The sequence below is a fragment of the Elgaria multicarinata genome, chromosome 14 (assembly GCF_023053635.1).
Source record: "Elgaria multicarinata webbii isolate HBS135686 ecotype San Diego chromosome 14, rElgMul1.1.pri, whole genome shotgun sequence".
Taxonomy (NCBI): domain Eukaryota; kingdom Metazoa; phylum Chordata; class Lepidosauria; order Squamata; family Anguidae; genus Elgaria; species Elgaria multicarinata.
In genome coordinates, this window is record NC_086184.1 from 30,355,370 (window position 1) to 30,427,458 (window position 72,089).

At 44.8% G+C, this 72,089-nt stretch overlaps 1 protein-coding gene across 2 annotated transcripts; it reads left to right on the top strand.

Moving 5' to 3' along the window:
- The first annotated feature begins 27,746 nt into the window (after positions 1 to 27,746).
- FA2H (fatty acid 2-hydroxylase) lies at positions 27,747 to 55,839 on the top strand. 2 transcript variants are annotated; one of them, XM_063140958.1, is made up of 6 exons: positions 27,747 to 27,836; positions 41,747 to 41,889; positions 43,692 to 43,819; positions 49,339 to 49,511; positions 52,994 to 53,246; positions 55,378 to 55,839. In XM_063140958.1, the coding sequence occupies exons 1-6, from the start codon at positions 27,783 to 27,785 to the stop codon at positions 55,455 to 55,457; spliced, it is 831 nt and encodes a 276-aa protein (XP_062997028.1). In that variant the 5' UTR covers positions 27,747 to 27,782; the 3' UTR covers positions 55,458 to 55,839. The 2 variants fall into 2 exon arrangements, with proteins under 2 accessions (XP_062997028.1, XP_062997029.1); XM_063140959.1 differs by having other exon boundaries at positions 43,713 to 43,819.
- Positions 55,840 to 72,089: the final 16,250 nt, after the last annotated feature.

Consider the following 72,089-nt stretch of genomic DNA (forward strand, 5'->3'; position numbering starts at 1 on the left):
TCTCTCTTGTTGCCATCCTCTGAGCTTCCCTTGGAGTTGGCACTTGGGCCGTTGCTAGTCGAGGAGTTAGCACGGTGTGAGGCCCAGTCTCCCTGCTGTGCATCCAGATGACGGACAGGGGATCCCGGGGTCAGGCCAGGCTAAGTCCTCCCTTGACCCGGGATAACCGGATGCGGTTATGGCCCAGCTTTTCTGCGGAAGGTCTAGCAGGGTCCGTGGCTTTTCCCGGCTGCTCGCTTAAGCGAGCAGCCGGGAGAAGCCGTGGGCTGGGCACAGCATTCCATAGGAGCGCTGTGCCCATCGGGCTGGGGAGGGATCACGGGGGGGAGATGGGGGCCGGAGGAAAGAGCGGACCTGGCAGGAGAGATGGGGGGGGGGGGGAAGAAGAATGGGAACAGGCATGGCGGACGGGGGACAGGGCATGGCGAGCGGGGACGGGGGACAGGGCATGGCGAGCGGGGATGGGGGACGGGCATGGCGAGCAGGGACAGGCATGGCAGACAGGGAGGGAAGAAGAAGAACGGGGACGGGGGACAGGCATGGCGGACGGGGGGAAGAAGAAGAACAGGGACGGGGGATAGGCATGGCGGACGGGGGAGAAGAAGAAGAACAGGGATGTGGGACAGGCATGGCGGATGGGGGAGAGAAGAAAAACAGGGACGGGGACAGGCATGGTGGACGGGGGGAAGAATGGGGACGGGCATGGCGAGCGGGGGGGAGGACGAGCGAGTGAGCGGGCAGAGGGGGCATCATACATTGTGTGGGGGGGAAATCAGGGGCAGAGGGAGTGGGGAACCCTTTATTTTTTAAAAAAATCACTTACCTTTTCCGTTGGTGCGCTCCTGCACACATGACCCTTTAAGACTGAACAAACTGGAGCACGCGACGGGGCTTTCCCTTACCCCATCGCATGTTTACGTGTAGCTAGGGGTGACGGCGCGCACTAGCTGCAGCGCGGCCTCGCCCCGACTCCCCACCGGATTATCTGGTAGGTCTAGCAAGGCCCTTGGAGGAGGACCTTAAATGTTGAGCATAGTGTACGGGTAGGTTCATGTCAGGAGAGGTGTTCCGTCAGGTATTGTGATCCCAAGCCATGTAAGACTTTATAGGTTAAAACCAGCACCTTGAATCGGGCTCGGAAATGTATAGACAACCAATGCAAGCAGGCCAGAATTGGTCTTATAGGTTCGAACCTTCTGGTTCCTGATATCAATCTGGCCACTGCAGTTTGCACAAGCTGCAGTTTCCAAACCATCTTCAACAGCATCCCCACGTAGAGTGTATTGCAATATTCTAACTTGGAGGTTACCAGAGCATAGAAAACTGAAGCCAGGTTATCCCTGTCCAGATAGGGGCGTAGCTGGGCCACCAACCAAAGTTGGTAGAAGGCACTCCATGCCACCAAAGCCACATGGGCCTCAAGTGACAGAGAAGGTTCTAGAAGAACCCCCAAGCTATGAACCTGCTACTTCAGGGGGAGTGCAACCCCATCCAGAACAGGTTGAACACCCTCTATCCGATCAGAAGAACCATCTACTAACAGCATCTCAGTCTTGTCTGGATTGAGTTTCAGTTTATTAGCCCTCATCCAGTCCATTGTCGCTGCCAGGCAACATCCACAGCCTCACCTGGTGAAGATGAGAAGGAGAAGCAGAGCTGCATGTCATCAGCATACTGATGACAACTCACTCCAAAACTCTGGATGACCATACCCAATGGTTTCATGTAGATATTGAACAGCATGGGGGACAAGACTGACCCCCTGTGGAACCCCATACTGGAGAATCCACGGGGCCGAGCGATGTTTCCCAAGCACCACCTTCTGGAGCTGACCCGCCAAGTTGGAGCGGAACCACTGCAATGCAGTGCCTCCCATTCCCAACTGAGACAGAAGGATACCATGGTTGATGGTATCGAAAACCACTGAGAGATCAAGGAGAATCAACAGAGTCACACTCCCTCTGTCTTTCTCCTGACATAGGTCATCATACAGGGTGACCAAGGCTGTTTCTGTGCCAAAACCAGGCCCGAAATCCCACTGAAATGGAAGCAGATAATCAGTCTTATTCATGAGTGTCTGGAGCTGGCCCACAATCACTCGCTCAAGGACCTTGCCCAGGAATGGAACATTTGCCACCAGCCTCTAGTTATTAAGGTTTTCCAGATCCAGGGAAGATTTCTTCAGGAGTGTCTCACTTACCTCCTCTTTCAGGCAGTCTGGGACCATCCCTTCTTGCAGAGAGGCATTAATCACTTGCCTGGCCCAGCTGGCTGTTCCATCCCTACTAGCTTTTATTAGCCAAGAGGGGCAAGGATCCAATACAGGGGTGGTTGCATGAACCTGCCCAAGCACCTTGTCAACGTCCTCGAGCTGTACCAACTGAAACTCATCCAAGAAAAAAGGACAAGGCTGTGCTCTGGATACCTTGGTTCCAAGGGCTAGTGCAGCTGGGTCCTTTTGCTGCCATGCCCCCCTTTAACACAACATTTGGTTCCACACCACCCTGGCTTCATAAGTGGACAAATGCATAGTTATGGCCTGCTGCTGTCACGGCTGGTTTGACCCTGAGATAATCTACGTGCACCTCTTGGAAGGGACAGAATAAGGGCAAAAAGATAGAGCAGACCATGCCTGTGGAGAGTTTTGAATCATTTAAGAACAAGGGCTTTAGGCTTGAAACTTAAGAAATGGGAGGGACAGAATAGTGGGGGGGGCTTGCATGGTCCTGGCAGCGATGGAAATGTGTAATTTGGTGCAGAAAAGGGCAACCAAAATGATTGAGGCACAAGAGCAACTCCCGAACAAGGAAAAGTTGCAATACTTGGGAATGTTTAGCCTATAAAAATGTTGAGTAAGCTCAGGACATAATAGAGGTGTGTAAGAGATTAAGGGCCTTGCTAGACCAGGCGTTAGCGCGGGGTGAGGCCCAGTTTCCCTCCTGTGCATCCAGTTGACGCACAGGGGAATCTGGGGTCAGGTCACGCTGAAGCCTGCCTTAAGCCGGCATAAGCGAATTCGCTTATGGCCTGGCTTTTCTGCAGCCCCGGCCTCAGGCCGGGGCTGCGGAACGTCTAGCAGGGTCCGTGGCTTTTTGCGGCTACTCGCTTACTTGCGAGTAGCCGGGAAAAGCCACGGACTGGGCACAGCGCTCATATGAGCGCTGTGCCCATCGGGCCGGGGGGGGATCCCAGGGGGGGAGAGAGGGGCAGGGGGAAGGCCGGACCTGCCAGGAGAGAGGAGGGGGAAAGCCGGGGATCGGGCCTGGCAAGGGGGGAGGGGAAAGCCAGGGATCGGGGATGGCAAGGGGGGGGGGGAGAAGATCAGGGATGGGATTGGGCCTGGCAAGGGGGGGGAGTAGATTGGGGACGGGATCGGAGATGGCAGATGGGGGGAGGACGAGCGAGCAGGCAGGGGGGGAATCAGGGGCAGGGAGAGCAGGGGGGGCCTTTATTTTTGTAAAAAAAAAACTTACCTTCTCTGGCGGCTCCCCAGCGCACATGGTGCCTTTAAAAAAAAAAATGGCACACGCTACGGGGCTTCCTATTGCCCCGTTGTGTCGTGCGTCTAGAAGCCGTCGACGGCGCGCGCTAGCTCTAGCTCGCCGTCGCCCCTCCTCCCTGCTGGCTTATCCGGCAGGTCTAGCAAGGCCCTAAGGGCAAAAGGAAGTAGTTCATGTAGCTTGTAAACTATGGAATTTGCTACTACAAGATGTAGTGACCTGAATGGCTTTAAAGGAGGACAACAGCTATCAGTGGCTATTAGTAGCCATGATGGCTGTAGATCACCCTCAGAGACATGATGCCTCTCAATCCCAGGATGATGCTTATTGCACTCCATTTCGGCTGGGTTTCTCATAGATGGGCCACATCTCCTACTTTAGAGAGGACAGTCCTCTATTTCAAGGTGTCCTTTATTTTGAAGGGAAGTTCACTCTAAGATAAAGAACCAGAAGAAGGGAGACCAGGCACCTTGTAGTTGACTGTGAACAGTTAGCACCTGAACAGCAGGCTGAGCAGGGCACACAGGGCACCTGGTCACAGCCTTCCCCACCACGGTGGCATGTATCGTATCTCTGTTTAAGTTATAGGCATTAATTCAAAAATTCCATCTACATTTAATTTAACATTTACCAGCATTCCCCAACATGGTGCCCCTTCAGATATGTAAAACTGCCAGCTTGTCCCAGCCAGCTGTGTTTTCCTTTGTTCTCTTCTCTGGTGCTTCAATTCCTCTTTTTTGGCAGTGTGTAAGTGGCCACCCTAGTTTCCTATAGGAATCCTGCCGGCCACTGTGGGATTAAAACACTGGTCTAGAAAGGCCTTTAGTTTGATCTAGCATGGCTCTCCTTCAGTTTTTTTCTCTCTTTTTAAATTATTGTTGCAGTTCGTCCCAAAATTGACAAATTCAATTTATTCAATTTCTTCAGTTTTGTAATCATAGTTTAATAAGGGGGGCATAATTTATTTTAAATAGTTTATTAATTTTCCTGGGAATATAAATTCCCAGGTATCTAAAAGAATTGGTGTTCCCAAGGTATGGCTAATAGAGTATAGTGCTGATGGTTTTGTTGTTGTTTATTCGTTCAGTTGCTTCTTCGTGATTTCATGGACCAGCCCACGCCATGCATCCTGATGGTTAGGATGCACATTGTATGACATGATGGTAGAATTATAGAATCATAGAATCATAGAATAGCAGAGTTGGAAGGGGCCTACAAGGCCATCGAGTCCAATCCCCTGCTCAATGCAGGAATCCACCTCACCAGGCAACTGATTCCATTGTCGCACTGCTCTAACAGTCAGGAAGTTTTTCCTGATGTCCAGCTGGAATCTGGCTTCCTTTAACTTGAGTCCATTATTCCGTGTCCTGCACTCTGGGAGGATCGAGAAGAGATCCTGGCCCTCCTCTGTGTGACAACCTTTTAAGTACTTGAAGAGGGCTATCATGTCTCCCCTCCATCTTCTCTTCTCCAGGCTAAACCTGCCCAGTTCTTTCAGTCTCTCTTCATAGGGCTTTGTTTCCAGACCCCTGATCATCCTGGTTGCCCTCCTCTGAACACGCTCCAGCTTGTCTGCCTCCTTCTTGAATTGTGGAGCCCAGAACTGGACACAATACTCTAGATGAGGCCTAACCAGGGCCGAATAGAGAGGAACCAGTACCTCACGTGATTTGGAAGCTATACTTCTATTAATGCAGCCCAAAATAGCATTTGCCTTTCTTGCAGCCATATCGCACTGTTGGCTCATATTCAGCTTGCAATCTACAACAATTCCAAGATCCTTCTCGTTTGTAGTATTGCTGAGCCAAGTATCCCCCATCTTGTAACTGAGCCTTTGGTTTATATTTCCTAAATGTGGAACTTGGCATTTATCCCTATTAAATTTCATCCTGTTGTTTTCAGCCCAGCACTCCAGCCTATCAAGATCACTTTGAAGTTTGTTTCTTTCTTCCAGGGTATTAGCTATCCCACCCAATTTTGTGTCATCTGCAAATTTGATCAGCGTTCCCTGCACCTCCTTGTCCAAATCATTAATAAAAATGTTGAAGAGCACTGGGCCCAGGACTGAGCCCTGCGGTACCCCACTCGTTGCCTCTCCCCAGTTTGAAAAGGTTTGAGAAATATGGTAGTTTGAGAAATATGGTTTGAGAAATATGTTTGAGAAATATGGTAGATATTTCATAATTAACGTTTAATCCTGCCACTCGTCAAAAATTTTCAAGTTCTTCCTTTAGATTGGAAACCAATTGGTATTCATCTCCTAGCATAATTATCATGTAATCCACGTACATATTAATTACATGTTCTCTATATCCGATAATACCTGGGTGTTGACATATTATATTAGCCAATGGTTCCAGGCTGAGGGCGAAAAGGAAACTTGACCAAAGGTAGCCTGGTTTCGTTCCCTGTTCTAAATTAGTAAGTGGAGAGTCTAGATTGTTATTACGTACTATTGCAATACTAACAACATCTAATTTAGAGATTGCAGCCACAAATTTGGTTCCTAGCTGATAATAATTTAAAACTCTTAACAGATACTGCCATTTCAAACAGTCAAAGACCTTGAATATATCAGGTGAAATTAATGACAGTGGGTGACCCATTCTAGTAGCATCATAGATAATATTTAAGACCGATTGTATCAGTTCCGATATATGTTTTTGGAAATAAAACCAGTCCGATCCATATGAATTAGGTCCCCCCCCCCACCATATCCAGTTGTTGAACTAGAATAGATGAAAAGATTTTTTTGATCCTGATTAAATAGTGTAATTGGACGAAAGGCCCGCACCTTTGTATTGTCTTTTCTGGGTTTTGGTATTACTATTATCTTGGACATTTTCCAGGTGTCTGGGGGTTCCTCGCCCTGCCAAATCTTAGAAAAAAGTTGAGCAAAATTAATATATCTTTAATTATTTTTAATAAAAAGAGCTTCTGAATCCATCTGGATCTAGAGCTTTATGGTGTTTCAGGTGTTTAATGGCTTGTTCAACCTCCTCCACCAATATATCGCCATTCAACATTTTTTGTTGGTTTTCATTAGCTGGGGGTAATTCCACTTCTTTTCAAATATTTTTCTATAAAATCTACCCCTGGAGAAGTAGTATGATAAAGTTGCCAGTAAAAGTCTGCAAACAAAGAATTAATTTGTGTTTGATCAGATGTTAGGGTGCCATCATTCCTATTTATTGAATGTATTTTGGATTTCATTTGTTTCTTCTTAAGCACTCTAGCCAACATTTTAGAATGTTTGTTACCAGAAAGATAGTATTTTTGTTTTAAGTATAAGAGGAATTTAGCAATTTCACATCGGTCTATCCAGTTATTTCTGAAGGGAGAAATTCTCTGTTCATTACACAGAGGCTTACTAATTTATTTATCGGATGTTGTATTCTAAGATAATAGAAAAACATAGTCTTCCAAATATAGTATGCTATAGGCAATACCCCAAGTTCCGCCCTTGTATAGCAGGTGGGAGTTCCTGGTGGGAGACCTAGCAGTGTCCTTAAGAAGTTATTTTGGACAACCTCAAGTGGGCGTACATTCGTGCCCCCCCCCCCATATTTCAGCATCGTATGTTATTTGGGGTACCACTTTCTCTATAAATACTCTACTAGCTGGGGCTACCAGCTGACCACCTCTAACCTTAGCAAATCTTAACACACTATGCATTGATTTTTGTGCTTTCAGCTTTGTTGCCGCCAAATGACTGGACCACAAGCCGTTTTGCTTGAAGCAGATACCTAGATAATTAAATTGGATGGTTTGTTCCAGAGGATGACCGTTTAGCATCCATTTATATTTAGGGGGGTGAGCTCCGAATACCATTACTTTAGTTTTTAAATAGTTTATACACAGATGTTCCTTCCTGCAGGCCTCCCCAAAAGCTTTAAGCATTCTTCTCATTCCTATTAAATTTTGTGATAATAACACCATATCATCCGCATACATCAGTATGTTCAGTTTTCTCGAACCAATGGCTACAGGAAAGTTTGAATTACCAGACAGATAACCAATAATATCATTTACGTATATATTAAACAGGATAGGTGCTAATAGGCAACCCTGTCTAACCCCTATAGATGTTTTAACTTCCTTCAACAGTTGTCCTTCCCTTCCAGCTCTAACTTGGATGGTCATATTTGTATTATTATTATTATTATTATTATTATTATTATTATTATTTATATAGCACCATCAATGTACGTGGTGCTGTACAGAGTAAAACAGTAAATAGCAAGACCCTGCCGCATAGGCTTACATTCTAATAATTTTTTTTTTTATCAAAATCAGAAGACACCTATCCATCCCAAGATGCCATAACTTGTACCATAATCTATCCCTATTAATCCTATCAAAAGCTGAGGTTAGGTATACAAATGTGGCATATAGATTTTTTTTGGGTGCCCAGAGTATTTCTCTCTAAGATGGTTTAGAATGAAGCACTGGTCTATTGTCGATTTGCCACGACAAAAGCCGGCTTGTTCATCTCCTATGATGTTATTGCCAAAATACTTTTGTAGGTTTTACTGTACATTGAAGCTTTTGCTATACTCTGTGTGGTACATTCTCCCCTTCCCTCAAATATATTTTCTGACTGTATCCTCACTCGTTGCAAGCTGCTGCTGTTAACGGGGTTTGTTGCATCGTCAGCCATGTAAACAAGACCATGTCAGTAGCAATAGAAAGAAAAGCCAGAATGGATGCCCATTATCACAATGCTAGACAATGATCCTTGCCTCCTTTTATCCAAATATTTCCTTAATTTACACTTCCTCATTGTGCAGAGACCTGAAAAATCAATCAGGGACCCAAAGAAAACTGTTCAAAGATTTCAATAAAGCTTACTCCCAGATAAATGAATACAGGCCTGCATCCTCATTACATCTGTTCACCTTATTCTACTAGCAAGTGCAAGCCCCTTCTGTCAAGGGCAACTACACATTCCCACAGAACCTGGTCTCGTAGATCATGCAACCAGCTCTCCAGAAAGATGCTTTCAGAGCCTAGGAGATCCAGACACACTCAAATAAGTCAAGCCAAGCCGCACTATGCTCTCCTATATTATCTTGCTGGGACAGAACAATTCTGAGACAAGACAATATGTTGCAAATGACCAAACATAACAGTCATAAACAAAAAAGAAAAATACACCTACCTCATTGACATAGCAATATTGTAGAAAAAGAAGAGGAAAAGATAAGAAAATATACACCACCGGTTATCACAAGGCAACCAAAGTCTGTTTAGTATGCACAGAAATGAATTTAAGACCACTGGTCACCTGCCATTAGATTACCAATATTAAAAAATGCCATTAGATTACCAATATAAAAATGTTTACAAGTTCATCTATTATAATACCCATGGAGAGTATAAGAAAACACTGAAGGTAGTGCATTTATTTGTCTTAGGTAAAACTGCAAATTTCCCGTCCAGCTCCATTAATGTCTTTCTGAATGAAGCAGAGCTTGAAAAACGTGCTGAACATTTTCTGTTGCTCTGTAAAATGTCTTTGCTTCAATTTAATTCCATTCAGGGTTATTTACCATAAAACAACTTTCATTTGTCCATAAATCCTTACCTGACACATTCTTTTCCCAAATTGCTTTATTATTGATTAGAATTGGAACAAACTGCACAATCCTTTCCTTAAATCAGCCAACAGCAGAGCTTAATAGAATATAAAGCATGATGTTTGTTAGTTATTATTTTAGTTATTATTTTAACTATGTCATGTAAAGGCATCAGCCAGGAAAAGGAGAAAATATTTACTTAGGCCATAGCTAGACCTAAGGTTTATCCCTGGATCGTCCAGGGGTCAAACCTGTCCATCTAGGTGACACACAGGGGATCCAGTGCTCAGGCAGGGGCGAACCCTGGATGATCCCAGGATACATGTTAGGTCTAGCTGTGGCCTTAGTATAGGGAAAACCCTGTATTTCCCTTGACTGGTGCTTTTCCTCTCTACAGCACAATCTTAGAAACTTACCACCACTGCTGTTAACTGGCTACTCCTTCAGCTTCATGCCACCGCCTGCCTGGCTGGCATTTTTCTTGATTGATGGTGGGAACAGGGGCGCACTGCTGCAGATCCCGGCCCCAGCACCTACTTCTTTGTGCCACCGCTGCTAGCAGGCAGTGCAGACAGGAAGGTGGGCATGCTGTAGGCCCCAGCCCCAGCTCCTTTTTCATGCCGCTGCCAGCCTGACAGGTGCGGAAACACGCCATCCAAGCCCCCTCCCCAAGCGGTGATCCGGGCCTTTTCTTGGCTGGCGGCCAAAAGAAGGCCCAGATGGGCAATGGGATGGGAGAGGCTGGAGTGTGTGTTCCCAGAAGTCCAAGAATGTGTCCTCTAGCACACACACACACACGGCTGATCTAGGCCTTCTCCTGGGCCGGTGTGATTGCACCAGCCCAGGAGAAGGCGAGATTGGCGCTGGGGAGGGGAGGACGTGTTCCCGGAAGTCTGGGAACTCATCCTCCAGGCCTTTCCCCCGGTAAATTGGGGGCCAGCCCTGGTTGCCCTGGAGATCCCCGCTTTTCCAGAGGTCTCTGGGGTTTTCCGTGTCATCTGGTCACCCTACGCACCTGTGGCTGGGGATATTGCTTATTGCAGCTTATTGCTTGGTCATGTCTGGTGACTCTTACTTTAAAAACCTGTACCACCACCCACCTCCACCTCCTCTCTTCCTGCACAACTGCTCAACTCTGATGCACTCATAAAACACTCTTGGTGGCAAGCTTTTGTCATGATTTCTCCAGCTCCCTTGATTCCATTGCAAAGAATGTGTGCAGTGTTCCCCCCCCTTTGCAAGATCCTTGCTGTTCAACATGCCTTCTGGGCTCAGCGAACATCCAATCAGCTGTGAGGGGTGTGTGCATGGGTACCAGCATGGGTATCACCACCGAGGTGGTTTTTTTTTACACAAACATAGAATCATAGAGTAGTAGAGTTAGAAGAGGCCTATAAGGCCATCGAGTCCAACTCCCTGCTCATATCTCTGTGCAGGAGCACATATTCTTCAGAGTTCTTATCCCCCCATGTGCTGCTATGTGTCTGCGCTGGTGCGCATCCCTCAGGAGTAATTTAAAAAAAATCTTGTGCCCCGTACCCATCTGCCTAATACGAAGTATACCCAGGACCCGGTCACACAGTTATTTGGCTGCCATATTTTCCCAATCTGGCTTCTTAGCTTCCAGTTTCATTCTCAAGGTCTGAGCCAGTCCATGCCAGGAGCAGAATTTGACATTTGTCATCTTTCCAACTGGCTGCCAAGTGGAATCAAAATGTGCACAATTTGGCTTGACTCATGGTAGCACAGACTAATAAAAGATGGAAGGCAGATCAGGAGAGCCTTGATGAATCGGAACAAAAGCTTATCTAGATCCTGCCCATTCCCAGCTTCCCCTAGCTAGCATGGGGCATTGTAGTCCAAGTCATCTGAATAGCATCAGGTTGGAAAGGCTTCAGTAGTTGAAACTGCTTCTCCGAGACATGATATTCTCAGCCATGTCAGGAGTTAGCACTGGCCTTGCGAAAGGCTTGCTTAATTTTCCTTTTGAAGTCTTGGGCCGCTGGGAGGAAAGTGGTTCTTGTGGCAATCCCGAATGCAAGCCCTCGCGCTGCATGTGCAAGTATTAGGCCCAAGTTTGCCCTTGGGGAACGCTCCCTCCTTCCATTGCAAAAGTGCAATTCCTAAGGCAAGAAAGGAAATGGCTAGTCAGCCACTTCATCTGCATCAACGCAGCTGAGCTCCCTGCATTTGGGCAGAGATGGTGCTTCTCTCACTCCTGCTTTGACTACCCAGAGGGATTTGGAAGCCAACTCCATTTTATCCCTGTAGTCCTCATGATTTAAATGAGTTTAAAATGAAAAACGCCACATGTGCAGACCGTTGCAGGTTGTTTTTGGGTGGCCTGGGGGTGGGGGAGGGGCATTGTTCTAATATATCAGGAAAGTAGAAAGAATTTTAAAACTCGGAATGACAGTGGGAGGGTGCTGGAAGAGAAATGTTAAATGCGTGCTTCACCCCCACACCTCACCCCTGCCCTGACCCACAAGCCCATTCAGTCCAGGGTTGAAAAATACCCAGCTGCACCTCTGCTCAGAAGCCTGAAAATAGCTGCTGAACAATTACACGGATGTGTTTGTCATAATGGAAGCTGGTGTTTTATACCGAAACATTTCACATTTTAAAATGTGTTTATGTATGTATATGTTCAAAGAATTAAAGCTATAAAACTTTACATTTTTAGAATTTTAAAAAAATCTATATAAAAATGTATGAACGGCCGTGTTAGTCTGTAGCATGAAAACTAAAAGAGTCTGGGGGCACCTTAAAGACTAACAGTGTTTATTATTAAGGTGTGAGTTTTTGTAGGCTAAACTCACTTCGTCAGATGCAGGAATGGATAGAAACCAAAACCGGGGAATTGTAAACAGCAAGTTGAGAGGGAAATAAAAAACAAAAAATATAGTGCGTGCCTAACTATGCCTACGCTTTTATTTATTTAGCACTTTATCCCTCCCTTTAGGCAAAAAGGCTCTCAAGGCGGCTTACAAAAATATTTCTTTGTCCCTGGCCACAGGCTTACAATCTAAAAACCATGGCACAAAAGGAAAGGGGATTGGGAGGGAGGAGGAAACAAAGAAGAAGCAAATTCAGGCACTAGATTCTTAGTTGCGAAGTTCAGCAGCTGCTGCTTCTCCCTCTGCCTCTAACAGCCTCATACAGATCAAGGCACGATGGAGGGATGCCTGGCCTAGTTGTGTTTTTTAGAGCTCCATCACACCAGCGATTTATCGCACTCTCGCCAAGCCTGGTATGTGTTTTGCAGGGCGGTACTCAGATGACGCCATCCCTGTCCTGCGCTTATCTTGCCTCTTCCCCTCCCATTTCCATCTTATTTTGGAGCAGGGAAAGTCCAGGTTTTTCCCCTCTCTGCGCAATAAAGCCGCTCCGCTCTCCTGTGTATTGCTGTCCTTGCGTTATATTGGGCCATCCCATTTTTTGTTGGGGGCTTGTGTGTCGAAAGGCGGTCTCGATGACAAAAGAGGTGAGTGGGGCGGTTCTCCGCTCAACTGCTCAATCGTGAAGGGGGAGGGAGAGAGGGCGCCTGAACACTACGTGGAGAAGGCAAGCTAGGCTGCCCCCACCTGTGCCCGGACTTGGTCCCATTCATCTCTATGGTTTTTACTCCTGAGTAGGCACATCTAGGTTTCCTGACCAAAACAATGTCGGCTTCCCATTGTCATGCCAACATTAACCACAAACTTCTTCAACAACTAATTGTAATACTTTCTCTTCATTTATAGTTTTTAATATGATTTTAAGGGAAACCATAGTTTACTGTAATTGTGCAGTTTCAGGCTGCTGTAATATTGTATTTGTGCAGAAGTATTTTTTTTTTAAAAAAAGAAATATTAAAAATTAACTCCAGGGGGAAGGAGAACGTAGGGGGACGGGGCGGGAGATTTCACCGGCACAGTAGCGATGCAGGTGAAAAGATACATGAGCTGAAATAGCGCAACAATTCACAGACGTGAAAGTGCCCAGTGCTTGACTCGCTAAGGAAACGGAGGGGGAAACCGTGGACTCAAAGCATGGGGGGGGGGGGGGCGAGTAGGTGTGATGGTGCTCCATGTCATGCTAAGGGTGCACACTCCTATGCATGTTTAGACAGGGGGGAAAAGTCCTACAGTTCCCCAGCTAGTATGGCTGGCTAGGGAATGCTGACAATTGTAGGACTTCTTTCTCCCTAAATATGCATAGGATTGCACCCTAAATGAGCTAACCAACTCACCAATGCAAGAACGCCTATGTTAGCAGTGGGTTTTTTTTAAAGGCCACTGTTAATAAGATAATTACGACTTTGGTTTTTTTCATTTCATTTCCCTCCAATTTCACTAACCATGGCCAGATCTACACCAGGTACGGAAAAAGAAGGAAAACCCCATGAGGGAGTGAAAAGCAAGCCAAAGGCGGGGGCGGAACCAAGGATATCTTCTGCAAAATATTATTTGTGAAAAAGTTTCATGAAAGTTCCAAGTGCCTACGCGTTTTGGATGCAATGCGTCCTTCCTCAGGGCTTGTTTTTAACAAGGTTTTTGCAGTTGTCTGCTCTGTGAAATACTAGGCACTTTCATTAAACGTTTTTACAAATAACATTTTGCAGAAGATATCCTTAGATCTACACCAAGCAGGATATAGCACTATGAAAGCAGTGTATAAGAGGCAGGAGCCACACTACTGCTTTATAACAGTATTGAAGTGCACTGACAACTATTGGGGCCCATTGACACAGACCATAGACCGCTTTCATACTGCTATATCCTGTTTGGTGTAGATCTGGCCCTTGTGTGTATTACAGGGAAACACGGGAGTGTTTCCCTGTGTTATGGGCAATCAGTGAAAAGAGCATTCCACCGTGTTAAGGCCGAAATTGGGGATGGGTCATTCTGACGTTCATAAAATGGAAAATGTTTCACCAATCTTTCTGAAACGGAGACCTGCCAGAAAGAAATGCTGGTCTTACATACCCTGCGTGTTTCAAGAAGATTTGTGAAATATTGAGGGCAGGATGGCAGTTCAAAGTACCAAAATGGGAAAAACCTCTCTGGCTCAAAATGGTTCTTTTCTATTTCTGGGTGGCAATGATTTTTTTTTGCGCACTAAAAGCTCTGAATTGGGACCCTTACCCTTTAAACCAGTGGTGGGATCTTGTCCCCCTGTCCTTCTAGTTGGTGGAATGGCTTTTCTTTTTTCAAAATTCGCTTCCATTGTTTTTTAATGAATATTTCTTTGCCCCATTAAAGTGAATACAGACTCATAACTCCTAAATGGAGCATGCTCAGTAGCGTCGCTCTCCCCCCTCCCCCCTGTCTCAAATAGATTGGAATGTTGGAAATAAGATGGCTACATGGCTGAAATAAGACGTCCGCCTGGCTCATTTAGGAGCCATTTCCTTCTGCAGATAAGCCAAGGCCCTGTCTGGGCCCTCTCCTTCCCCACCGTGCTGTGGAGGCCAGGGAGGGAGAGAGAACCATCTGCCTTTCTTGGAGGGAGGCCCTTCCCTGGCCTCCAAGGAAAAAGAAAACCTGGCTGGCTCAATTAGGGGTTTGATAGAAGGATTGATTGACTTTGTTGTGTGTCTGTGATGGTGAAGAGGGAGGTGTGTGTGTGTGTGTGTGTGTGTGTGTGTGTTTGAAGTGCTGGTGCATCCTTCTTAATTCAAAGTAAAGAATATACGGCAAACTTTCCTTTGGGGTGGCAGTTCCTCACCCAAGCCTCTTAAAGTTTAAACTTTATGGAAATAAATATTCAGACTAGGAATGAGAGGAGGTTAACCCTTGCCTATCTGCCATGAGTTTAAACTTCTTCAGGTAGTGTGTGTTTCTTTAAAAGGTGCTGAACTACATTTTAAGCTTTCTTTTATAGATTTGTGTGTATTTTGGTTGTACATAGAAAATATTTTCCTTTCTCTGTGTACCTGCTTCTTATAAGCTAAATCTGCTCCTTTATGTTTGTATGAAAGGAAAACGTTTTCTAAAATGTACATCCATGAATCTTATACCCAAAACATTACTTCACACCAGAGAAATGGTTAAGGGACCTAGTTTTTGCTACAACCTGGCACCCTCCAGTTGCTGTAGAGTTAGATTCACAGAATCATAGAATTCAATGCCCCTCAGTAGTTGCAGTAGTCCAGGGCATGCAGTCCTCTTCATCCTCCTCTTCATTTTATCCTCACAATGACCCTGTCAGGTAGTGTAGGCTGAGGGAAAGCCGGGAAGGGGGGGCATAAGGAATTACATTTATATACCGCCCCATAGCCTGGGTGTATTTATTTATTACATTGATATACTGCCCCATAGCCAAAGCCCTGCAATAAATACCTAAATGTGTTGTTAACAATGATCTCCAGTTATTGACATAGCAAGAAAATATGAGCAAGGAAGCAACATCTGGTGATGCCTTTCAACTGGAAGTTATGTGATATGTGGGTTATCAAGCAGTTATATGAAACATGCTAGATACTCTGATCCTTGGTTTAAGTGGATTCTTTAATGTCAATATAGTAAAAATTATAAATTTTAGTGTATTTTTTTTAAATAATTACACCATAGTGTAATAATTTAAATTTTTAAAATAGTGTAAATTGTGAAATTATTTTAAAAATATTTTTTTCTCCCTTGTGTGGGTTCTTTGATGTCTACTCAAGGTCCCACTACAGCTGAAGCTTTCCCCACATCCCATACATTTATATGGCTTCTTTCCTGTGTGGTCATCTGTTACACAAAACCATGAAATTCAATAAACAAAAAACCTACAGTTTACAAAACAACGTTAAAGGCTCTACAGTTTTCAACCAAACTCCCAAAAGCAGGGAAATTGGGAGTTAAGGCTCACAGGCCTATAACGCCACATCCTCCCTAAGGAGGCAGAAAGTGCCAGTGAAATTCTCATTCTCCCAAAGCAGATATAAACCATGAGGACAGGATGGAGAATAGGATATGCAGAGGTGACTGTGGGGTTGTGGAAAACTGATGACGAACAACTTAGGGCAACCTACTTGTCTTTTTTTTAATTTGGTTTATTTATTTATTACATTTCTATACCGCCCAATTGCCGGAGCTCTCTGCCCTTCCCCAACCTGGTGCCCTCCAAAAGTGTTGGGCTACAACTCCCATCATTGCAAGTCAGTATGTCCCATGGACAGGAATGCTGCGACTTGTACTCTCAAACATGTGGAGAGGTGACTGTGGGGTTCTGGAAAACTGATCGGGGAATGTTGTTCTAGAGCAAGGCAGGCAAAATGTAGCTCTCTAGATGTTTTGGCATTCAACTCATAAAAGTCTCTGTCAGCATGGACAGTGATCAAGAATGCTGCGAATGCTGTGACTGCAGAGGATTTTTCTTACGTTTTCAGCAGTGTGAGATCAAAGGCAGAGCTACCACCTAATAGATTCATGTGTAAGGAAGGATTATTTTAAAAACTATTGATGAAAATGATTTTTGTCCTCACCGTAACATTGGAGTTGCAGCACAGCACATCTGGAGAGTACTAGGCTGGAGAAGGATGGTTTATACTTGGATCCTATACATGTCTTCTCAGAAGCCAGTGCCACTGAGTTTACTAGGGCTTCAACCCAGTGGTATAGGATTGCAAACTAATCTCATCTGAAAGGAGTTCAAGACACCCAAACTAATCCTTTTCTGTTCCTCTGTCACTCTGATGAGATGATGTATTGTGGAGGGATTGTGGGGAGTGAACAGTATATTTTGTATGAACACATTTTAAGAAAAAACATTGGTTCTTTGAAGGGCAGGGTATTTACCAAAAGCTGAAAGTGCCAGCCCTTGCTCTGGTTCTACATCTCCAACAAATAATGCCCTTTCTATTATCAGTCGTGCTGCTCTATGCGAGAAGTGTGTGTGAGAAAAAAAATATTGCGCAGCCCCTGTATTTGGTAAGGATATAGAACAGCGTTCCATATCCTGCTGTCCCAGCTTTCCTGACCATGGGACATACTGACTTGCAATGATGGGAGTTGTAGTCCAACACCTTTGGAGGGCACCAGGTTGGGGAAGGGCTGCTCTAAACAAAAAAAGATAAGTAGGTTGCCCTAAGTTGTTCGTCATCAGTTTTCCACAACCCCACAGTCACCTCTGCATATCCTATTCTCCATCCTGTCCTCATGGTTTATATCTGCTTTGGGAGAATGAGAATTTCACTGGCACTTTCTGCCTCCTTAGGAAGGATGTGGCGTTATAGGCCTGTGAGCCTTAACTCCCAATTTCCCTGCTTTTTGGAGTTTGGTTGAAAACTGTAGAGCCTTTAACGTCGTTTTGTAAACCGTAGGTTTTTTGTTTATTGATATATACTTAAAACTCAGCATTATTCCGACCGCAATACCCTTTATTCCCAGACAGAGTGTTCCCGGCTAGGAATGATGGATGTGCAATTCATAGAATCATAGAATCATAGAATAGCAGAGTTGGAAGGGGCCTACAAGGCCATCGGGTCCAACCCCCTGCTCAATGCAGGAATCCACCCTAAAGCATCCCTGACAGATGGTTGTCCAGCTGCCTCTTGAAGGCCTCTAGTGTGGGAGAGCCCACAACCTCCCTAGGTAGATGATTCCACCGTCGCACTGCTCTAACAGTCAGGAAGTTTTTCCTGATGTCCAGCCGGAATCTGGCTTCCTTTAACTTGAGCCCGTTATTCCGTGTCCTGCACTCTGGGAGGATCGAGAAGAGATCCTGGCCCTCCTCTGTGTGACAACCTTTTAAGTATTTGAAGAGTGCTATCATGTCTCCCCTCAATCTTCTCTTCTCCAGGCTAAACATGCCCAGTTCTTTCAGTCTCTCTTCATAGGGCTTTGTTTCTAGACCTCTGATCATCCTGGTTGCCCTCTTCTGAACGCTCCAGCTTGTCTGCGTCCTTCTTGAATTGTGGAGCCCAGAACTGGACGCAATACTCTAGATGAGGCCTAACCAGGGCCGAATAGAGAGGAACCAGTACCTCACGTGATTTGGAAGCTATACTTCTATTAATGCAGCCCAAAATAGCATTTGCCTTTCTTGCAGCCATATCGCACTGTTGGCTCATATTCAGCTTGTGATCTACAACAATTCCAAGATCTTTCTCGTTTGTAGTATTGCTGAGCCAAGTGTCCCCCATCTTGTAACTGTGCATTTGGTTTCTATTCCCTAAATGTAGAACTTGGCATTTATCCCTATTAAATTTCATTCTGTTCAGCCCAGCACTCCAGCCTATCAAGATCACTTTGAAGTTTGTTTCTGTCTTCCAGGGTATTAGCTATCCCACCCAATTTTGTGTCATCTGCACACCTGAAAGGCACCAGCTCGGGGAAGACTTGGCATAAGGCTTCAAGCACCTGATGATGTGGTTTGCAGTCCATGAAAATTCATGCCAGAGTAAATGAGTCAGACTTTCAGATGTCACAAGACTCTTTGTTATTTTTGCTGCAGTAGGCTTTAAAGTTAAGACTTTACAGGCAGTTGATGGCATATTTAGATTGTAAGCCTGTGGGCAGGGACTGTCAAGAAATACTTTTGTAAGCCACTGTGAGAGCCTTTTTTGGCTGAATGGCGGCATAAAAATCCTTAAATAAATAAATAAATATGATAGGGCTTATTAATTAATTAATTTGTGTGTGTTTTTATCAGGTCTTGGCATTGTAAGTATTTTTAGCTGTTTTTCTCTTCTCCCAGGCATTTCTCTTCTCCCAGGCATTTTTAACAGCATTTTAACAGCATTTAACAACGTTGTTTGTTTTTAATGGACCCCACAATTGTTGTTTTTAAATGGATACTGTTGTTTTTATACTGTTTTTTATGTGTGTGTGTGTGTGTGTGTTTTTAAATTGTATACTTTTAATGTTTACTATTTTAAAATGTTGTAAACCGCCCAGAGAGCTTCGGCTGTGGGGCGGTATATAAATGTAATTAAATAAATAAATAAATAAATAAAATGGTTTTAATTCTTTGCATGTTTTAATCCCTGCTGTAAAATGCCTTGAGTCTTTGTTAGGGAAAGGTGTCTAATAAATTTAGATGATGATGATGATGATGATGATGATGATGATGATGATGATAGTGGTGGTGATGTGTGGAAGATTCCTCCTTGCAGCAGAAGGCTGTTATCCATGCTGTCCATGTCAGTCCATCTGTGACTTTGCTACACTGTTTTCCCTTGAGAAGACAAACAGCACAGGCTTCATTTCCTGTGGGTGAGCCTGAAAGAGGCAAATGTTTAGTCCATTTGTGGCCACCGCATGGCCCTAGGAATGCCACCAGCACCCACGACTGTAAAATGGGATGCGTGCTTGGTGAATGAGCTCCTTTGGACTCGAGTTCCTGAACAATAGGCCAGCTGAAAACTGGCACCACCTCCTTTGGCTCATTCCAAGGCGAGGTGTGGGTTTCTGAAAAGGCTATCTAATCAGCTTCAGTTGGCCCCAGACTAGGACATCCTTTGTGCTCTTGTAGACTTATGGTGGGCGTGTCTGCAAAGAGTTGGTGTGACCAGGCACTAATAAAAAAAAACACTGTAGATTTGATCCAGGGTCACGTAGTTGAAGAGTCTGAGTAATGCAGAAAAACCAATGAGGGGAAGGGAATTCCATTTGTTGCCTTGGTTGGCATTCTTCCAGTGATGGATTTATTCCTGGGACTGTCCCCCTATTTGCACTGTGCCACGATTTGCCTCAGCCGTGCCCTCCCAAGTCTCCACAATGGTCTTTAGTATATATATAGAAATGCTTGCATTTTGTGTGTTGCGCCTCCCCTGGCCTCAAGGGGGGAAAACAAAGCTTTAGTGTTATTTTTCCAAAGACAGACCAAAGGGCCAAGTCTGTCTTGAGAACGTGCAGCATCCCTTCACGCACACATATCTAAACCGGAGCCAGCTGTTTAAAAGGAAAGAGAGCCCCTGCCCGTGTGCAAAGTAACCGTTCTTTCAGATCTGAAGGGTCTTTTGGGGTTGTGTGTTGAAGTCTTTGTTTTTAAGGGCCTTGCTAGATGGGGGTGTAGCCCGGTGCTCGCCCTGGGCTCGCCCCTGTGCGTCCAGATGACGCACAGGGGATCCCGGGGTCAGGCAGGGGTGAAACCTTCCTGGGCGCGGGGTAAATGAAACCCCTTTTAGCCCAGTTTTTCCTGCAGTCCCAGCCTCAGGTCAGGCTGAGGCCAGGACCGCGGGCGTGTGGACCGTTCCTCCGCTTTTCCCGGCTACCACACTTATGCGTGAGTAGCCAGGAAAAGCGGCGGACGGGCCACAGCGCTCCCGCCCCCTTCCCCCGATTCCCCCTCACGACCTCCCCTGACCTGCGATCCCCCTGTCCCCACCTCCTGCTGCCACGCCGCCGCCGATGTCCCCAGCCGCTCTGTCCCGCTGCCGCCGCCACTGTTCCCAGCCGGCGTTTCCTGTTGTCGCCATGTCCGGCCTGTAGGACATGTCCGGCCTGTAGGACATGCGACAGCAGGCATCACAGGCTGGACATGGCGACAACAGGAAATGCCGGCTGGGGACAGTGGCGGCGGCAGCGGGACAGAGCGGCTGGGGACATCGGTGGTGCAGCAGCGGCAGGACACAGGAGGTGGGGACAGGGGGGGGATCGCAGGCCAGGGGAGGTCGTGGGGGGGAAATCAGGGGATGGGGAAGGGGGGGACCCTATTTTTTTCTTTTTTTAAAAAAAAAACCCTTACCTTTCCAGTGGTGTGCTCCTGCTCACACCGGCCCCTTTAACAAACAAACAAACAAAAAATGGCGGACACAACGGGGCTTTGTCATGTCTGACGTGTAGATAAGCGTGACGGCCCGTGCTAATTGTAACACGGCCTCTCCACACCTGAAGCACCAATTTTCAGGTAGGTCTAGCAAGGCCCTAAGTATCTTGTAGAAAGCAGGGAAATAATGAAAATGCTGAACTCTTCTTTCTCTCCCCCCCATCATGTCTTTTGCTTCCAGCTTTTCCATCCTACTGTCCTGGAGGGAATCTACACGTCGTACTGAAGGCGCTTGCATGCGCCCCCAGTACGTACCCAAAACGATGGTGTATTCCTGCCTACCTGCAGCCCAGAAGAGACGGAGGAGGCGGCGGCTGGGGAATCCGGCCGCATCCTTGCCGCCGCCGCCTCCCCGCCGGCCTCCTGCTGCCGGGGTAAGAGCGACCCGGGTCGGAGAGCTCGGCGGAAGCCAAACTCTCCGACCCAGGTCGCTCTTACCCCGGCAGCAGGAGGCCGGCGGGGAGGCGGCGGCGGCTGGGGAATCCGGCCGCGTCCTTGCCGCTGCCACCACCATCGTTTTGGGGGCGTACTGGGGGCGCATGGAAGCACCTTCAGTACGACGCGTAGATTCCCTCCTGGTAAATCACCAGGGTAGTGAGATGCCATCCAAGCCAGTAAAATTTCTGTTGGTTGGCCAATTTTTAAAATTAATTTAATTAACTCTAGTTAAATTCTGGCCTAGCTAGGCTGGAAGCTACCCCTTGGAGTATATCACAGTGGCTCTAATTTAGGGGGTTCTGATTGCTGTAGTCACAACCAGTGTACAGCCTCAACCTCTACAAACATTTTGCTGGTCCAATGTGCTGGAAGTTGTCTCTGTGTGTGCATATGTGTGTAATTGCCCTGGTATGTGCATTATTCTCACAGTGAGCAGGTGTGTGTGAGGGTTCATCTGCCTTCCTGCCTGCCCGTCTCAGGAGGCCAAGGTAGTTTGTCTGTATGTTTCAGGGGCCAAAGTTTTTCTTCTGCCAGATCCTCCTGGACAATTGCTACCCAGATATGCCCTCTAAGTTTAGGCACCTGGTGCTTTGGCAACGCAAATTCTTTATACTTTGTGACTTCATAGGGGACGTTCATGGTGCTTTGTTCACACAACTGCAAATGGAGGGATGGCACAGAGGTAGCACGTGAGTGAACCCCAGGGGCTGCCTTGACATTGTCTTTGCCCTGGGGTGACCCCGAATCCATGCTGCATCAGTTAGATGATGCAGCCACAGATTCAAAGCCACCCCGGGGCAAAGAGGCAAAGATACACGGCTGAAAAGTCAGGGACTTACCAGGGGGAAGAAGTATAACCCTCAGCCTGCTAATCTCCCAGACTTCAAACTGGATGGACTGTGAAGCTATGGGCTGGCTAGGGTCAGGTGCCTTAGTAGCTGAAGAGGTTGCTGCAGGTTTCAACTGCACAGAAACATTTACATTAATTAAAATCAATTAATGCATTTTTTAAAAATTAAAATAACCCTGAGATGCATATCCCTAGGGCCACTTAGTATGCCTGGCAAGGTTTCAGGTATGTCACTTTCACAGTCTTGGTGCTATGGTACTGATGGGTGGACATGTATAATCTTTTATGATGATAGATACAGCATTCATATGTGGAGATCACTCACCAGCTCTTGGTGTACAAGAGAGGTTGATGGGAATGAATCCTTCGATTGCAATATGGGTCAAGTGGGAACCTCTGTGCCAAGTGTTCTCTGGCACACTTCTCTGCTTTGCTCTCTCTCTCCAGCCTTTACTCTCCAGCTGAATAAAGATGTCTCCAGCCAGGTAGCTTTCCATATGCTTGGGCCTGGTGTAGTCACAGATACGCATCTCTGGTGCTGTAGGAAGCCTGTGGGAACCCACCTGAGCTCTAGTCCCTGTCTCCAGCACACCAGTTTTGTAGGACTGGTCTAGGCTGACCTAAAAGTTCAGGAATATGGTAGTTGATTTGTATAAAGCAAGTTTCCCTAACCTGATGCATATCCTAGCTGACCTAGGCCCAAGCTGGGAAGTCTCCCCTCCTGGGGAAGATTCTGAGCCAAAGACCACATGAGTCCCCCTCCCCCACCTCCAGTGTTCCCATAGGCCCCCCTTACATCCTGAAATATGCCACACCAGCCCTTCAGCAACAGTGATGGTTCTGGCTCCCAAAGACGGAACACCTGATGAACCTACCTCACCCATGGAGTCAGAGGGTGGTTTGCATGCCATGGTGGCTAATCATGGGTTAATTAATCAACCCATGATTTGCTGGGATACATACTGTGCGCATGTCCAACACATCTGGAATGCACCAGGTGGGAGAAGGCTGCCATACCACATAAAATGAGCTTATCTCCTTTGACTTGCTGCGATTACTGAGTAGTATTTTTTACCATCATGGTGTGGTTCCAAATATTACTGTTCCAGTAATTCTACAAATTGCTTTTCCAATTTAGAGCAATATTTCTTCGCAAATGAACACTGCGTGTCAATTTCATCTTCGAAAATGCATGCCTCGCCTATGGCAAACCTTTATTTATTTTCATTATTTATTTAAGTATTTCTATATCGCTCCACCTATCCAAAGATTTTGGAGCAGTGAACAAATGAGGTAAAAGAATAAGAACAGAATAAAACCATAAGTAATAATTACATTTTAAAAGAACAGGTATAGATTAAACCACAGCTGGTTATTCCAAGAAAGCTTCTTGAAGCAATATTTTTTTCCGGAGGCATCAAAAACAATACAGTGTTGGCACTTGCCTGAACTCTAGGGGCAGGGAGTTCCATAAGAAGGGGGCCACTACATGGAAGGCCCTTCTCCTGGTGGACTCCAATTGGGCCATAGGTCCGTGTGGAACCACCAGGAGCATGTCATCAGAGGATCTCAGTAGCTGGGCAAGTTGATGAGGGAGAAGGCGCTCTCTCAGGTATCCTGGTCCCACGTTGTTTAGGGCTTTGTACACAAGTACCAGAACCGTAAACCTGGCCCAGTAGCCAATAGGCAGCCAGTGACATTCCTGTCTGTAGGTCTTCCTTTTAAAGTCTTCCTTTTAAAAAGCAGCCATATTGATGGCCGTCTCCTCCAGCAGTGTCTTCCAAAAGCATTTCCCTGTCATTAATTTAAAAAAGATGGTGCATATTAACAGTGCCATGGTCCCTAACGTTGTATTTATAGTTGGCATACACTCATTTTTGCTTATGAACTGGGAAATCTTCCACTGGGGAAAAAAGAATTGCTGTATTGCTACCACCAACAAAAAGGCCCTGCTTCTGGTGATGGCTGCTGAGATTGTCTCTAGACATGAAACAAGATGCAGGGCCTCAGATCATAACCTGAGAGTGCCTGCAGGCTCATATGCTTTCCTTATCTTTCTGGCCCCAATGGCCATGCTGCTGTTAAGTTAATGGAGCATGCTTTGCAGAGCTGTTGGCCATGCTTGGTTGGTTAATGGGTAACTCAGTGTGAAGTAGCTGCAGGAACAGTGTGTGCTGCTGCATGACACCGTTGCCCTCCACAAGACCCTTTGTCAATGGCCTCTTTCAACTGTGCCCAGTATTCTAGATGCAGTGTTGCTAGAATGATAGAAGATGATGTCTTCCTGAGCCTCGGACAAAATTGGCTCCTCTGAGTACAAGCTAATTTGGCACTGGCCTTTTGTAACACAGCATCATCACCCTGAGGGTGGAGATAGGCACAAAACCTTTTCATTGGTCCTTCCCTGCGGTGTGAACCCAGATGTGCAATCTTCTTTGTTCATCAACGTGTTTGGGAGGGTGCTCTTGCTCTGTGTCTGCTTATGGGTTGCTGGTCAACAGCTGGTGGGCCACTCTGTGAACAGAGTGCTGGGCTAGATAGATACATGGTCTGATCCAGCCTGGCACTTCTTAGGTTCTTTTGTTCTTATTCCAGTTGGTTGAACAGTGACTGGGCTCCCCCGTGGGTGAGTTGGGCTATTAATGGGAACTACAGATCTGACATAGAATCATAGAATCGCAGAGTTGGAAGGGGCCTACAAGGCCATCGAGTCCAACCCTCTGCTCAATGCAGGAATCCACCCTAAAGCATCCCTGACAGATGGTTGTCCAGCTGCCTCTTGAATGCCTCTAGTGTGGGAGAGCCCACAACCTCCCTAGGTAACTGATTCCATTGTCGTACTGCTCTAACAGTCAGGAAGTTTTTCCTGATGTCCATCCGGAATCTGGCTTCCTTTAACTTGAGCCCATTATTCCTTGTCCTGCACTCTGGGAGGATCGAGAAGAGATCCTGGCCCTCCTCTGTGTGACAACCTTTTAAGTATTTGAAGAATGCTATCATGTCTCCCCTCAATCTTCTCTTCTCCAGGCTAAACATGCCCAGTTCTTTCAGTCTCTCTTCATAGGGCTTTGTTTCCAGACCCCTGATCACCCTGGTTGCCCTCCTCTGAACATGCTCCAGCTTGTCTGCATCCTTCTTGAATTGTGGAGCCCAGAACTGGATGCAATACTCTAGATGAGGCCTAACCAGGGCTGAATAGAGAGGAACCAGTACCTTACGCGATTTGGAAGCTATACTTCTATTAATGCAGCCCAAAATAGCATTTGCCTTTCTTGCAGCCATATCGCACTGTTGGCTCATATTCAGCTTGCGATCTACAACAATTCCAAGATCCTTCTCGTTTGTAGTATTGCTGAGCCAAGTATCCCCCATCTTGTAACTGTGCCTTTGGTTTCTATTTCCTAGATGGAGAACTTGGCATTTATCCCTATTAAATTTCATTCTGTTGTTTTCAGCCCAGCACTCCAGCCTATCAAGATCACTTTGAAGTTTGTTTCTGGCTTCCAGGGTATTAGCTATCCCACCCAATTTGGTGTCATCTGCAAATTTGATCAGCATTCCCTGCACCTCCTCGTCCAAATCATTAATAAAAATGTTGAAGAGCACTGGGCCCAGGACTGAGCCCTGCGGTACCCCACTCATTGCCTCTCCCCAGTTTGAGAAGGTTCCATTGATAAGTACTCTTTGAGTCCGATTCTGTAGCCAACTGTGAATCCACCTAATAGTTGTTCCATCTAGCCCACTTTTAGCTAGTTTGTTAATCAGAATGTCATGTGGTACTTTATTTATTTATTTATTTATTACATTTTTATACCGCCCAATAGCCGAAGCTCTCTGGGCGGTTCACAAAAATTAAAAACATCATAAAACAACCAACAGGTTAAAAGCACAAATTCAAAATACAGTATAAAAAGCACAACCAGGATAAAACCACGCAGCAAAATTGATATAAGATTAAAATACAGAGTTAAAACAGTAAAATTTAAATTTAAGTTAAAATTAAATGTTAAAATACTGAGTGAATAAAAAGGTCTTCAGCTGGCGACGAAAGGAGTACAGTGTAGGCGCCAGGCGGACCTCTCTGGGGAGCTCATTCCACAGCCGGGGTGCCACAGCGGAGAAAGCCCTCCTTCTAGTAGCCACCTGCCTCACTTCCTTTGACAGGGGCTCACGGAGAAGGGCCCCTGTAGATGATCTTAAGGTCCGGGTAGGTACATATGGGCGGAGGCGTTCCTTCAAATAACCTGACCCCGAACCGTTTAGGGCTTTAAATGTCAATACTTCATCAAAAGCTTTGCTGAAGTCAAGATATATGATGTCCACATCATTCCTACAGTCCAAAAGGGAGGTTATCCTATCAAAAAAATGAGATCAGATTAGTCTGACAGGACTTGTTCTTGACAAATCCATGTTGGCTTCTAGTGATCACCGCATTGATTTCAAGGTGTTTACAGATCGACTTCTTTATAATCTGCTCCAGAATTTTCCCAGGGGTGGATATCAGACTGACTAGTCTGTAGTTCCCAGGTTCCTCCTTTTTGCCCTTTTTGAAGATAGGAACAATGTTAACTCTCCTCCAGTCATCCGGCACCTCACCCGTCTTCCATGATTTTGCAAAGGTAATAGACAAAGGTTCTGAGAGTTCTTCCGCTAGCTCCTTCATTACTCTTGGATGCAGTTCATCGGGCCCTGGGGATGTGAACTCATTCAAGGTCAATTTGACCATTTGTTTATCAATCTTATACTGCAATGTTGTAATGTGCATAGTGGAGACCACTTGAGCCATGTGTTGCAGCTATATGCCTATTTCTCTTTGCATAAACAGCTCATTTTGATTTGTACACTTGTGGTAAAGCAGGTCGTTGCCTTTTTCTTAAGGCTTGAACATGGGTGAAAGCAAGCAGGGTGCACCTAGATCAGCCTTCCACAACCTGATGCTCCAGATGTGTTGGACTACAATACCCTGGTGTGTGTCCGTGTGCTAGGAATTGTAGCCCAACGCATCTCGAGGGCACCAGGTTAGGGAAAGTAGGAGTCCGTTTTGTAGGCAAGGCCTCTAGCTTCAAAGGTTCTTCTGAGCTACATGTATGTTTGCAGATGGTAACTAATTTGTTGTGACCTGGAGTGGTTGGTGCTACTTCCATTTGTTTTGCTCTTCTGTTTATCGCTGGACCCATCGCCTGCTGCTGTCTAGGTGGTCATTTGGAGGGACCCTGAGCTCAGCCCTAGCTGCACCAATGAGTCCAGCAGGCTTGGAATTGGAGCAGGCCTGTCCTCACATATGTGTATTGTCAGCAGATTATTCCTGCTCAAGGTCACTACCAGGGGATGTCTAAGGAACCTGGTCATTAAGCTGCCCAGTTGCTCATGGTTGCAGTGGCTTCATGACGTCATCTACATATTGCCAAGCATTTCTACACAAGACTGAGATATAAGCTGCTGCTTCTTTTTTATTCCCTAGGGAAGACCCATTCCAAACTACAAAGTTATTCCTATATCTATACTTGTAATATATACATCCAGTTTATAATTTGTTGGCCAATGCAGACAGAAACCTACAAAGGACACCTGACATAGACAGTTTCTCTGATACCCAAGCAGGGCTTTGAATCACCACTATTTCTCTTCATCTTTCAGAGCTGCTTCAAGACACGGAGCTCAGCCACTTCTGCAGCAATGGGGAAAACCAGGAGGATGGATCCCAGATGTAAATCAGTAGATGTGGCTAAGGTAAGAGATAGTGATTAAGAAAAGTGATTAAGAAAAATAATCTTGTGAGGATTAAAAGCCAAGATGCTTGAAACATAACCGCAAACAAAGTGTACAAAACCAGTCGTATACCAGGGAGGTAACATTAGGTGCTGACTCTCTTTTCATTTCCTCAGTCTCAAAATCATAATGGTGTCCTGGCTTTACCTATTCCTCCATTTGTTTCTGTCACACTCTCTGTTCTTCATGATGAGATACTTGAGTTTCCTTCAATGAGATCGATCTTAGTGCTGTGCCAAAATTTCTCCCATGAGAATTTTGACCATTCTCATTCAATTTGATACAAAAGAATTTGCTTTTGAAAAGAAATTCAAAAAAGAAATTTTGAAGACATTCTCAAGAGTTGGGCTGAGAGTTCTTGTGCTTACTTTACTTAGGAGGTGGCTGGTGTGTGTGTGTGTGTGTGTGTGTGTGTGTGTGTGTGTGTGTGTGACTGTCCTGTCTTTCATTGTGCACACATCTGTCTCACAGCCTGTAGCCTCCTTGGCTTCCCACCCTCCCTGCCCAGGGGAAGACCTCATGAATGTATTCCTCCTCCTAAGGGCCTTTTCAGATCAGGAAGTGCAGGCAACCAGGCAGGTTGCAGAGCAATGGTCAGATGTGCAACAGAAAGAAAAATGCAGACAGCACAAAACACTACCAACACACATTCAAAATGAACTATAAAATGCCCTGAGAATGAGGCAGAAAAATGGAAGCTTCTTTCATGGGGAAGAAAACGTTCAGGAAATTGGAGGCCAGATTTTGGCACAGATTTTCCACCCTTTTCCTGGAGCAGGATGCAACAATGGGCACAGCTAGACCTAATGTTTATCCTGGCCCCTGCCTGAGCAATGGATCCCCTGTGCGTCATCTAGATGAACAGGTTTGACCCCCTGGACGATCCAGGGATAAACCTTAGGTCTAGCTGTGGCCAGTGTCTTCCCTCACATCTGCTACTGGATTTTCAGGGAAGGAGAATTGTTGCCAGCACCTGCATTAGAGACAAGATGTATATACAATCACCCCTCAGAAGTGTAACTTATGGAAGACCCTAGAAAAGGTACTGCACCCTGTTAATCCCCCAGAGAGCTTTGCCTATGGGATTTTCTGAATTATTGATTCGCACATTCACTTAGACCCTTGCATTATTATCAGCACTGATAATTATGCCTTCAGCACTGGTTAGGACTCCTCTTGAGTACTGGTTCCAGTTCTGGAGGTTAGACTGGCATCACTAATTGGTTAGTTTTTGGTGCCTGGTGAAAAGTATTCTATTCCACCAAGCCCTTTGATTTACAGTAGGGCTGTGCACTGCTTTGGGTCCTAAAACCCAAATCTGAAGCAAATCAGGGTGATTTGGACCTCCCTAAAACAGATCCAAAGCGAATCAGGGAGGTCTGAATCGCTCTGAACCAAATCGGATTGGTCTGAATCAATTTAGACCAATTTGGAGATTTGGACCCTTTCCCAAGGACATATAGACATGAAAATTGGCACCATGATAGGTCTTCAGTAGGTCTTCAGTAGGTCTTTGCCAAGTTTGAAGCATATCAGTTCATCCCGATTTGTAGGATTTCTTTAAAATTAGACAGCTCAAATGGCTCTTTGCTGGCTGCTTTGTTTCCTTGAAAAAATGCATTTTTAGGAGTGGGTTACAGGAAAACCGCTGCATAGATCTGTCTGAAATTTTTCACAGATGGCTAATACCAGGCCATCTGTACGTTGCCCAAGTTTCATGTTTCTATCTTGAAAAATAAAAAAGTTATAGCCCTTTGCATTGATCGAATTTTTAAAAATTCATTGTGAGAAAACTGCTGGGCAGATCTGTCTGAAATTTTGAACAAATGACCACCATTATGGCATCTGTAAGCTCACCAAGTTTTATGTTTCTATCTTGAAAAATAAAAACGTTATAGGCATTTATTTTTTCCAATGCAAATCAATGGGAATGATTCAGAAATCCGAATCTCGCTTCGGATTCGGATCCAAACCAAATTGGGGGAGGTCCGAATCAACCAGAACCGAATCAGGCCCAGTTTGGAAGGTCCGAATCGGGGTCTGAACCAAATGGGGGGGGGGTTCCATGTACAGCCCTAATTTACAGAGGAGCTTATGTGTCAGAGCAGAATAGTTGAAGGATGGTCTATAATGAATCTGACATTGATTATCTTTGTTTATTTTGTTGGAGATGATGATGACGACAACGACGATATATTGTGATTGCATTGGAATTAGTAAATTAAATGCTCTCCCCCCATTTAGGGCACAATCTTATGTTTCTTTACAGTAGACAGAAAAAAGTCATATAATTCCCAGCATTTCCCAGCCAGCCATGCATGCAATTGTCTCCTTAAGGCAGTAGTAATAGAAGTGGAGAAAAATCTATTGTGGGTACTTCAGGTGTAGACCAGCTTTCTTAAACCCTTTCCTATTTAGCCCCACCCCTTTCATATGTGGGGCAGGGATGGAGCAGGTTGGAGAGGAAAGTTATTACATCATCAAATTCAACTCTATCCAAGAAGTTTAGGATGGAATTGTGTAGGACTGGCAACCACGCAATGCCCCCCTTTGAGAGATTCGAGGGTGTAAGAGGCTCTCGGATCTCTCAAAGAACTGTGCAAGCAGTAGGTCCCAGGACAGAGCTAATTATCACTTATACCACCCTTACCCAACCTGATGCCTTCCAGAAGTATTGGATTGTAATTCCCATCATTCCCAGCCAGCATTACCATTGGCAGCATCACCATTGCATCCAGAACAAGCCCAGCCACGACCAGTAGCAAATATAGGCCAGAACTATATTTCTTGTCAAATCATTATGAACGTGGAATAAAAAAGCACTATGAAAGTGGTATATGGAATGTAAAGCTCCATCAGATGAGTGTTTTATTGCACACTCGTTACTGGGCACTCACAGATTTTCGCAGGTCCCTCACACGATGGCGTCTGCCTCCCGCCCCTTCTAACCTTCTTCGTGCCACAAAAAAAACACCCCAGTAAGTCTGTCTTTAAATTTTTAAAGATGGAAGTTGCCACTATTTCCTGCTGTGCGCAGGAGAAGCAGTGGGATCAAAATGGCCCACTGAATGGGGCCACGTGCACATTGTTTACTTCCTCTTTCAAAAGAGGAAGTAATAAGGGACAAACCCGCGGGTGGAGAAGCGACGGTCAGGAAACGCGATTCTCCCCTGCGTGATGAGTCTTGTAGATTGTGCCCCGACAGTTATCAGTGCACTTCAATACTGCTATAAAACTAGCGTAGATCTAGCCTTAGTTTGCTTGAAGGCTTCACTGTATCAAACGAAGAGTTATTCCAAGCCGTGCAAAGCTGGGTCTCTTCGGTAGTGTCTAATGAGTAAAGTGCATGTGATGTCTTCTTGCTTGGCATTTCCTGGTCATGTGGGCTGCTGTTTTTTCAGGGGTAAAGGTGTTGACAGTGCAATGATGCTGCATGCCTTTTACTACTAGAAATCCTAGAAATGGGCAGGGAAGAGGAAATGCTGGGCTGTTGTCAGAATACTTGCAACACAACCCTAGAGATAACAGGTGTACAGCATTCTTTGACTCCCTTTTCAAACGGAAATATTCTGTGCCTGATTCTGGACTGTACCAGTTGTTGTAGTATCTGCCTTTGGAGCCTGGGAGAGACCAAGCAGAAACTGATCTTTATCACTTCAGACTGAGAAACCAGCTTTGTGTGGGACAGCTATTATAAAGCATAGGTGTGCCTGACCTTAGAGCAGGTTAATTGCCTGCTTTCCAAGCAGAAATGCTTCTTCCCTACCTCCTTCCTCACTCTCTTCTCCTCACCATCACCCTGTGCTCTGTTCCAAGCACCCACCACTTCAGCTAGTTCCAAAAAAGAGTGATCATTACTTCTAAAATTCCAAAATTCCTATTAGGTTCATAGGTTAAGCAAACGCAGAGGTCACACGAAATTGCAAGGTTTCCAGAACTCCATCAGGCAATGTGTTCCACAAAGTAGGTGGGATAGGAGGCGATATAAGGGCGGACTTGATCTTGAAGTCATTAACTGTGCACGGTCCAATTCCTGAGCTACAATGGGGGGGTTGTAGAAGTTCAAACTGGGCCCCACCAAATGCTGAGATGGCTTCAGGTTCCACTGGAACTGCCCCTATTACTGCTGGGAAGAAGAAACAAACAAACACAAGTTAATTCCCCTGCTTTATTATTATTATTATTATTATTATTTATTTATTTATTTATTTATTTATATAGCACCAGAGCCTCGTGTGGCGCAGAGCGGTAAAGCAGCAGTTTCTGCAGCTGAAACTCTCCCCACGGCCTGAGTTCGATCCCAGCGGAAGCTGGTTCTCAGGCAGCCGGCTCGGGTCAACTCAGCCTTCCATCCTCCCGAGGTCGGTAAAATGAGGACCCAGCTAGCTGGGGGAAAGGTAATAACGGCCGGGGAAGGCAACGGCAAACCACCCCGCTATAAGGCCTGCCAAGAAAACGTCAGCAAAAGCTGGCGTCCCTCCAAGAGTCAGTAATGACTCAGTGCTTGTACGAGAGGTTCCTTTCCTTCCTCCCTTTTATATAGCACCATCAATGTACATGGTGCTGTACAGAGTAAAACAGTAAATAGCAAGACCCTGCCGCATAGGCTTACCTTCTAATAAAATCATAATAAAACAATAAGGAGGGGAAGAGAATGCAAACAGGCACAGGGTAGGGTAAACAGGCACTGGGTAGGGTAAAACTAACAGTATAAAGTCAGAACAAAATCAAGTTTTAAAAGCTTTAGGAAAAAGAAAAGTTTTTAGCTGAGCTTTAAAAGCTGCGATTGAACTTGTAGTTCTCAAATGTTCTGGAAGAGCGTTCCAGGCATAAGGGGCAGCAGAAGAAAATGGACGAAGCCGAGCAAGGGAAGGAGAGACCCTTGGGCAGGCGAGAAACATGGCATCAGAGGAGCAAAGAGCACGAGCAGGGCAATAGTGTGAGATGAGAGAGGAGAGATAGGAAGGAGCTAGACAGTGAAAAGCTTTGTAGGTCAACAGGAGAAGTTTATATTGGATTCTGAAGTGAATTGGAAGCCAGTGAAGAGATTTCAGAAGTGGAGTAACATGGTTAGAGCGGCGAGCCAAGAAGATGATCTTAGCAGCAGAGTGGTGAACAGAAACCAATGGACTGATGTGATGTTAAATGCTTTGAATATGTAACATCCACCTGTTATTCAGAATGGTCAGAATCCTTTGGCAAAACATGCAGGTTCCTGGATAGGTGGAAACAGAAGTAGAGAAAAAGAAAGCTGGAGATAATTTTAGATGTTGTACTAGGTGATGATGGTGGTGGTGGTGGTAGTGGTGGCGGCAGAGGAGGAGGAGGAAGACGAAGAAGAAGGAGGAGGAGGGGGTGAAACCTCAGGGAATAAAATCCTAGTTTCAGGTGATATAAAACCCTCTATACTTGAAAGAATATAGTGCTGAAACATAAAAGTAGAGATGAACAAGGGGGGAAGGCTAAATGAATAAACAAAGCATCCCTGAGAAAGCTAATATCTTGTAGCAAGAGATAAGAGCATCATGAGACGAGTGTTTTATTGCATGCTCATTACTGGCCACTCACAGTTTTTCATGGGTCCTTTTGACGATGACATCCACCTCTTGCGAGTCTCCCACTCCTTCTGGTCTTCTTTCCGTAACAAAATAGACCGCGGTAAATCCGAGGCAGGGATTTAAAGCAACATGTGCCACCATTTCCTGCTGAGTGCAGGAAAAGCAGAACAATAAAAATGCCCATTGAATGGGCCACATGGTCATTGTTTACTTCGTCTTTCTTCCCCCGTGTGAAGAAAGAGGAGGTATTGTGGGATAGAACTGTGTGTGTGTGTGTGTGTGTACAGAAACATGATCTCCCCTCTGTCTGATTATGCCCGTAAGAGCTGATCCTATGGATGTTTACGCAAAAAAAAGTCCTACAACTCCCAGCATTCCCCAGCCAGCTATGCTAGTTGGGGAAGGCTGGGAGTTGTAGGACTCCCCCCCCCCAATCTAAACATGCATAGAAGGGCACTTTAAAGATACCAAAGGAGTCGGACTCTGTTTTATTATGGAGGAATAAAAAGTGTGAGACGAACTTCAGAGAAGGAGCTATTTCTCAGTGGTGGATCATATTCACAGAAGTGCATTTTTCTGTTAACTGATTGTGATGTAACCTTCTACTTTTATTTAAAGAATTAAAGGAATGTTACATTCAAACAAGACAATATTGCATCAGGTTCTGTTATGCAAGAGCCTCGTGTGGCGCAGAGCGGTAAAGCAGCAGTTTCTGCAGCTGAAACTCTCCCCACGGCCTGAGTTCGATCCCAGCGGAAGCTGGTTCTCAGGCAGCCAGCTCAGGTCGACTCAGCCTTCCAGCCTTCCGAGGTCAGTAAAATGAGTACCCAGCTAGCTGGGGGGAAGGTAACCGTGACTGGGGAAGGCAATGGCAAACCACCCCGCTACAAAGTCTGCCAAGAGAATGTCTGCGAAAGCAGGTGTCCCTCTAGGATTCAGCAATTACTCAAGTGCTTGAGTCATTTCCTTTCTTCTGTTATGTAGCAATCGTGTGCAGTCTGTAAGCAGCATCAAGGATGTTAGCATAATCACAGATTATGAAAACATAATGAAATTATGTTTTGTACTTAAGGGAGCCAGGCTGAAGATACTTGATGATCTTGACTATCTGATAGACTGCCTTTTCCAGTAACAAAGGTGTGTTGTTAATCACCATGAAGAACTAAATTAGCAAATTCATGAAGAGCAGATTTCACAATGTCTCTTCTCACACTGCAGAGGTGAAAATGTTAGCTCCTAATGTATTCATAAAGCAAATATTCATCACATCCTTTTCACAACAACACCTTTTAACATAGTGCTCCATCACACCTACTTTTTTCCTGGTATGCATCTGCAATTTCCACCTCCATTTCACTAGTGTGACAAGTGCTGGTCACTTTCACATGCATTTGTCATTTGCGCCATTTTGCCTTGTTTAGCTTTTCACCTGAGCCGACTCGTGCTTTCTGGTATTGCCACTGTGCCAGCGAAATCTCTGTTCGCTTCTTCGCACTCCTGCTGTTGCACCTGCCTCACCCTGCTCCTTCTCCTTCCCCCTCCAGCTCATTGGTTCTTGTGGGTGATGGACATACTGATGGATGTGGGCACCCTCCCTCCACTTGCTCTGGTTTTGCTGGCTACTGTTTTAACAGTTTAGCATTTGATTGATTAGGCATCGTTTCTGCCTTTCAGGGTGATTGCTCTACGGATCTGAAAAGGGTGCCCTCCAGGGCTGACACTTGTTGCAGGCATGCCCGTTCCCTCTAGCATTCACATGTGCTGGCAAACTGATATGAGACACTCACATCAGTGAGACTTCTTTTTATTAAGGAAATCTCAAGGTAAAAGGCTTAATGGTTAAACACTCTAAAAACACACCAAGGGCTCATCTACACCAAGCAGAATATTGCAGCATGAAAGTGGTATATAAAAGGCAGGAGCCACACCAAGCAGGATCTAGTGCTATGGAAGCAGTATATGGTATGTGGCAATGGGCCCAAACAGTTGTCAGTGCATTTTAATACCACTATAAAGCCATGGTGTGGCTCCTGCCTTTTATATACCGCTTTCATGGTGGAATATCCTGCTTGTTGTAGATGATCCCTTAAAGCTGAAAGATGGTCAGAACACTTCAGGCTCTATGCTTCAGGCAATTACAAAGGGAGGGGGGAATTCTTGAAAGGCTTAACAAACCTTCCCAAGGGAGCTTCCCTAGATTCTGCTTACACTGGTAACTCAAGGGGACGTGTCTAAAACCTAAACAAGATCACACATAGGGTAAAATCTCAGGCACAGGAGCTTCAGCTTTCTCCTTAGCATTGGCAACTCCCTGCCACCTGAGTCTGGCAGAGAGAAAGAGATCAGACACTAGTCAATCTCGGCCTGCTGTACGCTGAGCTGACCCTGGTAGGCATGATCACCAGGAAGGGAATATCTCAGGCACAAGCACTCCCCTGCACGTAACGTTAGCTCCAGGAGAGCCCTCTGTCACCTGAGTCAGGCCACACACACACACACACACACACAATCCACAGCAAATGCAAGTCTAGGGCCATAGCTAGACCTAAGGTTTATCCTTGGATCGTCCAGGGGTCAAACCTGTTCATCTAGGTGACACACAGGGGATCCAGTGCTCAGGCAGGGGCGAACCCTGGATGATCCCAGGATAAACCTTAGGTCTAGCTGTGGCCTCAGTCTATCAAAAGCCTTACAGTACTTTTCATGGCACAGTCGTTAGAAATCTAAAGTCCAAATAGCAGCGCATCTATGTGCAGAGTACTTTCAAAGTCTCAAACAAAGATAAAATCTAAGCAAGAGAGATTTCAAGCCTTGTGTTGAGAGTTGAAACTTAGCAAAAGCTCTTTGGTTTTTGCACTATTATATAAAAGCTTCTTCAAAGCCACTTGACAGACAGGTTCTCTGATCTATAGACTGCACAACCCACTAAGGTGACACTACCGTCCGAGTGACACTCTTAAGCAGTAGCATTTTCCACCATCCCCAAGTTCCCAAAGAAACATTTTACAGCTGAAAAGCCACGACAAAAAGTGAGAGAGCTATTCCCGTGAAAAACCCTAGCAGAGATTAAGCTTGCAGAGATATTAGCATTCTTTTTATTATTACTAATTTTTTATTGTTTCGCAAACATACATGACATAAAAGCATTACATATAAACATTACTTGCAAAGAAAAAAAGGAAAAAAGAAACACACGCACAAAGGTTAAAGTGTATTTTCGGCTCTCTACATATCCCAAATGTGAATGATATTCTCTCCTTGTTTGATACATTTAACACAATAGAATCATAGAATCATAGAATAGCATAGTTGGAAAGGGCCTACAAGGCCATCGAGTCCAACCCCCTGCTCAATGCAGGAATCTGCCCTAAAGCATCCCTGACAGATGGTTGTCCAGCTGCCTCTTGAAGGCCTCTAGTGTGGGAGAGCCCACAACCTCCCTAGGTAACTGATTCCATTGTCGTACTGCTCTAACAGTCAGGAAGTTTTTCCTGATGTCCAGCTGGAATCTGGCTTCCTTTAACTTGAGCCCGTTATTCCTTGTCCTGCACTCTGGGAGGATCGAGAAGAGATCCTGGCCCTCCTCTATGTGACAACCTTTTAAGTATTTGAAGAGTGCTATCATGTCTCCCCTCAATCTTCTCTTCTCCAGGCTAAACCTGCCCAGTTCTTTCAGTCTCTCTTCATAGGGCTTTGTTTCCAGACCCATGATCACCCTGGTTGTCCTCCTCTGAACACGCCCCAGCTTGTCTGCATCCTTCTTGAATTGTGGAGCCCAGAACTGGATGCAATACTCTAGATGAGGCCTAACCAGGGCCGAATAGAGAGGAACCAGTACCTCATGTGATTTGGAAGCTATACTTCTATTAATGCAGCCCAAAATAGCATTGGCCTTTCTTGCAGCCATATCGCACTGTTGGCTCATATTCAGCTTGCGATCTACAACAATTCCAAGATCCTTCTCGTTTGTAGTATTGCTGAGCCAAGTATCTCCCATCTTGTAACTGTGCCTTTGGTTTCTATTTCCTAAATGTAGAACTTGGCATTTATCCCTATTAAATTTCATTCTGTTGTTTTCAGCCCAGCACTCCAGCCTATCAAGATCACTTTGAAGTTTGTTTCTGGCTTCCAGGGTATTAGCTATCCCACCCAATTTGGTGTCATCTGCAAATTTGATAAGTGTTCCCTGCACCTCCTCGTCCAAATCATTAATAAAAATGTTGAAGAGCACTGGGCCCAGGACTGAGCCCTGCGGTACCCCACTCGTTGCCTCTTCCCAGTTTGAGAAGGTTCCATTGATAAGTACTCTTTGAGTCCGATTCTGTAGTCAACTGTGAATCCACCTAATAGTTGTTCCATCTAGCCCACTTTTAGCTACTTTGTTAATCAGAATATCGTGGGGCACTTTGTCAAAAGCTTTGCTGAAGTCAAGATATATGATGTCCACAGCATTCCCACAGTCCAAAAGGGAGGTCACTCGATCAAAAAATGAGATCAAATCAGTCTGACAGGACTTGTTCCTGGCAAATCCATATTGGCTTCTAGTGATCACCGCATTGATTTCAAGGTGTTTACAGATAGACTTCTTTATAATCTGCTCCAGAATTTTCCCAGGGATGGATGCCAGACTGACTGGTCTGTAGTTCCCAGGCTCCTCCTTTTTGCCCTTTTTGAAGATAGGGACAACGTTAGCCCTCCTCCAGTCATCCGGCACCTCACCCATCATCCATGATTTTGCAAAGATAATAGACAAAGGTTCTGAGAGTTCTTCCGCTAGCTCTTTCATTACTCTAGGATGCAGTTCATCGGGCCCTGGAGAGTTGAACTCATTCAAGGAAATTAGGTGTTCTTTGACCATTTGTTAATCAATCTCAAATTTTTATTTATTTATTTATTTATTTATTTATTACATTTCTATACCGCCCAATAGCCGGAGCTCTCTGGGCAGTTCACAAAAATTAAAAACATTCAAAGTATAAAACAACAGTATAAAACCATAATATAAAATACAATATAAAAGCTCAACCACATAAAAACAGCAGCAATGCAAAATTACAAATGTAAAACACCAAGTTAAAATTTATTTATAGACAGTTAAAATACTGGGAGAATAAAAAGGTCTTCACCTGGCGTCTAAAAGCATATAATGTAGATGCCAAGCGAACCTCCTTAGGGAGCTCATTCCACAGCCGGGGTGCCACAGCGGAGAAGGCCCTGCTCCTCCTGGTAGCCACCTGCCTCACTTCCTTTGGCAGGGGCTCACGGAGAAGGACCCCTGAGGATGACCTTAGGGTTCAGGCAGGTACATATGGGAGGAGGCGTTCCTTCAGATAACCTGGCCCTAAGCCGTTTAGGGTTTTAAATGTTAATACCAGCACTTTGAATCGGGCCCGGACCTGGACTGGCAGCCAATGAAGCTGGAAAAGGACTGGCGTAATGTGGTCTCGTCGGCCAGTCCCTGTTAGTAAACGTGCTGCCCTGTTTTGTACCAATTGAAGTTTCCAGACTGTTTTCAAAGGCAGCCCCACGTATAACGCATTGCAGTAATCCAAACGAGAGGTTATCAGAGCATGGATAACTGTAGCTAGGCTATCTCTGTCCAGATAAGGGCGCAGCTGGTATATCAGCCTAAGCTGATAAAAGGTGCTCTTTGCCACTGAGTTCACCTGTGCCTCAAGTGACAGTTCTGGATCCAAGAGCACCCCCAAACTACGGACCCGATCCTTTAGGGGGAGTGCAACCCCGTCCAGGTCAGGGCAAATCACCTCGCCGGACAGATGAACCACCCGCTAACAGTACCTCCGTCTTGTCTGGATTGATTTTCAGTTTATTAGCCCTCATCCAGTCCATTACCGTGCCCAGGCACTGGTTCAGAACAGCCACTGCCTCACCTGGGTTTGATGAAAAGGAAAGGTAGATTGCAATCCTGCCCCCTCAACTTCTGCTTCACTTTCTCCAGGGGGGTCATAGACCCGCTTTTGGGAGAAGACTGAGGCAAAGTTGCAATTGAGCACTTCAGCCTTTTCTTTGTCATCTGTTATCAATTTGCCATCCTCATTAAGCAGTTGAACCACCATTTCTTTCCTCTGTCTTTTACTACTCACGTATCTGAAGAAAGCCTTTTTATTGCTTTTAGCATCCCTCGCTAACCTTAGCTCATTGTCAGCTTTAGCCTTCCTGACGCCATTTCGGCACTTCTCCACCACCTGTCTGTACTCTTCTTTTGTAGCCTGGCCTTCCTTCCACTTCCTATATGTATCCTTTTTTGTTTTCAGGTCATCTCTAAGCTTTTTGTGGAGCCACCTTGGTTTCCTCTGTTGTCTTCTATCTTTTCTCCTTGTTGGAATTGTTTGTAACTGTGCCTTTAAAATTTCCTTTTTTAAATACTCCCACCCATCCTGCACTCCTTTTCTCATTAGGCTCACTTGCCACGGGACCTTACTTATTATAGTTCTGAGTTTATTAAAATCAGCTTTCCTAAAATCCAGAGTACGTGTATGGCTACACTCAACTTTTGTCTCCATCATAATCAAGAATTCAAGTATGACGTGGTCACTTTCCCCCAGAGTTCCCGTAACTGCCACTTTATCCACTAAGTCATCCCTGTTGGTCAATATCAAGTCAAGGATTGCCAATCCTTTAGTTCCTTCCTCCACTTTCTGTAGGAGAAAGTTATCACCCACACATGTCAGGAATTTCTTGGAAGGGACGCTTTTGGCAGTATTTGTCTCCCAACAGATATCAGGGTAATTGAAGTCCCCCATCACTACTACATCACACTTCCCATCTTGATAATTTCAGGGATCAAGACCACCCATCTTGATTTCCTCGACAGTTGCAATTGCAAGAATTGCCATTCAGCCGTAGTAGGTAAATTATATTTAACACGTAAATCAGAAAATGGAAAAAACACGTCTTCTGGGCCTATTAATTGATCCAAAGTAAAAATCATCTGTTCATGTCCTCCACAAAAACATTTTGCCCCTGTTTAAAAGATACCTTAAACTACGGCTATAATCACAGTGAATAAGGCTTTTTGCTTGGGTGCACATTTATGTGAATGGATGGGTGATGAGAAAGAGAATGAATGGATGATGAAGGGGAGGATGAGTAATTAGTAGATTACATCATGCACCCTCCCGATCTAGGAATAACCATCAATATATATGCTGGCAGCTTCTCCATGGATCTTGCAGAAATCATTCTAACCCCATTAACCTTTTTCTGTCCAAACCTAGGCTCTTTTATAGCAGTTGGATAATAATCCTATAAGACTATTTTGTGTGTGTTTGATATCAAACATCATGACAAAATTGTACTCTTGACAATGTGTGATATGTGTTTTTAAAGGTGAGATTCTTCTCCAAAGAAACTTCAATTCTGCAGTCAGTATAAATTATGCATATTGATTTAATTTGCATATCTTATAAAAATGTAATGCTGTGTATTTTCTTGGTCTGCTTGCTTTTTCCTCCTTTTTCTTGTTAATCGTGTGAAGATGCACATACGGATGACTGTCGCAGGGAAGTCTGTTCTCTTCTAGCTCACTTGCAAGCCAAGCAGCGAGTCAGTTCCCAAAACTCAGGGAATACGTGCAAGCAGTGCTTTGCGCAAAATCGCGAGTATAACTATTTATGGAAATCATGATTTGCTCAAAATCTCAGCCATAAATAGCGCATTTTGCAGAAAATTACAGGCATAAATGGTCTAATTAAAAAAAACAATTTTAAAGCACAATAGAGATATTAAAAAAACGCAAAGCTGTGAGCTTTCCCAACTCATCAAATGCAGAGTCCAGGGGACGAGTATGCGGAAATACATTGAGGTCTACCCCCAAAATGGATTCCTCCAACATCCCCCGCTGGAAGGAGCCATCCAGGGCACTGAAGGTCCATCCCCAACTATGGAAATGATGCAGACTTCCCTTGGGCTTATTATATCTCACCAGGCATTGCCCACATTTATTCACAACCATAAAGTCTAGAAAGCTGGGTGTTTACAAAGAGAAAGAAAAAAGGTTCAGATTCTCTAGAAACTGACTTCTGCAACCCCACCACATTCTGTTCTTTTTCTGCACTCCCCTGAAACCATGACATATGCACACACACACACACGCACACACACACACAGAGAGAGAGAGAGAGAGAGAACTACATTATGTACATATTTTGTCACCAGAGATGGACAAAATCTTAAAATGCTCCATGGGTGTAATGGTCCTGGGTAGTGGCTGTGGCCATTGAGCTGGGGCAGGGATAAAGGCGGCTGGGCCTTCCTGTAATGTCTGCCTCTGTTACTTTCTCTGTTCTCTAGGACCTCGTGGACTGGCGTAAGCCACTGCTGTGGCAAGTGGGCCACTTGGGGGAGAAATACGACGACTGGGTGCATCAACCTGTGGATCGTCCCATACGCTTGTTCCACTCCAATTTCATGGAGTCCCTCTCCACAACAGCATGGTGAGGCTCTAGGGCAGGGTCCCCAACATTTTTGGGTTGATTGGCACATTTGAAAGTTTGAGAGAACATTGTGGGTACTCACACAAAATGGCTGCCATGGAATGGGCTTGCCCATTTGTAAAACAGCTGCAGTGCTGGGTGTGCTAAAAGAAAAGTAATTTGCCCAAGAACCTGAGTACAGGCCAATACAAGGAAGAGCTCTAAAACACAAAACTACTCTTGAACACAAATGAAAGTAGTGCTGGAGGGCAGCACGACAACAGTAATATGTGTGTGTGTGTGTGTGTGTGTGTGTGAAATGATTTTTTTAAAAAAATAAAAATCCAGAAGAGCAGGAAGCTTGGTGGACAGCAAGAAAGCTCTTCATGGGCACATTGGTGCCCATGGGCACCACGTTGGGGACCCCAGGGCATGTCTGTTAGTAGTGGGTCCACATCAGTCCTGGCAGGGGAGGAGGTTGCAAGTGGGCCTCTTGGCTGTCACTCTGTCAACCTCTGCAGGCTGGGCGCAGAAGTCATAGACTCATCAATGTACAAATGAACGACAGGGGCTCTCGGCTGAGTGTGTGATGTTATTCACACATGGCTATGTTGTTGTTCTTAGCAGGTAACAGCTGTGCAGAGCCCTAATCTGGATTAAGACTGTGATGTAGTGGAAAGGGGCCTTTGCCCCATCACCATGGTCATCATCCAGTTGGCATTTACGCTCTTTGAAATTCATGCAATTCATTGCATGAATAACTTCAGATCTAGTTTGGCCCTCAGCGTACTGCAAATAGCAGCTGCTGAATCATTTCAGCAAGCCAAGCCATACAGCAGGGGTGAGCAACTTGGGTCGTTCCAGATGTTTGGGGCCTTCCGTCATCATTGGCTGTGCTACCTAGGGTTCGTGGAAATTGTCATCCAAAACATCTGGAGGGCCACATGTTGCCCACCCTTGCCGTACAACCTCAAGGGAAGGGAAGGAGGTGAACGAAGCCATGGTCCCTAGTGAGTATGACTTCAGGGGTGATGAATGTTCCTGATCTCACCATATGGCGATGCCAGGACATTAGTTCTCCTGAGCCATTCAGAAGGACATGGGCACCCATGTGGCAAAGTCCCTAATCTCCCTCGTTGTGACTTGTGAAGTTAGAGGGGAGAAGTAGAAATGTTTTTCTTTTTGTTTCCCATAATCCTCAAACTTGGAGTTACCCAGGGGAACTGATAGGTTTGGGACATTTGAAACAAAGTGTGGAACTTTTGGGATTTGCTACTGCAAGCTGTGGTGATAGCCATTTGCTTTTCTAAAAAAATGGAATTACCAAACTGATGGAGAAAAATCAGTCTGTCAATAGCTATTGAGGAGAGGGGCAGTGGTAGGTTTTGAAGTGCAGGCACTCATCGTGACAGTCATGCCCCGAAGGAGAGTCCCAAATCCAGGCAGCTGTGTAAACCTAGTATGTCTTCTTAATGGCCCATTCAAGACCAGACCACCCCCAAAATACGTTGAGTTACAACAGGGGTAGCTCCCAATAGTATATTGTTGTGTCCTCAGAGTAACTGAGAGGGGGTTACCTGTGTCTTGAAGGGAAGGTATGGTGGCCAACTCTATCCCCCTGAGGGCCCTGGGCCCCCTGATCTGTCTCAAGGTTCCCCAACACAGGCAGGTCCTCTGCCATGTTTGCCTTGGTGTGAGGTTGACTCCAGGTTGTCTGCCAAAGAAGAGCCCGCTGGAGGAGCATGACACCTGCTTAGATGGGCACATCACAGAAGTTCTTCCTCACTCACCAGGAGGGTGTTAACGTCATGGACCTGAGCCAGTTTTCTCTCCCTTTCTTCCAGGTACACTGTCTGTTTAACCTGGATTCCAATAGTGCTCTGTCTGAGCTGGTACTGTTATACAGCTCTTGCCCGGGAAGACACGAGGCTCTTTTCTACATTCACAACAGGTGACTATGGTGAAGCTGCTGGTATCGTCTTCTTTTTTAAAAGTATCCAGAGTACTAAGGTTCTGGGAGCCACGGCCGGTCTCCACATGGGCCCACTACATTGTCACATTGAGAATGTTTCTCAATTAGTTGTGGAGAGAGGTTGGTCACGACACACCCCTTCCCAGAAACTACGCCTTGAACTTCGTGGTGAAAAGGTGGAATGAAAGCTGTGCTCTGGAATCAGATCAACAAAATGCACCTGCTGGTAGCATTGCGTCCACAGCTCTTTTGAAACCGGAAAATCCGCTCCTGGGAACTGGGAGCAGAGAGGCAGCAGAGGACTGAGGGAGTGCATATTCTTTCCTCTCTCTGCTGTCTTCCTCCCTCTGAGCTCCCCTTCACCCAAAGGGTCTTCATGTGTGCTGGTCTTTTGTACCCCACATGGGGATCAGGGAGAGGCTGGGCTGGCGGAGGGGCTGTGACCCAAGCCCATCGCTGCTTCTCCAGTACCACTTTTCCATTGCTAGTTCTTCTGGAAGCATTTGTGTGTTTGGGAGCAAGAACGTGACATACATCTGCACGTCCCTGCTGGCTTGGCCTGCGCTGCTCCACTCTCTACTGCTGCCTTTGGGGGAATGCCAGCTTTTGCCCCTGAGGGCTAAATCAGCTGGTTTTGACAACCGGATGCACCGATGGTTTCTCTGGGGCTCGCTTCACCTCGGAGCACGGGAATTCGTCATGAGACCCGTGCTTCTGGGCATGGGCAGTGAGTGTGCCTGTCCTGCATGGCTAACCCTAACCCCCGCCTCCACCTCAAAATATGTGCGCTTTCAGGGTTAGGACTTCCAGACAGGCTCCAGCAGTGGTCATTTGGAGTCCATCAGCCAAGACTAAAGAAAGCTGCTATTGTCTGCCCACCCTCCTGCCCACCCCCACCACCCTGGTAAACCCTGCACAGAGAAGGGCTTGTGCAAAGTCAGCAGCAGCCTGGATCCTGCTTGCTTGGCCTTTGGCTAGCAACAGCTGTAGCCTGTCCCTTGTTCTGTATTGGGATGTTTTCCTTCGCCCAAGGGTGCCGTTCTGTACCAGCCTAGGCTATTCTGCAGGGGCAGGGAAGACTTCCATTCTCTCCTCCTCCTGGCAGCCTGGCACACAGGCATCGAAGAGCACGTCTTTCTGCCTAGATCCCTCAGGGACTAGAGGCTGCTACTGCTGCTGCAACATCTCCGTCCCCACATTGTTCTCCAGTTGTCCAGTGTAAAGATGGGATGTGCCTTTCCAAGTTCTCGAAACCTTCTGTCGAGGTCATGGCAGGGTACATCTACTTTATTTTTATTCCTTTTATTTTGTAGACTGCTATCCTGTTTCTGACAGGGGGAGGAGGGTTGGGTGGATGGGAACTTGCAAAATACTTAAAAACAATCACGATAAACATCAGTCAACTGAATAATGAACAGCACAACTAAACAAAACCCAGCCAGCATATATAATGAAGCTAGCCCTAGGTGACGTTCTGGAATAAAAATGGTTGAAAGGCACAAATGGGGGCTTGCTGGATTTCCTCAATGAAGCAGAGGTGGCTCTAGATTTGGGCCGAATAGGGTGACGCCCCTCTGCAACTTCTCCACCTATTTGCGGCAGAGAAATCCCACCACAACCAGGTAAATGTGCTCCAGCGCATCGCCTGATCTTCCACTGCCCTCTGTGACAATCTCAGTAGAGCATCTGCCCTGCTCACTGACCCACCAGCTCCAATGGGCATCACTGTAGTGAGGGATTTAAATCTGGGAATGGGGAGGTGTACGCCTCAAGATGTTGATGGACTGCAATGTGCATCAGCTTTAGCCAGCATAGCCAGTGATGAGGAATGATGGGGATTGTAGTCCAACAGCATCTGGATGGCCACACGTTCCCTGTCTCTGACCTCAGTGCTGCTGAAGAAAAGCTCCTTTCTCTAGGAGCTTCATTCATTCATTCATTCATTCATTCATTCATTTAATACATTTTTATACTCCGCAATAGCCGAAGCTCTCTTGTACCCATTTCCCTTGAATTATCTCCATAGCGTAAAGCTGTTGTTGTTGTTGTTAGCTAAATCACACCCCGGAGGGTGGCACGCCTAAGATCCTTTGCATACCAGGAAAAGGGTTTAAGGGGGGAAATGTAAAAAATCATTAAAAAAATCAATGGATGACCCAATCTGATTCAAATTTGGTATGCTGAAAGCCCTCCTTAATATCTATTATTGTGGTGATTTTGATGTTTTTAACTTTAAAACTTACGCAGATGTAAGCATTTGTTTAATTTGAAGTTTATAAATCATCCTTCTGTGCTCCCGGTGGCTGCTCGGAGAAGGACAAGGAAGTATGTTAAAATTAGCCTTGGGATTGTGAGGGAGAAAGACGAGTCGCTTTTTCCGCGATTCTATTTTCGGCGCTTCTTTTAGGGAAGCAGCGCAATCACAGCAGGATACATCGGAGTACTTCACAATAAAAGCAGATTATAAAGTAGAAAACATCAGAGTCCTTTGCATGTAATTCACAGTGAATGTACAGTATAACACTGGTGTGATGAAGCTCTAGTGTTCCCCAAATAGGGATAATTTAAAAGGAAATGTGCTTGAGAAGAGTTTAGAATAGCTTCCCCCAACTTGCTAGCCGTAACCCCCAGCCAGCATTGTGGAAGTTGAAGTCCAACACATCTGGAAGGTGCCAGGTTCGCGGAGGCAGGTTCAGGACTTTTGAAGTCGATGCTGGTTGGTAGCTGATGCCCAGCCACAACTTACTGGCAGCCACATTTTGAATCTGTCAAAGTTTCTGGACTGTCTTCAAGGGCAGCCCAACGTAGAGAGCACCACAGTAATCCAGTCTGGATGTAACCAGTGCAAATGGAGCAAGGTCCACTTTCTCCAGATTGAGTTCCAATTGGCAGATTTGGGTGGGCGGGGGGGGGGTGATTTTCAGCAAGAAACTGGTATTGGGCCCAGACCCAGATCAGGGACAGATTCTGAATTGGGGCCCCATGGTTGCTTTTTCTTTAGAATAAAAATAGTAGTTCTTTATTTTATTCTCCCAACATTTTAACAATCTATAAATTTTAAATAACATGGTTTTAAATTTGTAATTTTGCATTGCTGCTGTTTTTATCTGGTTGAGCTTTTACATTGTATTTTATATTATGGTTTTATACTGTTGTTTTATATTTTGAATGGTTTTAATTTTTGTGAACCGCCCAGAGAGCTCCGGCTATTGGGCGGTATAGAAATGTAATAAATAAATAAATAAATAAATAGTTCAAGCACGCCTTTAAAAAAAAAGTATGAATAATGCAACAGGTGTGTGTGTGTGTGTGGATAAAAAGTAATAATATTTTATTTATTACATTCACAATCCAATAAGAATTTTAGTACAAAGAAACCCTGCCCGTAATATAGGATGATTCATCCCTTAGGCAGAACAATATCTGTTCTTCAAAAGATCAGGGCGCTGTCTATACGCACCCAAAGCTCTGTGGTGGATGCAAATCTGTGATGCCTCAGTTATATGATGCAGCCACCAATAAGCAGCTACTGCAAGTGTAGCCACCATTTCAGGGCATTTATCCAACTGAGCATTCAGCTGCTCAAATACCTACTTCCTGATAAATATAGGGAGATAAACCTAAATATTGGAATACCAAAGGTAAGTTGGACCAAAGACTCAGCATTAGAAACTTGAAAGGTGGAAGATATGAAAAGGCCACGTTGCATAAAGAAAAAGTTTGAAATGGCCTGTTGGGTAGAATTGGCTGAATTACCATGGCTGGTATAGATATGTAATAAATAAATCAAATCTATCTATCTATAGGGATGTTGTGGGAGTCCGAGAGGGGGTGGAGTCCAGCAGACTCCCACACACACACACACACACTGGGGGCCGCTGGAGCCTGGTTGCCAACCTGCTGCCCCTTGTTGGACCCATTTGCTGGGAACTCGCACAGCCCACGAGCACTCGGCGGCCACTTTCCCCTTAGTGAACCACCAGTTTGGGTAAAAAGGGTGGCTCTGGTTTCTCCATAAAAGTAAAGTTGTGTAAATGGCGGCTGTAAAGGGCCATTTATTAAACAATACCGATAATATTAATACCGTATATTAAACAATACCGATAATAAAGAAAGCTCAAGAGTGATTGTGTGAGAGAAAGGAAAGTGCGTATATGAATGGGTGAAAGGATTGGATGAAAGGTTTCAAAAAGGTTTTAAAATGTTTTAATTTGAAACAAAGCTTGTGAACTTTTAAAAATAAATTTTAATTATTTTGTTTTTAACTACCACAAAAATCCCACGTGTCTGTTTGGCATATATCACCTGAAGTTTATACATTTAGCACCCACTCTGACAATAATTCACCTCAGCACATATAATTCACAGCACATTATTTTATTATTATTATTTATTTATTTATTTATTTATTTATTTATATAGCACCATCAATGTACATGGTGCTGTACAGAGTAAAACAGTAAATAGCAAGACCCTGCCGCATAGGCTTACATTCTAATAAAATCATAATAAAACAATAAGGAGGGGAAGAGAATGCACCAAACAGGCACAGGGTAGAGTAAAACTAGCAGTATAAAGTCAGAACAAAATCAAGTTTTAAAAGCTTTAGGAAAAAGAAAAGTTTTTAGCTGAGCTTTAAAAGCTGCGATTGAACTTGTAGTTCTCAAATGTTCTGGAAGAGCGTTCCAGGCGTAAGGGGCAGCCGAAGAAAATGGATGAAGCCGAGCAAGGGAAGTAGAGACCCTTGGGCAGGTGAGAAACATGGCATCAGAGGAGCAAAGATTGAAATCCTTCTCCATTTAAACCCGTTTCTCCACATAGTTTGGAGGAAGGTGGTTTTTATCCCTCGCCTCAGGCGTATCAAGCGGTGGTGCTTGGCTTGAGCAGGGAGTAGCTGCGGCCGGGCCTGGTGTTCAAAGCCTGTGTCGTGGCAGGATCCCACCTCAAACATGGGCTTGGAAGGGGAGTTGAGGTGGAGGGTAGGCTTGCCAACAGCTATTGGAAACGACAGCTAAATGGAACCTCCGTGATTGGAGCCAGTCTAACAGCGAACCCCAGATGCTCAGGACAAAAGGGGAGGACCATTGCATTCCTAGCCTGCTTCTGCGCTTCCCAGAAGTAGTCTCTGGCTAGCCAGGGCTGGAACCAGAATGCTGGGCTCAGTGGACTCATGCTCTGTCCCTGCAGGGATTTTCTTACATTCTTATTTAATTTGATTTATTTGTTACATTGATATCCTGCCCATGGCAACATGCATGATCCCCCTCCTATGTTTTCCTCACGACAACCCTGTGAGGTAGGTTAGGCTCAGGGTCCATGACTTGCCCAAAGTCACCCAGTCAGCTCCATGGCTGAGTGGGGACGTGAACCTGGGTCTCTCCAGTCCCAGTCCAATACTCTAAGCACTGCACCACACTGGTTTATAGCAGCCCCTCTTCCTACAATGACTGAAGTTCAGAAGGCTTGTGGACAGTTCCCTTCTCCCCTTTGTTTTGCAGCTTATTCCATCCGTATTCACAAATACTGGTTCCCCCTGCTCTTCCTCATGGGAATGTGCATTTGGACCTTCCTGGAATATCTCATCCACCGCTTTGTGTTCCACCTGAAGCCACCGGCCAGCAGCTATTACCTAATCACCTTGCATTTCTTGATGCATGGCCAGCATCATAAGGTAAGAGGGTTACAGTGATCTGGCAGCCTTCAGATGGGTGTGGGAGGGTGTTTTGCAAGACAGGAGCTGAGAAAGAAACCTTTCCAGGAACAAAACTGGAGTAAACTAGGCTACCATGTACAATCAGATAGTGTTAGCCTTGCAAGGTGATGATTAGGTTTCCCTAATTCCCTGAATTGTTCCAGCAACAGGGAAGAAAAAGAGGAGTGCTGGGTGACACCTGTGTGCATTGGTAAAACCAGCACTGGATATCGGTTGCAGGTGCCTCCACCCTCAATATAAAAACGGTCAGAATAAAAACAATAAATGTTGCTGAAAAAATGGAGAATTCTATGCAGAGAATAATACAGTAGACCAGTTTTCCCTAACCTGGTGCTTTCCAGATGTGTTTAACTACAACTCCCATTATGCTCAGCCACCATGGCCATTGCCTATGCTGGCTGGAAATTATGGGACTTCCGGCCTAACACATCTGGAGTGTATATCACAGCGCAGTGATATACAGTGACAAAAGATTGCAATAAAGCACCCAAAATATACCACAAATATGACATGAATCTCCAGTATTCTCTCATCTTCACAAGCCTAGAGCTCTATCCCTTAAGCCTACTTGATCCTTCAACGTACACCAAAGAAAACCGTGGGTTCATCTATATGCATTTGCAAGGACTGCACATATTGTTTCATTACAGTAATTTACTTTCTTTGTCCTTTACTACTCATGGGTTGTGATTATGGAATTTAAAAGTTGTTTTGTTGCAGTTTTTGTTCACTATATATTGCACAAGCTGATATACCCAGCGTTGCTCAGGCCCCCTAAGGTAGACAGTATGTCTGCGAGGTAATCATCTGAAAGTAGTAGGCTGGTGATCGGCCTGTGAGTTAATGTTTAAACTAATTAAATTCATTTTCCCCCCCCACCCTCTCACCCTCATGACAACCCCGCAAGGTGCCTGTAGGTAGGCCATGAGGGAGTAAAAAATAGCCAAAGGCAAGGGTGGAACCAAGTAATCTTCAAAAATAATATTAGCAAAAGTTTTATTAAAGTGCCAGGTGCCTATGTGTTCCGAACACAGTTGCGTTCTTCCTCAGGGCTTTATCTAAAAAACAAAGAAGTCCTTTGTATCATAATATTTACTATTAGAGGCATTTTACAAGTATCTGTACCTTAAAAATTTATAATATCTAATTAGAAAAACTTTAAAACCATATGTATAACAAGACATACAAATTGCAATCAAAAAGGTGTAATACTTTGATACCGTTAGCTGAATGATGATGTATTACACCTTTTTGATTGAAATTTGAATGTCTTGTTATACATATGGTTATACGGCGGAAAGGACAAAGGGTGCGCACAGGTCAGGGAGGAAGTGAGTTCTGCCCAGACCTGCGCCCCCTTTGTCCTGCAGGTGTGATGGGTCCATTGGGGCCCCGGGAGGAGTGGATGTAGGGTCATCCATTGCCCTCCTGGGCCCATGCAAATTTTTGCCCCATCACTAGACATGATAGAGGTGTAAAAATTATGCATTGGTGTGGACAATTTGAATAGAGAGATATTTTTCTTCCTCTCTCAAAATACTAGAAATGAATGGGGTCATCCCATGAAGCTGGTTGGTAGGAGATTCAGGACACAGCTTATAGTTAAACTATGGAATTTGCTACCACAAGTTGTGTGAACCGCCCAGGGAGCTTCGGCTATTGGGCGGTATAAAAATGCAATAAATAAATAAAAATTAAAAATAAAGATAGTGATGGCCACCAATTTGGATGGCTTTAAATCGGATTAGACAAATTCCTGAAGGAGAAGGCTATCAATGGCTACTAGTCCTGATATACTACCTCCAATATCAGAGACAGTGAGCTTAAATACCAGTTGCTGGGGAACATGGGCAGGAGGGTGCTGCTGCACTGTGTCCTGCTTGCGGACACTAGTTAGTGTTTCACCCTCCCCCAAACACTGCAATTGGAGGAGAACACAGTCAGGGACAGCGCTGTGGCTATTCCTAATTGGTTAGCCACAGAAGTCAATATCAAAGCTACCCCCTCACCCCACTCAGCTTCTTCCAAATATGGAGATATTCAATTTACACACACACACACACACACAGAGCAGGATAATTCCAGAGACTTTAGAAGCTCCGATTGGGCACATCTCCACTCTGATATTAATCAGTGGGTTTGGAAGCAGCCAATCTCTGCTCCAGAAGATCAAATCCTCCGCGGTTACCAGATAATTCTGGGGTGGAGCGCACACCCCTGGTGTATGCCCTAGCTTAGTAGCCACTTGACACTAAGAGCTTCTTTACATTTTTTTTAAAAATCCCACTGCCTTACCAGGGTTTTCCTCTTTCTTTTGGAGATTATGATTGGCACTATTACCCTCCCTAGGTTGTGTTTTTCCTTACCCATGGGAGGGTGGGGGGAAGATAGAGGGGTCTTGTATTTCACACACAAACACACACACACACAATTGGGAACGTTGCTCAGAGCAGGAGGGGGGATTTTGACCTGAAAAATAGTTTGCAAGGGAAGAGTTATGCACCCCAGTCCTTCTGCAATGTTCCTTCAGTCAAACTCATAGACTCCCCCACCCCCGGCGTTACATTTCAGTAAAGACAAAAACCACAGTGGATGTGTGGGGAGGAGGATGTTAAACCTCTAGGCTATGAGGGGTCCCCATCTAGCCCCTGACCTCACGTCCTATCAGAGAGTGGAATAAAAGGATTTCCCCTCCTCATAGAATCATAGAATAGTAGAGTTGGAAGGGGCCTCTAAGGTCATCAGAACCAAACCCCTGCTCAGTGCAGGAATCCACCTTGAAGCGTATCTAAAAGATGACTGTCCAGCTGCCTCTTGAAGGCCTCTAGTGTGGGAGAGCCCACAACCTCCCTAGGTAACTGGTTCCATTGTAGTACTGCTCTAACAGTCAGGAAGTTTTTCCTGATGCCCAGCCGGAATCTGGCTTCCTGTAACTTGAGCCCATTATTCCGTGTCCTGCACTCTGAGAGGATCGAGAAGAGATCCTGGCCCCTCCTCTGTGAGGCAACCTTTCAAGTACTTGAAGAGTGCTGTCATGTCTCCCCTCAGCCTTCTCTTCTCCAAGCTAAACCTGCCCAGTTCTTTCAGTCTCTCCTCATAGGGCTTTGCTTCATTCTCATTGCCCTCCTCTGAACCCCCTCCTCCCTCCCACACAGCAAATGAGGCTGTATTGTCACCTCCATTGTGGGAGGAAGCAAGCTTCTGATGGCCTCATGACTGTACTGGAGGAGGAGAGGGAAGAGAAGTGCTTGAAGAGAAGTTCACTGCAGCTCTTTCCTGTCACAGTTAGCCATGGTTTATCAAGAGGTGCACACACAGCCTAATCGTAGGTCTTCCGCATCATGAGTAGTCGGGACCTGTAATATGGCTTGTTTCCCAGCAGCATCAGTCTTGGTTGAACTGCTGGTCACTCATTCTTCCCCCTTGTTATTCCCTTTCAGTCTCCATTTGATGACTCCCGCCTGGTTTTTCCACCTGTACCAGCAGGGCTGATCATCCTTGCAATCTATGTTATCACCAAGCCGTTGTTCCCAAACGCATTTGGGCTCTCCTTATTCACAGGGGGGCTCTTTGGCTACGTTGTCTATGACATGACACACTATTACTTGCATTACGGGTCACCAGAGAAAGGCACCTACCTGTACAAACTGAAGGCCTATCACGTAAAGCACCATTTTGAACACCAGAAAGCAGGTAAGGTGTGGCTCTTGCCTCCTGGGCAGCCGTTGGAGGATGCTGGCTTTGGGTTGGCTCAGGCTCCGTAGTTCTCCTTGATTCTTCCTAAAGCACCATGATATTCAGGCACCAAACATCTTGGCCTTTTGAGTAGACCAGGGATGTTGAATTGCTTTTGGCCCGAGAGCTGAATTCCGTTTCAGAGAAGCTCTGAGGGACCACAGTCCAGTGGTGGGAGGGGCCAAAGGCAGAAAAGACCCCAAATACCAGCATGAACCATAGGAGAGGCATTGGGGTGGGGGAGCTGGACAAAAGCTGGCAAGCCACCAAATGATCAGCAGTCAGGAGAAAGCGGGAAGGGGGCGTAGCTATTTGGGGAACTTTCAAAGGCCATATCTGGGACCCCAGGTGGGGACTGCAGTTCTGCACCTTGGTAGCAGATACTCCATGCTGGAGCCTGAGGATGTTTTTGCCGAGCGATAACTGCCATTGCTACTTCAGGGCTTCAGTCCAGCCTTGTGGGAGTCTATATGGTACACACCTGACAAAAAATCAGTGGGGTGTGAAGGCAGCTTGGGGTGGTGCAGACCAACTCCAACTGAATTCCTACTGTGAGTCTGAGAATTGTCACAGTGGAACAAGGCGCCTATTTGTGCCAGGAACACTCCCTTGGCTAGGAATGTTGGAGGAATCCGCCTGGGAGGGTGAACGTCACCAAGCTGGCTCAAATCAATACAGATTGAGTCAGGCAAGATTGTCAGGTGGCTTTTTTTCCTCTTTACGTAGACATTTATGCAAATTACTAGCGCAATTTGTGTAATTTTGTGAACCGCCCAGAGAGCTTCGGCTATTGGGTTGTATAAAAATGTAATAATAAATAAATAAATCCGCCTGGGAGGGTGAACGTCACCAAGCTGGCTGAAATCAATACAGATTGAGTCAGGCAAGATTGTCAGGTGGCTTTTTCCCCTCTTTACATAGACATTTATGCAAATTACTAGCGCAATTTGTGTAATTTTGTGAACTGCCCAGAGAGCTTCGGCTATTGGGTTGTATAAAAATGTAATAATAAATAAATAAATAAATAATTTGCACAGAATTTGGCTAAATTTTGCACAAATTACAGCCATAATATGCTTAATTTGCACAAATTGCACCTGTGTTTTACACAGATTGCTGGCACAACTTGTGCAAATTAAGCTAATTATGGCCACAACGTCCATTTAAGACAATTATTATTAATTATTATTAATTAATTATTAGATTGTAAGCCTATGCGGCAGGGTCTTGCTATTTACTGTTTTACTCTGTACAGCACCATGTACACTGATGGTGCTATATAAATAAATAATAATAATAATAATAATAATAATAATAATAATAATAATAATAATAATAAGACAAGACAAGAAAAACAAACAAGACGTGTTCCCGGATTTCAGGGAAAAGCCTGTGGCTTGGCTCGCAAATGCAAACCAGGCTTTGGGGCTTTGGGGGACTCCGGTGAGCCTAAAAAGGCCAGATTTCCCCACGGCAGCCATCCCTACCCGTGACTACTTATCTTTCAGAGTCAGACAAAACTGGAGAACATCCAAAATCACACGGCAAAAAAGGAGAGATAAAGTAAAAAATAATAAAAGTTTTATTCCTGGGAGTAGGCCACTGAGATGGACCAGAAATATACAGTAAAGGGCCAAAACGTGTTGGGCTATTCCGAGAAATGAAACTTCAATATTTTTTTATGTGCTGGGACTTTGTTTCTCCTTTTCACCGTACTTACTTTTCAAATCAGCACCCAGTTACTGTTCTCGACTTTGTTGCTGATCGTTAGACTTCCCCGCTCTGTCCAGGGGAGGCTTACTGTGTTGTCCGAACCCCAGCATGGTGGCTTGTTACCATGGTTTACAAGCCATCCTTGTAGAGGAAGCTCTGAGAGTCACGACTGGGCTCTTAAGGATATATCAGCACCAGGCAACAGAGGTAACATCTGGGTTTGAGCTGATGTTAAGTAAAGCAGGGTGTGGCCCTTCTTCTTATCTCCCAGGATGGCTTAAGTGCCAAATCTGGCTGACAAAAGGCTAAAGAGTCCTGACTTACTCTGCATCTCTCTCTCTCTCTCCCCCCCCCCCCTCCGCCATTTCAATTTCAGGCTTTGGTATTACCAGCACATTCTGGGACTATCCGTTTCAGACCCTCATCCCAGAGGAAACCTTTGAGAACGACAACTAGCTGCACCAGCTATTCTGCTGCCTGGTCATTTTGGCTTCTGAAGCTGCTTTTGTAGCCTTCTCCTGTCGTCGGTAGACTTCGCAGAACTGGAACACTGGGGTGGGGGCGTTTGGAAGGAAGCCTGGGGCTGTTCTTTAGTTGTGCTGCTTTTTCAGGCATAGGTACTCTGTGCAAGTTGTCCTCTGGGAGGCAACGTGGCTTTAAGAAGCTAATAAAGTGGAGAGAGCAGGGTGGTACCCTTGGTGTCATGGTCAGGATGAGAGTCCAAGGGGGAAATTCTGCCCAGCACTCCAAGAGCCAAGCATCACTCTGTAAGTATTTTGTTTCAGAGCCCACCAGACAGCTGTCTTGGAAGAATTGTATCCCCTGATGTAAAGTGGCACACGCCTTTAGTGTTCCTAGCATCTAGCATTATATTTAAGGGTTGGGTGAACAAAGGATAGCTCTGTAGGGCCCCTCCTGGGTAAACGCTGGGTAATGACCCACACACAGCTTGGCAAGTTGCCCGCTTGGCTGTCTTCTCCGGGGAGTGGCTAGGGGGAAGGGGTCGATTCTGCTGTGTTTAAAGTCATCACAAGGGATCCAAGAGGTCATCACATGTGGCTACCTGCCCAAAGACAGAGGACCCTACAGCCAAGGGTCCCTAGTCGGTACCTGCCCCCTTTACTTGTGCTAGTTCTTCTCAACCCAGAGAAGGGGGTGAAGGTGGAGGCATAGGACAGCATAGGCACCCAGCCCATTTCCCACTTCCAGTTCAGGGACTGACTTTGGTGGGTTACAGGTTGCAGCTGGTGAAAGCAGAGGTGGGATGGTCAAAAGCAAACCCAGAGGGAGAAAGTGTATCCTGAGATCTAAACAGGCCAAACAGCGTGTGGGGGGAACCCTTGCAAAAAATAGCAATATGACACAACGTATATTATTGTAGGATTTTACAAATGCAACCTTCTACTTAGTCAAAAAAACCCAAAATGTCAGAAGGCCGTATTAGGTGAACTGGGGGGATCTACACTACTGCTTTAAAGCGCTTTATAACAGTTTTGACAACTGTTTAGGCCCAGGACACACTGCATATATGGGTTTCAAAATGATTTCAAAGTGCTTTAAAGCGCTTTAAAAGCAGTAGTGTAGATCCCCCCCGATTCAATTCTGCTTCATGTGTTCCATTTCCCCCCCACAATCTATTAATTCGAAAACCTTGTCCTGCTATTAGCTGTATTTCGAATCCAATTATGTGCCTTACTTCTCCTAATTGATGGGATGCCAGACTTTTACCTGCTTCAGCATGTACCTTAATCATGATGTCTGAGAAATCATTAGTGGTCCATAGGTATGACACACAAAGAGCAAGACTACTGTTGAGGGTAGAGATAATTACAGACCCTAATTGCAAGTGGAGCAAGCAGCAATTGTTTTTGAATCATTGCACAATATGTCATTTTTGCATCTGCTGTGTCTTGTAAAGCGTGGGGGGCTCTTCTTCGCAAAGGCAGAGACAGAACTTCCATCCCGTGCTCTGCCTCTTAACCACTGTTTGGGGAGGAGGGTTAGTTGGCCTCTACTTGTGTTCCCAGACCCTCCTTGGTTCACAAGAGACGCCTTGTCCCGCCACCACAGTCCAGGAAGATGTGATGACTCTACAGGAACATCCCCCCAAAGCCCCACTTGCTGTGATGCAGTCAGCACCTTGCAGACTAGCCCTGATTTAATCCTGCTCCATGCAAGGGGAGCCTGGATGAAGCTTCCTGCACTGAGCTCTAATGGCATGTCCTGTTCCTTTGTCATATTGCCAGTGATTCAAGGAGCCAGAGGGCTGTGACCTCACAAGACTGGAGTATGGCGGTTAGCTTGAGAGAGCAGAGTTAGCAGGGTTCTAGCAGACCCCCTCCTGGACTGGGAGGTTCTCCTTCATCTGCCCCTCAGTCAAAGTAATGAAGAAAGGTCACCGGTGCCTCCTGGCTCCTTTGGAAGAGGCAACGTCCACAGCTTTCTCTGCTATGTTCTTTGGCACTTTTGATTCTGCTGCTGAAGTTGGCTTCCCTCCCTTGGAAAGCCAAACAAATGATGCCACGTGGCACATGGCTTTCCCATGTTCTATGCCACTGATAAACGGGTAGCGTGATGGTAGCTACCTGGAAGATGAAGTGCCCGTCTTTGCCTCTGTTTCTTCCTCTTTTCTCTGGGGCTGCAATCGCATGTACCGAGGCCGCATGGGGTTCTTCAGAAGCAACTGCCTTACTTCTGAACTGTTCGCACACTTCAGAAAGGAGGCAGGAGGGAGGAGTGTCACAGTTTTGGGGAGGGATGGTCCCCTCCATTCCCACCACACTCTGAAAATGCCCCCCCCCATGCTAAAACTAGGGTTGAAAAAGTTTTCCATTGGGGCCAGGGGGAGCCTTCTTTCAAGCTGAATGTAGCAGGGTGTGGGATTAATGCATGGAACATCTGTTATCTCTGATCTCTTCCAAGATTGCCAATTACAGATTTGGGTCTGGGGGCAGAGGAGAAGGCTGGGGTGGGTTGACAGGGAAGAGAAGGTGGAGGTGGGGCAAGCTGGCGGGCCTGTGTCAGGTGGCTGCGGCATGCTGGGAGTTGTAGCCCAGCATACCTGAAGGGCAGCAGGTTGGGGAAGTCTGCTCTAATGCCTATCACGACATCTCCCAAAGACTCCTGGGAATTGTCCTTTGGAGAGGAGGCTGTGAACTCTCTGCCAGAGGCCCCAGCACAAGCCGCCCCCACCCCAGATTACAATTCTCTGGGGAGAGGGAATGTCAAATTGGTACAGGTCTACGGTGTAGAGATTCACAACAGTGATACAGTGCAAACCAAAAGTACATTGCAAACCTGTGAAAGCAGGGAAGTGTTTGCCTGACTCTGGGGCAAGTGTGGCTATGAGATGCTCAGGCAAAAGTCCTCCTCCAGGATTTTCTTGTGCTTCCCCCTGTACATTGGCCTTGGTCCTAGTAGGCTTCATAGCACACCCAGCCCAGTCCCCGAGCGTCTGCAATGAACTGTTCTACCTCTTGCCCAGTCCCTAGGGAGCTTCTACCAGCCCTGTCTGGGACAGGACTCTAAACCTGATGGCATCACTTGGGCCATGAATGGGGCCGGTGTACCATTAGGCCAACTAGGCAGCCGCCTAGGGCGCAGACCTCAGAGGGGCGCAGTACTGCCCTTTAAGGGCCACAGTTTTATACAAATTAGCTGTTTTAAGAAAAAAACATAGGCCACAGCTAGACCTAAGGTTTATCCTGGGATCATCAAGGGTTCACCCCTGCCTGAGCACTGGATCCCCTGTGTGTCACCTAGATGAACAGGTTTGACCCCTGGACGATCCAGGGATAAACCTTGGGTCTAGCTATGGCCATAATAAAAGGAAAATATAATAGTTCAGAAACTCTTCTTGAACAGCTGAATCGGCATTGGCAATTTGGGTGGGTGTGGGTGGGTGTGCAAGTAGCTCACCTTGCCTAGGATGCAAAATAGCCTGGCTGTGAGGTTTCCTTCAAGACAGTGCACAAGCCCCAGGGTGTTCCAAGCCCGGCTGATTCTGTCCTTTCTTCCTCTCAATCTCTGGGAATCTCTTTTCAGTGGTATGCAGTATTGGGATTGTGAAGTTGATCAGGGAAGAATGCAAGTCCTTGGGGACTCCGCCTGCTGTATTCTTCCCACATCCAATCACAAACCCAATGATCCCTCCTCTGTCTCCCCACCACCGCCCTTCAGTGGCACTCTTGCCTGAATGTGGTTTACGAACCTCTGCGACTTGGAGTTTCCCAGCTTCAATTAAAATAATCACAAAGTGATGCCATTGGGCCCCCGCCACCACCTCCTAATGTTTACTGCATCAAGATTTTTTAAAAATAAGAATGTAGTTATATCAAACTATAGACATGAGATAATTGTACATAGATGGTGTATATTTTGGGGAAAAAATAAATCTTTTTAAAAGTGTGTGTGTGTGTGTGTGTAACGCTTAGGTATGTTTCCATACAGGCTTCAGCTGATGCAGGTTGCGCAGCAACAGTAACAATGTGTAACGTCAGCTGATACAGGTTGCTAAGCTCCTCGCCCGACTCTTCTGGGCTTTCCAAGGTAATCCTACCCCCCTTTCTGCCTCTTCACTCCCCCCCCACGAAGGGGGCAGCACCATGGTCCGGAGCATGAGCGAGGCACGGCCGGGGCCCTTGGTGGCCGGGTGGGAGGCCGCTCGCCCTCTGCGAGCCCAGGCCCCAGCCTAATCTCATGCGAGCTAGGTGGGTGGCCCAAGGCTGACAGGAACCCCGGGGAGAGGGGGACACCTGCTCCCCCTCCTCCTGACCTCCCTGCCCCCCAGGTCTTCCAGACAGCGCTGTATCGGCGGCCTCCAAGCAGCCCGTGCCCCCGCGATATTTAATTAATAAACTTTAAGATATGCTACAACGGTGTATGTTACGCTGGGTACAGCTAGTATGTATGTATATATATGCCATATTTGAGGAGGGAAAGACAAAGCTGTTAGTCTTGGCTTGTCTCTGTTTTGAATTTTTCCCATCTTAAGTTCGGTCTGCCCCAAAGATTGAGGGTTATTTTCAGTCTCAAGTTTGATTCATCCCGAAAATTGTGAATTTGTAAAAACAAACAAAAAAAAAAGGGGGGGGGGGAAGAGAAAGAAAGAAAGAAAGAAATGAGTTTACATGAAAATTCACGTGCAATTTTGCCTAATATACACATTATTTGAAAACAATTTTATTTGTTTTATTAAGCTGTTTCTATATTGCTTGACATCCCAAGATTTCCAAGCAGTTTACATAAAGGCCCACCCAATACAACATAAAAACATAGTTATTTTTTCAACGCCAGTGTCCGGGAAAGCCGCCAAATGGCTTGACAAAGACAAATGAGCCCAGCTGGTATCTTAGCAACAGTTCAGTTTATTGCAAGTTACAAACGGGGAAAGCAGGCAAGGGGAAATGGGGCTTGAGAAGTTGAGGCAAATGGAACGTAGTAGGGCAAGGTTCAAGCTTACAGCGAAGTCCAAGTTCAGTCCAGAGTCCAGGGGACGTGGCAAGGCGGAGATACGGTGGTTCAGTCCAAGGTCAAGCACAGCCGACGGTCAGCAAGGTCCAAAGATACAGTCCAGGAGTCACGGGAGCAGGCACGGGCAAAACGTAGTCAAAAGCAGTCCAAGGGGTTCAGGAACTCGGTATCTGGAGCAAGGTGCGTGGTCAAGAGATCTCAGAGCCAAAGCTTCCGCCGAAGAACTCAGATAATCTCTGACAATTTGGCAGGGCTCCCGGCTGCTCTTTTATCCTCAGTCAGAGTGCTGAGTCAGAGTCTCGCAGCTGATCTCTGATTGCCTGGCGTTTCTGTTGAAGATGGCGAGACCGGCGTCTGGTGGCCTTCTCTGCCCGTAACTGGCTGAAACCGGGCTTTTCCGTCTCCTCCTCAGATCCCTGCGGCTCCTCCAGAGTCTTTGCCGGCATCAGGCCCTCAGAGCTGGCAGAGGTTCCTGCTGGCCTTGGCTCCTCTCCCTGAGGCTCTGCCACAGCCTCTGCCAGTCTATTCTCACCACCTGAGCCAGGCCCCTCTGCACTGGGTCCAGCCTCTGCCAGCTCCCCCTCATCTCCCGACTCCATTTCCATGCAGGGCATGACAGCCAGGTCAAGACTTTTCTCTTCTCCCAGGCATTTAACAGCATATGTTGACTTTTTAATTGACCCAGGATAGATATTGTATGTAATCTGTTTTTATGCTTTTTATGGTTTTAAATTTTGTATATTAGTTTTTAATGTTCCATGTTTTAATCTCTGTAAACCGCCCAGTGAGCTTCGGCTATGGGGTGGAATATAAATGTAAATAATAATAATAATAATAACAACAACAACAACAACAACCAAGAACTACCAAAAATACATCATAAAACATAACAATGTAACAACAGACCTATGCAAGAAATGCCACCAATTTCAAGAAACAATAAACCATGTAACAGGAGGGTGTAAGATTCTGGCAGGAATGGACTATATGGGCAGACACAATACAGCAGCAAAAATAATTCACCAACAACTGGCTATCAAAATCAATCTTATCAAACAACCTACACCATACTATACATACTCACCCAAAACAATCTTGGAAAATGCTGATCATAAAATATACTGGGACAGAACAATTCATACTGACAAAATAATACCTTGCAACTGACCAGACATAACAGACATAGACAAAAAAAAAGAAAAAACCACATAACTCATCAACATAGCAATACCAAATGACAAAAATGTTGTTGAAATGGAAGAGGAAAAGAGAGAAAAATATACACCACTGGCCATGGAAGTCAAAGAACTATGGCAACAGAAAAAGGTCACAATTATTCCATTAGTCACATCAGTCACTGGCATCGCACCAAAAAAACTATACAGAAAATGTTCAGAAACTGGTCCTACCAAAATACATCCACACCAACATCCAGAAAGCGGTCATTATTATATATAGCACCAACAATGTACTTGGTGCTGTACAGAATATACAAATAAAACAGCGATACCCTGCCTAGAGGCTTACAGTCTAAAATCACATTAAAACATATGAAGGGGGGAAGGGGTTACACAAAACAGAAATAAAGGAATAATCTTAGCAATAAGAACAGTAAATCAGGCTAAAATACCAAAAGCTATGGAAAACAGATGAGTTTTCAAACACGTTTTAAAATCTAAGATGGAACTCGTAGTTCATAGATTCTTTGGAAGAGCATTCCAAGCAAACAGGGCAGCCAAAGAGAACGGGCGAAGCCGGGCAAGAGAGATAGAAACTCTTGGGTGGGAGAGCAACATAGCATTTGAAGAGCTGAGGATACGAGGGGGTTGGTAGAGTGAAATGAGAGAGGAGAGATAAGAAGGTGCAAGACTATGGCACGCTTTAAATGTCAGCAAAAGAAGCTTATATTGAATTCTATAAGGAACTGGAAGCCAATGGAGAGATTTCAACAAAGGAGAAACATGATTAAAGTGATGAGCCAAGAAAATAACCTGGACTGCAGAATGGTGAAGAGACACCAAAGAGGAAAGATGAACAGAAGGAAGACCAGTCAAGAGAAGATTACAAAAGTCCAAACGGGAGATAACCAAAGCGTCTACAAGAGTCTTAGCAGAAGATACAGATAAGAATGGACGGATCCTAGCAATGTTATATAGGAAAAAGCGGCCGGGCTTGGCTACAGCCTCGACATGTGAGGAGAAGGAAAATGCAGAATTAAATATGAAGCCAAGACTACAAGCTTCTTCCACCGGATAAAGTGTGACATTATTAACAGTAACAAAGAATGAACAGCAAGGGGACAGTTTAAGAGGGAAGACAAGCAATACTGTTTTTGCCATGTTTAGTTTTATTTATTATTATTATTTATTTATTTAGAATATTTATATACCATTTATATATTTATTTAGAATATTATTATATTTAATAGTTTTAAGCGATGCTGATCCTAGCCTGAACGTCAGAAGAAAGTTCGGGAAAAGAGAGATACAATTGTGTATCGTCTGCATACAGATGATATTGGAGATGATATTGCAGTCATAATTAAAACATGCTCAAATGTCAGGAAATTCATGAATCTGTAAAAGACAGCATGACTTGGCAAAGCCCGCCATGTCCATCTAGAAAAACCACCATGAGCGAGAAAGAGATAATAATAATAATAATAATAATAATAATAATAATAATAATAATAATAATAATAATAGTAATCACCACCACCAATATATAGGTGCAATCCCAATAGACAGAGGTTTGGAGTTCAGGGCCCTCAGCCTCTCCTATGCCATGCTGACAAAAGACAGGCAAAGCAAGAGGAGGACAGAGCTGATTTCATATCTGCTTCTGCATTTAAAATACAAAAGGCAGCGAGACAGGCCTCCAGCTGCCTTAACTTTTGGTGGATGGAGAGGCTATAAGAGACTGCATATCCTGGAGTCCCAACCACCAGCACACCCCCTTTTCTCCCCCTCTGACATTCCACAGCAGGTGTGGGAGGGAAGATCCATGATTAGTTCTCCACTCTCATGGGCTAGCCCTCCCATTAGGCAGAGTGAAGCAGTTCCCTCAGGCAACAAGCTGAGAGGCGGCAGCAAGGTGTGAGGGGAGAGACCTGTGCAACCTGCTCTGTGCCTCCTAAGTTAACCTGCTGCCTTGAGGTGCAGTGGAGACTAATGTTTCATCATCACTACTAAACACCAATTAATCTGCCAATCCCGTCAGTTTTTGTATGTGAAATGGGAGGGGCGCCATCTTGGTGTGCTTCAGGCAGCAAAATGCCTTGGGCCCGCCTGGCCCATAGGCGCATAGGAGAAGCATTCTTTTTTTATTATTTTATTTTATTTTTTAATTTTTTTTTAATTTTATTTATTTTATATTAAAACAACAAACACAAATCAAAATCACTTAATACAAGATATTATCATACCTTACTATCATATATTCAATATTAACCTATTAAACATAATATAATAAACATAACAGTGCTCCCCCCACCTCGGGATCTCATTCTTGTTTCCAAAAACTCATAGTTTCATCTGTTGGTGGAACCCCCCTTCCTTTAGAAAATACAAACTCCAGGAACTTTTTCCATATACTCTCAAAATCATTCGTTTTTACTATGCCTCTTTGCATTTTTATATTACATGTCAATTTATCGTTTATAGCAATGTCCCACACTTCTTTATACCATTCTTCAATACAATAATCTCCTGTAATTTTCCAATTCCTAGTTACTATCAACCTCGCAGCTGTCAGTAGGTTCGTTATCAATTCTTTCATTTCTTTATTACATTTAGGATCATCATGCAGTGAGAGTAATGCAATCCTTGGTGTAACTTCTACTTTAAATCCCACAATCTGTTCAATCTCATAAAACACCATCTTCCATAACTTTTGCACATGTATACAATCCCACCACATATGTAAATACGTTCCCTTTTCTCCACAACCCCTCCAACAATCTGCTGAAAGCTGTTTATTAATCTTATTTAATCTAACCGGAGTTAAGTACCACCTCCATACAAGTTTATAATAATTCTCCTTTATTCTTACTGACATATTTCTCAACACTCTCTGTCTCCATAGTCCATCCCACCTCTGTTGTCCTATTTGTATCTTCAAATCAGTCTCCCAAACCATTTTCCCAGCACTATCCAGCCCTCCTTTCTCAACTAATATATTATATATTTGACTCACTAACCCCTTTATCCCTATGTTTTGTCCCTTATCTATTTCTTTTTGTTCAATTAATTCCTCAAATTTCGTCCTCTCTTTACATTCTCCATTTTCTCTTACCCAATTTTTAGTCCATTGTTCTAATTGAAAATAATTTAACCACGTTAATTCCAAATCTCTCAAAACTTCTTCCAACCTCTCTCTTGTATTCATCCCCCTTAACCACTCTCCTAATTTCATTTTATTTCTTTCTTTTAAAACTTTGCTTAACCTCATCTTTAAATTTTCAGGAAATTTCTTTAACATTATCACCGGTGTTAAGGGGGAATTACTTGAAAACAATTCCTTTTTATAATTATCCCAAAGTTCCCAATGGAACTTCAGAAATTGGTTATCTAAATCATTAAGCCATTTACCCTTCCCTTTTTGCTTAAAAAACACATTTTGCAATTTCAACTCAATATTCCCTAGCGTATTTTCCTCCATCCATTTCAAATCCCCTACCCCTATAATTGCTTCAACAACATGTCTTAACCTATTAGCTAGATAGTAGTACTCAAGGTTTGGGAGACCCAGTCCGCCTCTCTTTTGGCTTAAATACCATTTACTTTTATTAATCCTTGATCTCTTCCCTTCATTGCAGTAATTATTTATAAGATTCTGCCATCTTTTTAATTCTATCACTGAAATTCTTATCGGTAACATTCTAAAGAAAAAATTAATCTTAGGTAAAATTTTCATCTTTATTAAAGCTATTCTTCCAAACCAGGAAAGATTCAGTTTCTTATACCTCTTTAACTCTTCCTCCAATTCTTTTTTCAATCCATTTAAATTCTCACTTCCCAAATCTTCTAAATTTTTTGTAATCTTAACACCCAAATATTTAATTTTCTCTTTGCTTTTCAAAACTGAAGCCTTCCCTTCCCACTCCCTTTCTTCCTTTTTAGTATAGTTGAATAACATCAAATCCGATTTTGCCCAGTTTATCCTTAACCCCGTAACTTCCTCAAAATCATTCAACTGCTGTTTAATTCTTTCCATTTTACCTAAAGGATCTCTGATAGTCATCAATGTATCATCTGCAAACATGTTCAGTTTAATTTTATTACTATTACCTATCCCCTCTATCTCTTCATCCTCTCTTATTGCATTTGCCAACAATTCCATCACCAATACAAACAGGACTGGCGAGAGTGGGCATCCTTGTCTTGTCCCTCTAGCTAGTCGTATCTTGTCCGTTATTCCATCATTTACTACCACTACAGCTGTGCTTTTAGAGTATAACTGTTCTATTATTGTTCTAAATTTAGTACCAAATCCCATTTTATTTATAACCAACTTTAAAGTTTGCCAGCTCACACAATCAAAAGCCTTAAATATATCTAACGCTAAAATACCCGCCTTAATCCTTGATTTTTTTATCCCCTGTATTACACTCAAAACTCTACCTATTAATGTGTGCATCTGTCTACCTGCTATAAAACCACATTGATCTTCCCCTACATATTTAGCTATACATTTATTTAACCTTTTAGCCAAAATGCCTGAAAAAATTTTTGCATCTTGGTTTATTAGTGAAATTGGTCTATATGAATCGGGGAGAGTTAGATCCTTATCTGGTTTCGGAATTAAAATTATTATAGAATGCTCCCATGACTCTGGGATCCTCTCCCCCTCCATTATTGCATTATATAATTTCAGCAACTTTGGCACTATTAAGGTTTTAAATTTTTTGTAAAACTCTGGTCCTAAACCATCTGCCCCTGGTGATTTCCCTGCTTTAAGCTGGTCTATAACCTCCTCTATTTCACTTTGCGATATTTTATTATCCATTATTTCCTTATGTTCTTTTTCTAATCCTTTCTTCAAAAATTTATCCACATATTCCTCCGTCCTCTTCATTTGGATATCTCTTTTCTTGTATAACTCTTCAAAAAAATCCTGAAAATTTTTTATTTTATCCTTCATCAAATGACAATCATTACCCTGCTTATTTTTTACTAACCCTATCCCATTTTTGGCTTTTTCTTTCTGTGTGAGTTTGGCAAGCATCTTAGAGTTCCTGTTACTATTTTGAAAATATTCCCTTTTCATATAAATTAAATTCCTCTGTACCTCTTCTAAATTAATATTTTCTAATTCCTTTTTTTGTGCCATTAATTCTATTAATTTATGTTTGTTCTTAGTTTGCCAATATTCTTTTTCCAGCTTTATTATCTCTTTTTCTAAAGTAGCCTGCCTTGCCTCTTGTTGTCTTTTTAATTTACACGTTTCCCTAATACAGTTCCCCCTAAACACAGCCTTCATGGTATCCCAAACCACTGCTATTCTTGTTCCCCCTTTCTCATTTATTTCCCATGTTTCTGACAATTCCTTCTGCATTTTCTCAATTACTTTATCATTCTTAAATATCTTAGTATTCAATCTCCACCTTAATGCTTCTTTATATTCCTTACTAACTGCAAAAACTAAGCTTACCAGTGCATGATCCAATACCTTGATTGTCCCTAATTCCATTCTACATGTCTTGGTTACAAAATCTCTAGATACAAAAATATGATCAATTCTGGAGTATGTATGATGGACTGAAGAATAAAACGTGAATCCTGGGTCTGCCCCTCTGAGAACTCTCCAAGAATCAACAAAATCCTTCTCTTTAATTAATTTGCTTAAAATAGTAACATTGTTTCTCTTTTCTGCTTCAGAGGGATTTGACCTATCTACTCTATTGTCCATAACCATGTTAAAGTCTCCCGCCATAATTACATACCCCTCCTTGAATTCTTCCATCTCTCTTAATACCTCCTCATAAAATTCTTTTTGTTTATTATTTGGTGCATACATGTTAATCAAAGTATATTTTTCCCCCTCCAGTTTACCTTTAATCATGAGATATCTCCCATTCTCATCTTTTTTAATATCCTCCATCATAAACCCAGTTCTTTTTGAAATCAAAATGGCCACTCCCTTTTTTTTTGATGTCCCCAACGATACTTCATAATAGACTGGCCATCTCAATCGAATAACGTTCTTTTTCTCCTTAATTTGATGAGTCTCTTGCAGAAATATCATATCAGAACCATCCTTGTTTAACAATTGTTCAATCCTTCTCCTTTTTACGACTGCCCCCAGACCTTTGACATTGAGCATTGAGATCCTTAACTTCTTATCCATATTCATCTCTCTGATCTTCTATTCGATCCCGATCGTGTTGAAAACATAACATACACACATATACATACAACACCTCTAACATACCCTTCCCTCCCACCCCACTTCCCCCTTCCCTCCCATCACTTTTCCCCCCAATATATACCCGGAAGTCTAATACTTCCGCCATTTTTTTTTACCCTTTGGGGGGGGGGGGAAAGAAGCCAGGAACCCAGAGCCAGCAGGAACTAATTAATATATTTCTTATCATCGCTATATTAACCATCTACACCACCCCCCCAACTGCTCCTCTTTCTTCTTCATCACCGCTTTTTGCACCGCCACCAGCATCTCTTTGAGGACCCAAACCTAAGCTCTCAAGAAGCTCCATGCCTTGCTGGGCGGAGAAAACCCTATGATTTTCCCCGTTGTATGAGAAACGCAGGAAAATCGGATATCCCCATGCATAAAGAATTTTCTTCTTTTTCAATTCCTCCGTTATGATCTTGACACTGCGTCTCCATTCCAAAGTCTGTTGGCACAGATCATTAAAGACCTGCACTGATGCTCCTTGGAACTTCAGCTCACCCAATGCTCTTAATTCTTTCATCAATTGCTCTTTCTTGTGATAGCTTAAAAATTTCACCAAAACATCTCTGGGGGGTGCACCACTTCTGAAACCCCCTACCCTGTGAGCACGCTCCACATCTTCTTCAGCTAATTGCAGGGTTGGGACTAGTTCTTTAAACCAGCTTAGAATATTCTTCCTGAGGTCCTCCCCTTTCTTCTCCACCATATAACGAACGCGTACGTTTACTCTTCGTGCGTTATCTTCCATAACAATCAGTCTCTTATCTAGATCTTTAAATTTCACCTCTTGATCATTTTGAGTCTTCTTAATTTCTTTAACTTGATTTTTCACTTGATCAACCTCTGTCTTCAAAAAGCCTAGTTGATTGTCTCTTATAGCCATTTCTGCAGCCAGCTTATCCACCCTCTTATTATTTTTGTCAATTTCCGTTTCAATTTTCATAAATAGTTCAGCTTTAAGACTTCTCAACATAGCTGAAATTTGATCCACCATTTCCTCTTGCCCTGCTGGCTCTACGCCAGCTCCGGCAGCCATCTTCAACTCCTTTGTCGTTATTACAGATTCTTCTTGTTTTTCTTCCGTCTCCAGCTCTGGATCAACAACTCTTTGAGGTCTTTTAATGGTATTGTTGGACGCGTATTGAACCCAGCGTGGCTTCACCACCGGGGCAGTTTTTTTGGGTGGCATAGGCTTGTAAATACTGCTGCTGCTAATTAGTTTCGCTTTCAAATCCAACAAACAGCGAGCTCAGAAGGGTTTTACTGCCGTGCTTAACGAGATTTATTACTTGCTACTGAAAAGGTGGCTATCAATCAATCTCTCCTGACGATGGCTCTGCAATTAAAATTCCTTTCAAGATAAGCTCTCCGTCTGGGAGATTCCTTATACAGCCGCTCTTAACAGTTCAAGGAGGGGCTACTTCTCCACTAGCCACCTTCCTTCCACTTCAAATACACTCGTTAAGCAGCAAAATACTTTAATCTTTTAAATCCCATTCTGTAGCTCAAAGTTTCCCATTCAATCTTCACCGTTCTTCACTATTTCCAGCCCAGATAATTAGATGATAAGGCTTAAAAACCTACCGGTCCATCGGCAGTTCTTTTTTTTCCTTATTGCTCCATTGGCACGCTGGCTCCATAGGAGAAGCATTCTGCAGCATTCTATGGTGCTCCAGATGCTGTCTAGGGCTGTGCCATTGTGGTCCCCAACAATAAATACCTTTAAAATATTATAACGAAAGTGGTAAAACAGAGCACATTGGCCTGTGGACAACAGGTTCAAAGGGTTCAGTTGAACACTCTAGTCCACCGTTGCCGCCATGTTGCAGTAGCAGGGCCGGTGCTAGCTGTAGGAAAGAGCGACAAATTCAGCTGCTCCCCACCCCGCTCCTCCTCCGGAAGGCTTTTTTCACCTGTGCAGCCGCTGCCCCCTCACCCCGCTCGCTCGCTTGCTCTTTCACTCACTCAGCCGCTCCCTGCTCTCAGCTGCTCTGCCTAACCTCTCGCGACAGTTGCTGGACAAGGTGGGAGCAGCAGCCACGCTGGGGCCAGGAAGCAGCACGTGGTAGAGCCGAGGAGGGGGCTGTTTCTGTAAGGAGTAAGATTGCCCTCCCCCCCTTTGGAGCTGCTGCCCTCCTCTCGTCATCAGCCCTGCAGGTACTGTAATGTTTGGGAGAGAGAGAGAGAGAGAAGCTGTCTGTTCACGTGCCTTCTCTCCTCATCACCCGCCCCACCACCCACCCCAGTCTGGACTCCAGCAAGAGAAAAGAAAGGGGGGAGAACTGCAATGCCCCCCAGGACCTCTTAACTAAGGAGGGTTCATTCAGCAGCACCTTTTTCAAAATGCTTGCTAAAACAATTCCTATCTGCCCTTGCTTATTTCAGGGTGTCCAACCCGCTTTTTTCAAGCCGTTCTTTTGGTAAACATGGTATGTGTGTATCTTGTGCCACTTTAAAACAGAGCTGCAGCACAATCCTATGTACGTCTACTCAGAAGTAAGCCCTGTAAGGGAAAGGCACGGGTTAACCGGGATAGGAGCGCATGGGAGTTGGAATCTGGGAACAAGGTTGTTTTAATTAAATTTTATGGTTTCATAGGAAGATAAGGGTGAAATCTGGCCAGGGTAGAAGAGACCAGCGCCAGCCTCGCCATATCTGTCAACTGGCCTTGAGTGATTAGGCACCCCGGCCAAAAGGTGTGAGGATGCCTGGAAGAACAAAGCAGGAGGGAGGGGGGAAGGAGTGAAAAGATAGCCTCTGCCTGGGGCAACAGGTTGGTTGTCGGCCGGTGAGAAGAGCGTGGGTTGATGTAAGAGATATTAGAGTTAAGTTTTATTGTTTCCTGTACTGGGTTCTTACGTTATGCATGCTTTTATGATATTTTACTTAGTCTGTCCCATGTATCCCTACCCTTAGTCTGAATAAAAGGTCTTAAACCTCACATTGTGAGCTTGTGAGTGTCAGTGCCTGGGATCCGTGCTAAATCCAGTAAGAGACTGGCTGGAGCGCTGGGAGCCTCTTTCCTTTACAAGCCCCACTGAGATCAATCAAACTTACTCTGAGGTAAATGTGCATAGGATGCTGCCTGAAAACGAAGAGAGGATGAAAAAAAGACAGGAGAAAAAGAATTGTAGAAATAGAATCATAGAATAGCAGAGTTGGAAGGGACCTACAAGGCCATCGAGTCTTAGCAAGATAACTGTGTAAAATGAGTGCTCCTCTACTTCAGTCCCAATCAAATAATTACAACAGTGCAGTACAGATTATTTGTTAATTAAAAAAATACAGTTTACTTCAGTTTTCGTTTATTTCGTTTGTTTGTTGAATGAAAAAAAAAGTCCTTTATTACTGTATATTCAAGTCAATGTTTACCTTAAAAATAATAATCCCTGGCTGAATCACCTAATGAAATGTGCTGTGCACACCTATGACAGAGCACTGTCATTGATTACAATTCGGGGAAAGACTGAGTGACCAAACGTGTTTTCAAGAAGCATTTGAGGCTCACCAGTTTCCACTTCAGTTTCCAAACATGGAAGATTGTTCCAGAGGATGGGGGCCACTACTGAAAAAATGTAGAACTGGCGCCTCATGCAAAGCTATTCTTGATGGACTTGGCAGCCTTCCCCCCAATTCAGCCCTTGGGTCAAGATGGAGAACCTCCCTGCCCCCCTCCTGTTTAGGTCCACATTCCCTTGTGGTTCATCTGTTATGGTCCACTTGCCAAGTGGTGAGTGGAGCCAGAGCCAAAAGTTGGCAGCACCACCCAACGTGGGCTCCAGGTTTTGGAGGGCCCAAGGGCAAGACACCCTCCATGGGCCACTCTCTCAGTGAGTCCACCTTCTCACTGCCATTGTCACCAGCCCTATCCTCTTCCTCATCATGGCTACCACTTGCCTGCTTGACAACAATTAGGCCATGGTATCTCCTGCTCCTCCTTTTCGCCACCAATGCTGCCAGGGCCAGAGTCAGTGGCAGGTGATCAAGTGGGTTGCCATGACAAAGAGGAGCAAGCCCAGGCGGCTCTTGCCAGTTCCCAAAGCTCCCTTATGGCCATACCTAGACATTTTTGAAACCTTTCATACAATCCTGTCACTCATTCACATACGCGCTTTCCTTTTTCTCACACAGTCACTCTTGAACTTTCTTTATCATCAGTATTGATTGATATACCTCAACTACGTGCACACCACACTCTAAAGA

Bases quoted from the DNA above. Each gene is read 5' to 3' on its own strand.
- FA2H (XM_063140958.1), top strand. From the start codon at position 27,783: ATGGGGAAAACCAGGAGGATGGATCCCAGATGTAAATCAGTAGATGTG. The intron at 43,820-49,338 runs GTGACTATGGTG...TTTGTTTTGCAG, and splicing joins CTTTTCTACATTCACAACAG to CTTATTCCATCCGTATTCAC. The intron at 49,512-52,993 runs GTAAGAGGGTTA...ATTCCCTTTCAG, and splicing joins TGCATGGCCAGCATCATAAG to TCTCCATTTGATGACTCCCG.